Below are 72089 nucleotides of genomic sequence, written 5' to 3' on the forward strand. Positions count from 1 at the left end.
AGGACTGAATTCTACCCAACCCTCCAACTTCCATAATGGATCGTGTTACTGCCCCTCAGAGGTATTGACATCAATGTCGACCCAATATGCAGCCAAAATCTCTTCCACAATTGGCTTTAAGGTTCCAATTACGCGCAACTGTACCAAAACATTCATTGCTGTTAAGTTGAAAGGTAGTTAACATATGACCAAAAAAAATTTAAATAAAATAAAAACACTATGGTTTCTTTACTTACTCTGCCTTCTCTCTCCAAACCTGCAATATTGATGCGGAAGCCTATGGGCATCTCATCACAATGCCATTTCAACATTCTTAGACAAACCTGTCCAGATTGGCACTACCTACCAAACTAGCTTCAGATATCAGGAGTAGCCTCCATCGCCCAAAATTGCAAGTCAATTGCAAAACATTTTACTCACCTCATAAAATCTTATGCGAAAAGAAAAATGAAAAACCTTAGGGTAAGGGCACACTACCTGAAATGCCCATACAAATCCATATAGGTGGTAACATTTCTTTTCTTATGCTCCCACCATTTGAGGTTTAAAGCCCCTCAACAAGTAATCCATGGTCAAACTCCATACATAGGTGCTCCATGGGAATGCATTCCATTGGTCGATGTTCTCGACTAGCGACAACAACCACACAATCATTGCTCGTCTATAGTCTTGATCAAATAAAACATTGCTCATGATCAAGATGAGGGTAATCTTTGTCGTGTTTCCATTTTGCTGAAACTATCATCCCTTGAACGTCTCTAAAACTTGTTGTATCTTCACCTCGTTCCTCGCTATCCAATATCGCTGGTGAATTCCTCCGAGGACAGCCTTGTAGGTGTAGACACCCACTTAATAAATAAAATTAAATAAATAAATTGAACCAAAAAGCACACAAAAAAATAATAAAAATAAAAAGAAGAAAAAACAGAAGGGATGGAAGCACACTTGGCCTCCATTATCAACAATATACAGAGCATTAAATGCTCTTCTAGTAGCTGGGATTTGAGATCATTTTCGGTGGATTTCTTTTACTTGAAGGTTACCCATCTGGAATTAGTGCTGCCAAGCTCATGATTGTCCAAAGATTTGGACAACTGGGTTCTATAAGAACCTTGAAAAATCTGAGGCTGAGGGGGGATTTTGGAAAGCCAGGAAAATCAATCAAAAAAAACAACACAACAAAAGAAACTAAAAAAACCAAGAAAAATTCTAAATCTCTAGCAGTTGGAACCATGATCCACGACAATAAAAAATACATACAAAATAATACAAAAAAAAAAGAGAGGATCGGCTTTAGAGATAGTGCTGAGGTCAAGAGAAAAGTGTGAGCAAAGAATTTTGGTCAAATCTGGGGTGCTGCCAGCACAAAGAAGAAGAAAGAGAGAGGGAAGGAAGGAAAAGGAATAAGAAAGAGAGGGAGAGAGAGAGAAAAGAAAGAAACGATGGGGAAAGAAAGCCAAGGAAAGAAAAAAAAAGAAAAGAGAGGGTAGGAGGGAAGACGCCGGCCAACAGGATAAGAGGAAAAAAAAAGGAAAGAAAGAAAAAAAGAATAAGGAGAAATGAGGTAGTGATTTGAAACAAAAAGGGGACTCTTGAACAACACTTTTTTGGAGAAATTCTAATGCACCAAACAGTGCATGTTGTTGTATCTTTGGTGGCTTGCCTTGGCCCACATAGCTTTATCTTTTTTGGGCTAATCTAGGCCTACACAAGGTAAGATCCAACTTGCATGCCTTTTACTTTAATGTGGTTTTTTGTTCATTGTGGTGGCCCAATTGCTTATGTTAAAAATATATTATTAGGAACATAAGGATAATTTAATTAGGACCAAAAATATATTCTGTAGAAATTATGTGATGTTTTAAAATAGGAAAGTAACAATAAAAAATATAAAGTGGTAAATGAAAAGATGGGTAAATATTTGATAAAAAATAGATATAAACAAATATTTGAACTAAAAAAATAAAAAAATAAAAATAAAAAGAGATGATAATGGTTGTAATAGTAAATATATATATATATATAATTGGAATCAATATTCATATTTAGGAGAGTTCATAGGTTTGGTCTAAAAAATCAATAAATAAATAGAAATAAATATAAAATAAAAAAATGATGTAAATACAAGTATTATAAAAAATGAAATGATTATTTTGAGTAATCCGATGATAAAATTTCACTAAAAAAAGTGCAAAGAGTTGCCTCTTTCGGTGGATTTCTTAGGTGTGGAGTTTGAGACTGATTTTCACCGAATCATCGGGATAAATTCAAACTCTATACTCTAATACCCATTCACTCAAATAATCATTGTTAAAAAATAATAATAAACAACAATAAATGTACGAACAAGGCAATAAATCACCCTAAATTATTAAACATATTATTGCATGCATAACGAACCAACTTAATTAATAAATACGTTCATGTAGATATCATTATTTTATCATGTCATAGCATGCCATGCTTATCTTATTAATGGGACGAAAATTCTGATGATGAGATTTCCACGAAGAGCTTGTAGAGACGAGTTCTTCCGAGGATACCCCTAGGTAAGGAAAACTTTAAGACTTCACCAAAGCGTTCGGATAGTTTTCGAATGATTTTCTAATAAAAAATTGTCGATCCCATCATTTAAAATTGAATAAATCATAACATCATTTTACGATTGCATCATATGCATCCGTGAAACCAAATAAAAGATTCAATCAAATAACATAATAAAGAATTAATTAATAAGAAGGATTAAGGAAACATAGGAATAGAGTCAAGGTAGGCTACAATAGAATAACTTAAGATTAAATGGTACCGTTCGTGGAACGGGCGTCACGGAGGTGCTAACCCTTTTCCGTGCATAACTGCACTCCCGAACCTATCTATGAAAAGTGTGGACCAGTTCTCATTTTGTCGACAGACCTAAAATAAATTTAGGACTTTTTCTATTAGAATCGGGTTAATAGGTGGCCAACCACACCTAAATAAAAAAAATTGGTGCCGACTCCAAGATATTTTATTTTCACCGAAGTCTAGCGGTCGGGTTCCCTGACCAGCACGTTACGACAGCTTGGCGACTCCACTGAGGACGTTGAGAGTCAAGTCATTAATTAATCCTAAGTTATCCCAGGCCTTAAATAATTTAGTGTTTTCCTTAACCTCGAGCATTTACCTTTATTATTACTTGTTGCATTTGTTGTTTTGTTATTATTGTTCCCATTTAATAATTGCGAGGAATTTAGGATAGAGGGATGTGAGATTATTGGTCCAAAATTGATATATTCCTTCACACACATGACACATTTTGCATTCATTCATAAGCCTTCTACCCGGGTTTTATCCTTAATTAGGAGGGGGTTAAGTAGCTATGCTCTCGTGAGGTGATAACCTCCGCATGGTCAAGTGAAACTCTCACTCAGATCGAACCTAGTCCGTTTGAAGCCTGTAATAGGCAAGGATAGGGGTGCCTTACTAGTCTGTGTAGACGACAGCGAGGAGCGATTTGAGAACCTTTAGCTCCATTTTCAACCCAAACTCAGCATGTAGAATACCGAGAGTCACTTTTGCCTAGGTAGAGCTGTACCTGTGAGAATATACCCTCTGACTAGGTACACATGAAGGAATTTTCATAGTCACCTTGTTTTAAATTTTTCTCTACAAAAAAATGAAGGTATCATGTTATTAATTATTTTCATCAGAATTACTTTTGAAATTTCTATTTACTGTACTAACTTGAACTTGTTGTCATTTTTATTTTGCATATGCATATTTGCATCATAATTTTTCATATAGAAAAAAGTATTTGTCACCCGACAGCCATTTTTTTATGAATGTTATATGACAAATACATTTAGCACATGACCATTCATTTGTACATACATAAATCATTTCATGACTATAGGTATTTTTGCTTGTAAATAATAAGGGGTTCATTTCTTCATTTCATTCATGCATCGATAATGCATCTAATTCATGTTTATGATTACAAGCTAGGTTTCAAAAATAGCTCGTCCACCTAAACCAAGTGATCAGCATGTCTATTACACTCGTCGACGAGTAAGGATCATGGAAGAAGAGCAAAAGGATCAAATGGATAGAATGGAAAAAGCTCAAGAAGAAATGAAAGGACAGTTAGCAAAAATGACGAAATTGATGACGAGTTTAAGTAAAGGAAAAATAGTGGTTGAAGAGTCAGCTCTGTTAGAAAACCCACAAACACAAGACATCGGTAACCTGAAAAGAGGATCTGCCTTATCCCCTGGGGTTCGCTCCACCCCATGCCCAAACTTTCCAAAGGGTTCACCCGCAAGTCACACCACTTGCTTATTACAACGTTCCACCCCCAATAGGTCAGCAATTGATTCATGGGCAATTTGGATCGAATTTTGAAATAAATCACGCTAAACCAATACATGTTCCAGATTTAGACGATCCAAAATAGCAAGAGAAATTAAGAAAGAGCTCATCACAAACAGGAGAAAATGAGAAAATTCAAAAAAAGTACGATTTGTTAGAAAAACGCCTTCGAGCTGTGGAAGGAGTGGATAGGTTCGGAACCATGGATACAGTTGAGTTATGCTTGGTTCCTAATGTAGTAATCCCTCCCAAATTTAAGGTGCCAGAATTTGAAAAATATGATGTGACAAAATGCCAGATGGTACACATTACCATGTACTGTCGAAAGATGGTTGTGCAGTCGCATGATGATAAGTTGTTAATTCACTTCTTCCAGGATAGCCTAACTGGATCGGTAGCCAAATGGTATGTACAGCTTGATCGGAGTCATATCAAAACTTGAAAGGATTTGGCTAAAGCCTTCATGGCACAATACAAGCATGTTGCTTAGTTAACCCCTGATCACTTATCACTTCAGACCATGGAAAAAAAGGCTAGTGAGAGTTTCAAGGAATATGCCCAAAGATGGAGAGACATAGCAGCACAAGTGCAATCACCCTTGACAAATAAGGAGATGACTGTATTATTTATAAATACACTTAGGGCTCTTTTCTATGAACGGTTGATTGGCAATGCCACAAAAAATTTTATAGATCTTATCCTCTTAAGGGAGATAATTGAAGGGAAAATCAAGAATGGAAAAACTAAGGGGAACGAAACCACTAGCTCTAAGAAGGGGACCACGTTCAAGAAAAAGGAAAGGGATGTGTAAGCAATTGCTTACATTGACCCACAAACCCATAATTTCAACCCTTACCATCCATATCATCCATATCCACCTTTTTATCCAAGTATAGGCAACATTGCCCAGAATCTTTATCCCTATCAACTAATTCTACAATCAATTTTTCATCTGAGAGCACCCACACCTCCACTTATGCCTCAATCATTGCGAAAACCCAACCTTCACCAATTGCCTATGCCAATTTCTAAGCTTTGCCTCTACTAATTGAGAATTAATATCTTAGTTTTGTGCCAATGAAGACAATTCCAAACCCGTCGGCAAGGAATTATGACCCTAATGCTAAATGTGACTATCACATGGGGGCAATTGGACACTCAACGGAGAAATGTAGGCAATTGAAAGAGAAAATTGAAAATCTCATCAAGGATGGCACTTTGACTCTTGAGCTTATGGAACGTTGGAAATCGACTTTGTCATAGATTGAGCTCTTGTTAGGAAAAGCCTTAAGTCTCAAACAAATTGCTTACAAGAAAAGTGGATGATTTGGAATTTTCATTTTTCAGGGGCATGGCAGAAGTAGGATTTTGTTAAGGAATATAAACTTCAAAAGCTGTAATTGAAGCTTTAATGTTTTTGTTGCTTTAAAATTTTTGAAGCTTTCTGTTTAATTTTCAAAAGGATGTGATACAATTGATTTGGTCAAGGTTTCTATAACATGTTTTCAAGATAAAAAAAAAAAAGAGGATTTAAGCAATAAAGTGTACACATGTTCTCGACAGAATTGATGGTTACTGTTTGGAACAAACTTGTCCTTGCAAACATTCTCCAACCATTTCTCTAAACACTTCGGAACCCAAAATCACTTGAATAAAGGTTATTCAAGAACTTAAAATCCAAAAAAAAGCAAAGTTTTGAAAATGCGTCAACCCTATCTTGTGATATCAAAAGACAATGATTTTTGTCTAGGCAATGATCGATGTTATAATTGATTGTTTTGCAAAATTCTTTCTTTCGAAAGCAAGCAAATCAGACACTCTTATAAAGATTCTGAATGTGGTAGGTTAATAAATGTCAAGACTATACTGAAGTCTCAAATATGCCAATACCTCTCAATTTTTTTCAATTTGGATACCAAATGTGAACCTTGAACCCATTGTCTAAAGCATCCTTTACCCTTATTCTGGGGCATGATGACTAAAAGAACAAGATTACCCAATACCTCCAAGATACCTTGTTTCAAAAAATAATAACCCTTTTTCCTCTCTTATCTAGCAAAAATGTTTCTTGTTATAAAGAGTTAATCATGATCTTTGAAGGCTTCTAAGGAATCTTTATTGTTAAGGGTTATCCCCTGTGCCTTCATTTAAGTGGTTGATTAAGGGAAAAACATTCTTGATGAATCTTCTCACTTTGGAAAGGTTGGTTCAATCTTGAGTAGCAAAAGAAAAAAAAAGGGAGAAATAAAAAAGTGAAAGAATGGCGAAGAAAGCTGATAGTGACATTATACACTTGAAATACTCAAATGGTGTCAAAAGTGGAAAACAAAGAAAAATCAACCTTTGATCTTAAACTCTTCCCTTCTAGGGAGGGCTCTTCAAGGCAAGTAACCACATTTGATATGAGAAATGGCCATGTTTCATTTTTCCATTCACAAATAAGAAATTATCTGATTGCTACCCCTTTGAGCCTATCAAATTTTTCTAAATACACCTTGACCAAGGATCACCTCTCATATTTGAGGGGCAAAAAAGAATCTTGTCTTGGAACGTGGAGAATAAGATCTCATTTGAAAAAAGAAAAAATCTTGTGTGAAGAGGTGAATAAAAAAAATCGAGTTTTAAACCAATCTAAAAAGAAAATTGAAGAAGATGATTAAAAAATGATGAAAAAAGAAAAGGAAAATTGATGGAAGGACATGGTTTGAAAAATTGAAAAGATAAATGTCTTAGAAGATTTTCATATGAATGATCCTTGGTTGATCACCCTTAAATACATGTTTTAAGCTTTTTATCCATTTTATCAAAGCCCTTAACCTTAACCTACATTACGTGCCTTAAAAAGTCCATTTTGATAAAGTGTGTATGCTTAAATTGAAAAGCTTTGTTCTAGAAAAAGCCTTCATAAAATCAAAGAAGCCTTGGCCTCTTTTTCATTGCTAATATAATCCATGAATCCATCAATCCATTTTGGGTAAAGTTTGAATTTTTCCCAAGTACATGATGGAACGATCAATGAAAAAAGAAGAAAAAAATTGAAAAAAAGAAAAAGTGAGTGAAAAAAATGAAGCTCTAGAGTGAAAACCCGAAAGGGCAATCTAGAGCGAAGATGGGAACTTATGAAGTCACTCATGATTTTAACTAAGGTGATAACAAGAAGCACTAGAGAGAGAGACCATTTCAAGGCAGCTAGAGTTCGTTGGACACTTTTTAAGTGTATAAGAATCTTAAGCACCTTAAAGATTCAAGATCTATTGGAAACATCCATACTGAATTTTGAGCCTACCTCTTTCAAAATAGCCTTCTGCAAATATAAACCTGTAATAACTAGTCTTAACATTTATCATCTTGCCACACATCATGAGGCTTAGAGAATGTCAAATTTGATTATGATCTGAAAGGAATATTTTTGCAAAATTTGATTCTAAATCACCATATATTTGTCAGCTTAGACAAAGAAACTTCAACTTTTCTTCTTTTCCCCATGAAATGGTGAGAAACCTGTATTATTGACCAAGATCTTGATGTGTTAAACCATCCCATCTTTTTGAAAGACCAGATTGTCATTTGGCTCATCCAAAATCATTTCAAACAATAATCATCAATTTTTAAGAGATTCAAATATCACCTGTTCTTTTCAAACTTAGATATTTTATCACTTTAACAAGAAAAGTGTGGAAGTGATACATTCCTACTTCAACATTCAGCTACTTTGATCATGAAAATAATTGTGTGGGGCAATTTTGTTGTGATTTTATCAAATCAAGATGTCTTTGAAAATAAAAGAAAAATAAGAAAAATAAGAGTCTTTACGATCTTTGTGAGGAAAATCCTTCAATCATTTAAAAAAAAAGGTGAAAAAAAAACAATGCGAGTAAGAGCTTTCATGATCAAAAGGCATGGAAGCATTGAAACCTAATTTGAATTTGTGATCTTTTGTCGACAAGGAAATTAGCAACTGCACAAGAACGTCATCAAAAGATGCAAAGCCAAGAAAAATGATCTTCCAAGTGAGGAATGTATGGTGCAAAACAAAGGGAAGCAATGCATCATTTGTCCATTATTCAATCATGCATACATGTCCAATCATGCATATGACCATGCATCATCAAAATTGAAAATTTTCAAACAAATGTCAAGATTAATGCAGTTTTCAAGAAATTAGGTGAATAAAGATTTGAGTCTTAAGCCCAAATTAGCTGGCATCCAAGACGTTTAAGCCCAGTTATCTTAGCACGAGAGAATTTAAGTTAAGTAGCCTCATTTTGAGATGAGGAAAAACCTTTTCTTTTAAAACATCTGGGTATATTCTCCAAAACCTTCGGGTAATTAGTTTGAAGATTTTTACAAAGTTACGTAGCCTCATTCTGAGATGAGGAGCAACCTTTTTCTTCTAAAACCTCCGGGTACATCTTCAAAACCTCCAGGTAATTAGTTTCAAAATTTTTTCAAAGCTACGTAGCCTTATTCTAAAATGAGGAACGAGCTTTCCTTCTAAAACCTCCGGATACATCTTCAAAACCTCTAAGTAATTAGTTTCAAGATTTCTTCTAAGTTATGCAACGTCGTTTTGAGATGAGGAAGCAAGGTGTCTCCGCCTTTGCACTATTCTTGATTCTCAGGAATGTGCAAAAAGGGGCAACTGTAGACACCCACTTAATAAATAAAATTAAATAAATAAATTGAACCACAAAACACACAAAAAACCAAAAAATAATAAAAATAAAAAGAAGAAAAAGCATAAGGGATGGAAGCGCACTTGGCCTCCATTGTCAACAATATACAGAGCATTAAATGCTCATCTGGCAGTCGAGATTTGAGATCATTTTTGGTGGATTTTCTTTGACTTGAAGGTTACCCATTCGAAATTAGTGTTGCCAAGATCATGATTGTCCAAAGATTTGAACAACTGGGTTATATAAGAGCCTTGAAATATTTGAGGTTGAGGGGGATTTTGGAAAGCTAGGAAAATCAATCAAAAAAAAAAAAAAACACAACAGCGGAAACCAAAAAAACCAAGAAAAATCCTAAATCTCTAGCAACATGAACCACGATCAACGATAATAAAAAAATACATACAAAAAAAATACAAAATAATAAAAAAAAAGAGGATTGGCTTTAGAGATAGTGCCGAGGTCGATAGAGAAGAGGGAGCAAAGAATTTTGGTCAGATATGGGGTGTTTCCAGCACAAAGAATAAGAAAGAAAGAGGGAAGGAAGGAAAAAGAAAAAGAAAGAGAGAAAGAGAGAGAGAGAGAGAGAGAAGGAAAGAAACGGTGGGGAAAAAAAGCCAAAGAAAGAAAAAAAAATAAGAAAAGAGAGGGTAGGAAGGAAGACGCCGGCCAACAGGATAAGAGGAAAAAAAAAAGGAAAGAGAGAACGAAAAAAAGAAAAAAAAAAGAAAAAAAGAATAAGGAGAAAAGAGGTAGTGATTTGAAACAAAAAGGGGACTCTTGAACGACACTTTTTTGCAGAAATTCTAATGCACCAAATGGTGAATGTTGTTGTATCTTTGGTGGCTTGCCTTGGCCCACATAGCTTTGTCTTTTTTGGGCTAATCTAGGCCTACACAAGGTAAGATCCAGGTTGCATGCCTTTTACCTTAATGTGGTTTTTTCGTTCATTGTGGTGGCCCAATTGTTTATGTTAAAAATATATTATTAGGAGCGTAAGGATAATTTAATTAGGACCAAAAATATATTATGTAGAAATTATGTGATGTTTTAAAGTAAAAAAATAACAATAAAAAATATAAGTGGTAAATGAAAAGGTAAATATTTGATAAAAAATAGATATAAACAAATATTTGAACAAAAAAATTAAAAAAATAATAATAAAAAGAGATGATAATGGTTGTAATAGTAAATATATATATAATTGGAATCAATATTCATATTTAGGAGAGTTCGTAGGTTTAGTCTAAAAAATCAATAAATAAATAGAAATAAAAATAAAATAAAAAAAATGATGTAAATACAAGTATTATAAAAAATGAAATGATTATTTTAAGTAATCCGATGATAGAATTTCACTTAAAAACGGGTAAAAAGTTGCCTCTTTCGGCTGATTTCTTAGGTGCGGAGTTCTAGTTGGATTTTCCATCGAATCATCGGGATAAATTCAAACTCTATACTCCAATACTCATCACTCAAATAATCATTGTTAAAATATATTAGATAATTAAAAAATAATAATAAACAACAATAAATATACGAACAAGGCAATAAATCACCCTAAATTATTAAACATATTATTGCATGGATAACAAACCAACTTAATTAATAAATGCGTTCATGTAGATAACATCATTTTATCCTGTCATAGCATGCCACGTTTATCTTATTAATGGGGCAAAAATTTCGACGATGGGATTTCCTCGAAGAGCTTGTAGAGACGAGTTCTTCCGGAGATACCCTAAGTAAGGAAAACTTCAAGACTTCGCCAAAGTGTTGGGATAGTTTTTGAATGATTTTCCAATAAAAGATTGTCGATCCCATCATTTAAAATTGAATAAATCATAACATCATTTTACGATTGCATCATGTGCATCCGTGAAACCAAATAAAATATTCAATCAAATAACATAATAAAGAATTAATTAATAAGAAGGATTAAGGAAACATAGGAATTCTGTCCAGGTAGGCTATAATAGAATAACTTAAGATTAAATGGTATCGTTCGTGGAATAAGCATCACGGAGGTGCTAACCCTTCTCCGTTCGTAACCGCACTCCCGAACCTATCTTTGAAAAGTGTGGACTAGTTCTCGTTCTGTCAACAAACCTAAAATAAATTTAGGACTTTGTCTATTAGAATCGGATAAATATGTGGCCAATCACACCTAAATAAAAAAGATTGGTGGCGACTCCAAGATATTTTATTTTAGTCGAAGTCTAGCGGTCGGGTTCTCGGACCCACATGTTACGATAGTAGGAATTGATAATAATGGCCAACAAGGTACCAAACTTCAGTCTTGTCATCAAGTAGAACTCACGATTCGAGAACTGGGCTTTTTTTTTGCCTATGGCAAACCATAACTCACCTTTGATGGCATCGGGTTAATTGATTCTGCACAGCATTAGGTTGTGCATGACACTGGTACAAAATAAACTCTTGTCTGATTTGACGTCCATCAAATGCCCAAAGCTTGTTCTCTTTAAGGCTTCCAACTCATTTACTTTGCGCAACATCTCACATATGACATGCAAATACGTCCACTTACACTGGATGTTAATGCTAGCGTTGAAGCCCCATTGGTCCCTCAACACACAAAACAAAGCTTTCACATTCTCCTGCTCTGTTCCTGTTTTAGCCATCTGCAATATAAAACAAATAACATTTCCATTTTATTTAATATGATCAATGAAGATTAAGAAAAACAATAACTAGTGTTTACTATTTTTGCATACCCTAAAATAGAATAATTAATGCACATGTGTAGCATGGATTATTAAGTAAATCAACATATACATATTAAAGCATTACAGTTGACTCAAAATAATACAAAATGAACACAATGACTATAAATGTCATGCAATGCCATATCTAGAACACTCATGTACTTTTATATAGATAACAGTCACATAATGCCTTATCAATCAGTCATGCAATGACTTACATCCAATCATGTAATGATCTATCAACAAGTCACACAAAGTTAAAAACCCCTAAATCAATCACACACACCCTAAGTGACGTCATGCCTAAAACCAATCATGCATAAAGTGTCAACCACTCACGCAAACTCTCAATCACCTAAACTCTAAACCCAATTCCTATCAACCAGTCACACATGCTTATCGACCAATCATGCATGTCTTGTGACAGATATGACATGCTTTTTGTTTTTTATTCACTGAGATTTTACTGTGAGTTTTATTAATAGATATTTTGCAATAATTTTCCTTGAAGGATCTTTTTTGCGATATTTCACCATATTCTCAAAGATTTTGTGATCATTCATAAGGATTAAGGATACATTCTTTGTATTCTTTCAAGGCTTGCATGATTTCCTCATGTTAAGGTTCAAGTGTTTGAGGAAAATAATCTAAACACATTTCAAGATCTAGTGATGGTCAAATATGATCTGCTTCCAATGATGATGAGTTTTTTCTAATGTGCTAAAAGGAAAAATCATTGTAGAACTTCAACAAAATTAGTTATCCAATATTCTATTGACCCTATGAACCAATCACGCAATGACCTATCAATCAGTCATGCAATGCCAAACCCCAAAACGCAATGCCTAACCCAATCACGCACACCCAAAGTGATGCCATGCCTAAATCCAGTCATGCATAAAGTGTCAACCAGTCATGCAAGCCTTCAGTCACACAATACCTAAACCCTAAACCCAATTCCTATCAACCAATCACGCATGCCTTGTCACCTTTCAACCATAAAAACACCAACAATACTAACTTCAACTTTATATTCAACAATTTCAAACAACAAGAATATCAATATGAATAAGCAATATGCCTACATTTATACTCAAATACCATAAATGAATAACATGAAGAATAAGTGTCACGACCCGAAACTCCCCATCGGGCTAGTGACAACAGCCGTGACGTCCCGATAAGCACTCATTACCCCGAATACCGATATAAATCTCGCAAGGCTTAGCATCAGCTTCCGCCTCTCCCCGATGAGTGATAGTTATTAAATCTCGCATTTCAAGAAATCATAAGTCTTTTCCAAATCAAAACAATAAAATATTATTTTCTAGCTCACAGGGGCATTTTCGTCATTTTTTTTTGAAAATACCGAAAACCCGTCAAAAACATGGTGTAAAAGCTAAATATGTTCATACATACTTTAAATTAAATAACTAAAGTATAAAATTACTTTTACAATGACACGTGGGCCCCCAACTAACCAATAAGATGCGAGTTTGTGAACCTACAATTTTGTCGATGCAAGGCTAACTGAAGTCCTTGATGCAATCGACTATCCCGAGCCTGAAATGTGGGGATTTAAGGGTGGTGAGATTATAAAATTCCAGTGAGTAAACAGACACCATCTAAACTATCTAAAGGCGAGTAAATGGAGACGAATTAAAATATTCTTTTCCAATATATGTTTCATAACATGAATATTCAGTTTACTCAATTAATCAACATGGCTTATATTTCTCACAAAACTTGGCTCCTACCAAAATCATTCTCGCGGGTACCTTCGTCAAGGTATCCCACTGAAACCGCCAAGGTTGTTAAATATCCCGTACCCATAAACATGTTTTTGCATCTGACACACAGCCGTTCCTTGGAGTTGGCTGAGTCTCACTCTCACGCGGTGGTTAACGTGAAGTGCACTCAAAAAGCCCACCTCAGGAGATACCCTACGCGCCTCTACAATGGAGGTGAGAACATAAAGGAGTTTACCATGCCCTTCTAATAGGTTGGTCCACGGAACCCCCCACCACTACAATAGCTAATCATTAATCCACCAATTTATCAAATCTCAATGGCATAGCATGACAATTACATTACTAACCAATTTATCAAGGCAAAACAGACAGTTCATATTTTTCAACACAAGTATAAATTCAGCCAATCATGTAAATTTATCACAAGCCATTTAATTCAAATCATAATTTTACAACACAAGTAGGCAGTCTCCAATTACTCTATTTCCAAAACTAGTATTCAATTTTCCAAAAAATTTATAAAATCACAATTTCTCCTAAAACATAACAATTTACCATTTAAACCCATTTTTTGTAAAATCACACAATTGTATAAAACTACTCTAGATAATTAAGACAATAATAAGTTCACTCACAATTCTATGAGTAAAAATACTCCTATTTTCAGTCAGCGGGTACAGTCTTTTACCCGTATCCAATGGCTCACCACCTAGCCATAATGTACAATACATAATTCACCACATCAATGCCTGACCATTATAAAATCAATTCAGGCTCGGTGTATATGCATGATATGATATACAACTTATCCGACTACCGCTTAAATGCGGTGCTGACCTAATTCGGCTTATTACCTGATTAAATGACAATTGTGTCCGATTTGGCTCCAAATTGCTCCATTTCTTTTCCAATCCCTCAATTCACCAAGCACAACTAATTAACACACAATTAGGCAAATTTATCTTCACTTTTCTTCTTGAAACTTTTGGCCAACAATGGTACACTAACTCCGTGATTTTTCCTACTTAATTTTCTCTCCATAATTCATTAATTCCTACACCAAAAACTATTATTTCTTAATCAAATCACCTAGAATAACATCCCATTCTTCCTCATTATTCACTTACAAAATTCTACTATTGATGGGCATCAAACCTTTGGTGGTTTTCTTCACTTGTTTTCATGCTACACTACATTAATCACCCAAAAACACTAACATACCTAAAAATCAAACCAATCCAAGATCATTCTCTCTCCATACCCATTTTGACCAGCCATGAATTCATCATGAAAATATGTAATTTAACCATGGAAATTAAGGGAAAATGCATTGGTAAGGTAAATCACTAGCAAAACCAAAGAAATTTTACCTTTGCTTGATCAAATCCTTGAATTCCAACACTTTCTCTTTGATTTTTCCCACCTAGGGTTTGTTCTTCCTTCGTTTCTCTTCTCTTCTGGTTTGGCTGATCACTATGGGAGAAATGGGCTGATTTTTTGCCTTTTTATAAAGAAATAATAAAATAATAAAAACATGACACATGGCATTTTCTTATTGGTTCAAATTTTAAATATTTGACTTTTAATTTTTTAATTCTCCACCACACATTTCTCATGTTTATCCATTTTCATGATGAATAAAATTCCTTGGTCTTGACAACTGCCGGGGGTGAAAATTTACCGATTTGCCCTCAAGGTGGCAAAATTACCATTTCGCCCCTATACTCCAAATTATACCGAAATTAAAATTTTTCACTTCTAAACTTCAAATCATACTCCAATACTCAAATCATACTCCAATAAGTCAAATGGGGCAAAAAAAATCTTTTCTAAAAATTTTCATTTTGTCCTCAAGTGGCAAATGACCATTTTGCCCTAAAGTGGCAAATGACCATTTTGCCCCTTGATAGTGAAAATTTTAATTTGATTCCAAATTGATCTTCGAACTCTGAATTACCATTTTGAGTCATCCCTAAACTGTGAAACTCTTAATTTCACCCTAAAATTCTTATTTGAACTAGTTCAAGGCTTAATCGACTTAATGATACCATTAGGGGCAATATCATCTTTTAACGATTTCTCGAACTTCTTAAATATGCAAATATTCGATTGAGCATGTAAATGACGTTGCAATTATTTTATAGAACAGGGTTTGACAATAAGAATAGCCCTAAACCTTTCTCCACATGGTTAAAAATATAAATAAAAATATATGCCTACCTTTCTCCGTGAAATGTGAACTTCCTCTCACTACTCAATATGTGAACCACCTTTATGTAAAAAACCACTTTAATATGCTTCTATCACACTTAAAATGCTTGACAATTGAATCGACAAGGAATGTTTTCGAGAAAATGATTTATAGGGAGATGTATGGTCTGTTGATGAGAACTGAAGAGTTACAAAGCTTGTAAACATACTTGACCCGTTAATATGGTTAGGGTTGAGGCACAAAGCCAAACATATGGGTCGGTTTCAATAAGGGTTATTTTATCCTAATTTTATTCCTCTTGGTTAAAAATAGTAAAAATTATGAAAAGGCCTATTTTCAAAAACACCTTATACATGGAGCCTATTTTTGAAAAGAACTCTAAAAGTAATCTACCTTGGCAGTTTCAATGAGGATAAACTAGCCAATTAGGGTTTAGGGTTGTCCTTGCACTTGCAAGTTAGGAGGCAATGGACCAATCTACACTGAGTAATGACATTATATATATGTATATATATGAAGATAAGAGAAATAAAGTGTGAGAAAAGGGTAAGGGCAACCATAGCTAAGGCAATTATGAATCCATAACATCGAAATTCGAAATATTTCATACACTGCCAACGTATAATTTTATGTAATTTTTTTAACAGTATATCAAAAATGAATTTGAATACTTGGTTTTATGATTTTATCTCAAGTATTTTAGTGTCTAATAGAATAAATTTATTATAATATGATGAACTTGAAAGATCCATGGATTTTTTTTTTTTTTTGGATTTAAGGGAAGAGATATTTAAACCTTGCTATTTAAGTAGAAATATTATACACCAACTAATAAGCCAAATGCTCGAGTGCTAAAAGATCCATGGATACTTGCCCATGTATTCATTGGTTTGTAGGGAATGGGATAGTAGTTTTGTATATGAAGATAAAGCTAGATTAATTAATGTTTACTATTAATGGAAGGGGCAGTGGAGATGATGTACCGAGCTTTTAATTACTTAGAACTAATAATGCAAAAAAGCAAAATGGTGTGAGCAGTTTAGCTATATGATCTAATAACTCTATTACATAAAATGGAGTGTCTTTGTTTATTAGCCATATACAACCATCAAGGAAAGCATCCTCTTCATACTACCAAACCCATTATTTATTTCAGGCATGAAGGACACTCAGGCCTTTCAATATATATGTAATGTGGAAGAGTGACGTGCGTACGAGAATAGAAGGTTGTTTTGGTTGATGTTATGGTTGAGATGAAAGGCTTTAACAGAAAGTTGGAAATTAAGGTCTTTTAAGTTAACATAGGTGATGGGTTATTAATTATTTTTCCTAGCCATTTTTAACTTATTACAATACCAAATATTCTCACATATTTTCGTGGGATATATAGCAATTGCTGATGTTAAACCAATTAGTGTTTAAGTAGAAATTAGGAAGGTAAGGGACCAACTAACATAACAATTATATTTTTAATTTTTAATTTTTATTGCCACATAAGCATGCCCATACGACAAGGGTAATAGACATGGATGGTGATGTGAAATACCACATTGTGATCCGTTATCTTTTAATGATTGAGTGATCAAATAATAACACTTACAAATTTTAGTGATCAAAACATTATAGTTTAATAAAATATTTTGATACATTAGTAACAAAAACATAATTTGCTCTATTAGATATTAACAATTTACCCTTAAAAAGTTATTACCTAATTTTGATTGATAAATTTTAGTATTTAAAGTTTTAATTTGTCTCTGTGGACTTACTATATGAAATGATATATTTAAAATTTATTTGTTTCAAATTATTTTGGTTTATGTATTATTCTACTATACCTACATATTCTATTACGAAATTAACTGTCAGCAAAAATGTGTTTTTTTGTAGTGTCTATAATTTTATATATAATTAATATTTTAACAAAGTGACCCTTGGACTTAACAACCTCTTTGTACTTGTTATACATGTAAAATTTTAAATCAAATAAATATTCATATTATATTCGTCAAAAATCATATTTCTTAGTAAGTATAGATATAACGATTGAAATTTTATTGTTATTAAAAATATTGTTACATATTTTTTAATTAACTTGAAATTTGGATTTTGAACCAAATAAATTTTTATAATTAATAGTTGATTTAGTCAAAATTATACTTATCATTCTATACCACATGATATATTAATATGTCATAATAGATGCTAACATAATATGATGATATGATCATATGTAATTTTTCAACATCACATCAACATTTTTTAACTAATATTTAAATTGTACTCGATGATTTTTCTTAGTATCATATGTGCATGCATTTTCTACCTAGAAAATGGGATTAATTCCAAACTCCCTATCTCCAAATTTTAAACAATAAAAGAAAGAAAAAGAATAAAAGTAATCTATAATTATACTCAAGTTCAAGTTACCTAGTATTGATGAAGCAATATATATAAAATTGTTGGCATCATTAATTAAAACAATTCCTCATAGGCGTTTACTAAAACAAAATGTAAAAGAATTTCGAAGCAAGGTTGAAGATTAGTTAACTGAGAATTTTCTGGTAAACTTTTAACCTTGTGAAAGATAGAGAAGCAAGTAAAATATGTTAACCATTCAATTCATTATTACTTGAGGGAACAAATTAAATTTTACATGTAGTTGAGTAAAAAACACAAGAAAAATTAGACCAATATTTAGTGCTCGTTTGGCCTAACTTATATTTAGCTTATATACTGCTTAAAAGAAAAAGTTGAACCAAACAGGATTTTGTAAAAAGCTCTTAAAAAAAAGTGGTTTTTTTTTTAAGAATAAAATCTAAAAAAACGCTCCAAGTAGGAGCTTTCTCTTCTCCAATTAGGAAAGCTATTTTTTTCCCAAAAAAATCATATCTCTCAAAAAATACTCCTTCCCTTTCTCCCTATCGATCTCCCTCTCCTCTCTCCCTTTCTGCATGTCAAACCCTACTTTCTAAAATAATTATAATGTCATTCACATGCTCGATAGAATGTTTGTATATTTAGGAAGTTCAAGAAATCATTAAAAGACGATATTGTCCTTAATGGTACCATTAAGTCTATTAAGCCTCGAACTAGTTCAAATAAGAATTTTAAGGTGAAATTAAGAGTTTCACAGTTCAGGGATGACTCAAAATGGTAATTCGGAGTTCAAGGATCAATTCGGAGTCAAATCAGAATTTTCACTATCTAGGGGCAAAATCGTAATTTTACCACTCGCGGATAAAATTTCAGATTTTGAGAGAATTTAGATCATATTTGACAAATTGGAGAATGGTATCAGTATAAGGGATGAAACATAGGTCTATGGGCAATTTTTCAGTTTTTGGGACAAAAATGTAATTTTTCACTTTACGGGGGTAAAACTGTAATTTTTAAAAATTTGCTCCACCAAAACTTTGGAAAAATCTAGAAATTTCATGGAAGACATGGATAAGTGAAGAGGATTGAGTGGTAGAAAAAGAAAGTCAAAAAGATGGCTAGAAAAAAATAAAATAATAAAATATTCAAAAAGAAAATAAAATAATAATATTTTATTAAGCCTATTGAAAAGCTTGAAAATTTCAGAATTCATCATTGGGAGGGTCAGCCAAAACCAGCAAGAGAGAGAGAGAAATAAGAACAAACCCTAGAGTGAGAAAATTCAAAGAAAAAGTGTGATTTTTCAAGGAATCAAGTGTTTAAAGGTATGATTTTTCAAGCTTAGCTTAAGATTTATCATTTCCATGCATTTCTCCTTATTTTCCATGGTTAAATTATGTGTTTTGATGATGGATTCAAATCTGATCATATGGGTTTAGAGAGAGAAAGTTGTTAGATTAATTTGATTTTGAACTATGTTAGTGTTTAGTGTTAGTTTAGCATGTTTATGAGTAAAACAACAAGAAAAATATTCATTTTCTCCATGAATTTCTCTAGGCCGAATCTGGCCAATGGTGTGTGAGGATGAGGTTGACTTTATTTTAAGAGAATTAGATGGAAAAATGATGAATTATGAGGTTGGAAATTAAATGAGAATTTTGGGTGCAAAAAAAATTAAAATTTTTACCCACTAGGGGTAAAAGCGTAATTTATGATCTGAACTGATAAATTGGACCACATTCACAGTCATTGAGGTATTGTGGATATAATTGGATAATTGAAATTGAAATGGATGGAATTGGAGTTGAATTGGAGATTTTAGAAATTTACACCGTGTATAGGCGAGTTAGGTCGGACACTGTGATTAAGCGATTGTCCAAACATTTCACACCCTATCTAGTGCATACAAATGGATAAGAGCCTGAAATAATATATATTGATTTGACACAAATTATTGAATTTTTTGTGTCATATATTGTGGATAGGTGGTGAGCTATCTGCAACGAGTAAAAGACTACATCCGAGAACCGAGAATAGGAGTATATCTACTCCTAGTACAGTGAGTAAACTTACTATCATCTTAATTATCTAGAGTAGATTTATTTAATTGTGTGATTTTATGGAAAAATGGTTTAATTGGAAAATTATTGTGTTTTATGAGAAAATGGGATTTTATAAAATAATTTTATAAAATTTTTGAAAATTTAATAATGATTTCAAAAATAGAGTAATTGGAGACCTATACTATGATTGTGTTGTTTATCCATGATTTTACATTAAATGGCTTATGATAAATGTGGGTATGAGTGGTTATTTTTATGATTTAAAGAATATGTGAACTGCTTTGATTTGCCTTGAATGTGTTAAGTGAGCCATGTCATACTATTCTGATTTTATTGGTTGGTGGATTATAAAGTGGGCACTGCAGTGACGGGGGTTTCGTGGGCCAGCCTAATTAGAGGGGCACGATTCCCAATTATTGAGCTTACCTTGATTGGAGAGGCGCGCAGGATAACTCCCGAGGTAGGATTTGAGTACACTTCACGCTAGCCACCACGTGAAACTGGGACTCAGCCAACGCCGAGGAACGGCTGTGTTGTCAAAGGTGAAATGTGTTTGTGTGTGTGATAATAAACAGTCTTGGCGGTCTCGGTAAGATGCCTTCGCGGGGTATCCCCGAGAATAGATTTTTGGCAAGGGCCAAGTTTTTGAAAAGTACATAAGCCATGTTGAGTAATTGGATGATGTCTGTCTACTCACTGAGATTTTATAATCTCACCCCTTCTTCCTATACATTTTTCAAGCTCAGAATAGGCAGTAGACTGTCAATTGCATCGAGAAGTAAATCTTGGAGTTGTATCCTAGAAAGCAAGGCTATAGACTTAAACCTTCTCAGTTATTTGGGGCTCACGTGTCATTGTAATTTAAATTACATACTCCAGTTTTCTATATTACAGTATGTATAAATTTATTTTGTTTTTATGTGCAGAAAATTAATTTTTGATGTTTCAAAAATATATATATATTGTTCTACATTAAAATAGATAATTTTAATTAATATTTTTATTTTATTTTATTATTAAAAAAAAGGAAAAAAGATAGAGGAATGGAAAAACTGGTACAAAAGCCTTGCAAGGTCTCGAAAGGCATTCGGGGGAAGAATGTCTGTCGAGGCTTCGTGGTGGTTGTCACGGGCTCGATGGGAGTTTCGGGTCGTGACAATTTGTGTGGTATCAGAGCATGGTTTAAAGATCAAAGATTTTGGTTTTAAAGCTTTGGATTTTAAAGTTTTTAATTTAAAAGTTGTTTTAAGAAATCCACACTGACACTGCGTGTCCCCGAGTTAAGTTAAGTCAAATAAAATGCATGAGTCTGCATATAGAGACTTGTTTGTTTGCAGGGTGTATAAGAGATTAAGTGATTTTTGTTTGATTTCATATAGGTTTTAAAGTGTGTTGGATTACACTTAACATGTCTAGGAGGGACAGTGATTTTGATATTTCACAGTGTGTTAGTAAGGGACCAACAGATTTTACTGCTAAAAGCCGATGGTGTCCTGAACTTAATAATCCAAAAAGAGTATAAAAATCTTTTAGTATGACAAAGGTAGATTAGTAATATAAGTATTGAGGATGAATAATTATCTTAGTGACAAGATCGATTATTTTAAATAAGTATTGAAGGTTGAAATAGGAAGCCATTAATGGTTCCAGCAATTATTAGATTTCATAACGATTAAACCTTGCAGTACTATGAATTGATCACCAGTTAACGGGGTTAAGTCAAGGATTATAAATTTGAGTATGGAGGGAATTAGAAGGTTATACCGTAAAATTTTAAGATGAGGAATATAATCGATTACAACTATGAGAATAGTGGGATACTGTAAAACCCAACCCTATAAATACATGTCATGACATACATGCACTGAGTAGCATGTTATTATGCTAGAAAAGCACATAAGAAAAGACGAAACCCGATATCGTACCTAACGGTACACTTGAGTTGATTTAACCTCGAACTAGTTCAAATAGGAATTGTATGATGAAATTTAATATTTTATAGTTCAGGAATGACTAAAAATGATTGTTCGGAGTTCAAGGGTTCATTTGGGGTAAAATTAGAAATTTTGATATTCAATGGCAAAATCATCATTTTGCCACCTAAGATAATAATTTGATCATGGAGTGAAATTTTTTATCAAGATTAACTATTTGGAGTATAATTTAATCATAGGAAGTGAAAAAGTTTAATTCTGGTGATTTTTGGAGTGTAGGGGCAAAATCGTAATTTTACCACCCACGGATAAAATTTGAGATTTTGAGAGAATTTAGATCAAATTTGACAAATTGGAGAATGGTATGAGTATAAGGGATGAAAAATATGTCTATGGGCAATTTTTCAATTTTTGGGGCAAAAATGTAATTTTTGACTTTTACAGGGGCAAAAGTGTAAATTTCAAAAAAATTACTCCACCGAGACTTTGGATAAGTCTGAGAATTTTATCTAAGCTATGGATATGTGGGACAAATGTATGGTGAAAATTTGGAAACAAATGGATGAAATTTTAAAAATGGGCCAATGGGAAAGTGACACATGGCATTTTTTTAATGAAATAATATTATTTTAATGAAAAGTCAGCCATTTAAACCCAAATTTTGAGTGCTGGCCGACCATAAGGAAGAACAAGAGAGGAAATAGAGAGGAAAGGAAGAAAAAAAAGAAAAACCAAAGAGAAACAAGAAAATTCAAAGGGAAATTCGCGGTTTTCGACCGTTTACGCATCTAACGGTAAGATTTTTCGATTTTAGCTTGATTTTTACCTTTCCTATGCCTTTATTTCCATTTAGCATGCTTGAGGAGAGAGATCAAAAAGTGATATCAAGGTCTGGACGAAATTCTAGGAGAGAGAAATTGAAATTTTTAGGTTTTGATTTTTAGTTAAATTGATAGTTTTAGTTAGTTAAATGTGTTTAGAAATTAAATTGGGCAAGAAATCAGTAAATTTTCACAATACCCACTCTTGGCTGGATGCTCAATGCTGTACAATGATGATGAATTGATTTTATTCTAAGGAAAATGAAGAGAAAATGATGAAAAACGATTAAACGTGATAGAAAAACAAAGTAGAAAATTAACCGAGTTAATGTCCAATTTTTGGCCGAATTTTTCAAGGAAGGGAGTGAGCTGATTTTGTTGTTTTTAGAAGGTTATTGGCTGATATTTAATGGTTAGAAATGTTGGAGAGAGAATGGGATGATTTAGAGCTAAAATGGAGCGCGTTAGCAATTTATCGGGCAAAGTGCCAAAAATAGGTTAATACCGCGTTTAAGCCGTTTTAGGCTATTGCATTTCATACCATGCATTAGTATAGGATTTAAGTTAATTATATAGTGATTTAGCATCAATGTGATGAATTGTGTAAATTTTTGTAATGTGTCTAGGAGGAGAGCCTTCCGGAAAAGGCAAAGAAGTCGTACCCAACGAGTAGTGATCGGGGCGCTTAGAAAGCTTTTAGTTTGTATAAACGGTGAGTAAACTTATTATTATTGTAAATTATCTAGAGTTTATTTTAAATGCCCTTTATGTATTTTATGAAATGAGAACGAGATTAAAACGGGATTTTTGATGTTTTAGGAATAAATGTGATAAATAAAAATATATTGTATTGATTATAAAATTGAGTAACTGAAGGCTGCAAATTGACTTGAAAAATATATATTTTCCTAGGAATGGCTTATGAGAAATGAGTATATGTGGCTATATTTTGTGAGTGCATTTGGGAAATTTATGTAAGTTGATTTTACTATGCAGGCTGGATAAATAAATAAAAGTCACGTTATACTGTCGAAATTTTATTAAAATTGGTGGGTTAGTCACTGCAGTGACGGGTTTTCGTGGACTGCCTATTAGAGGGGCACAGTAAACCCAGTTATATAGTTACTCCAGTTGTAGAGGCGAGGAGGGTAACTCCCGGGGTAGTATTAGAGCTCATTTCACATCGAACCCCCACGTGAATGTGTAACTCGGCCAACGCCAAGAAACGGCTGATTTTAAAAATAAAAATGTGTTTCACGTGTGAATATTTTAACACCCTTGGTGGACTCGGTTAGATGCCTCGACCAAGGTATCCCCGAGGATTAGTTTTGGTTTGCGCCTTGTTTTAATAAAATACATAAGCCTTAACAACTATTTTGGTTAATTACAAATATTTTATGGTTTAAGAAATAAATTGAAAACATTACGAAATGGGTTGAAATTTGTTGTTTAAACTTGCCTCCATTTTACTCGCCTTTAGATATTTATGATAATGTCTGTTTACTCATTGGGATTGCAAAATCTCACCCAACTCCTTTCCACCCATTTCAGGTTCAGTATAGACTGTAGATAGCTGATCTCATCGAGGACTACCATTGGATCTGCATTTTCCAAACCGTAGGTTCACAGTTCTCTTTACTTTTCTTTATTCGGGGGCCCTCTGGTTATTGTAAATTAAATTAAATATTTTGGCTTACTGTATTTCAGTATGTATAAATTTATTTAGCTTTTACGCTATAAAAATTATTCACGTATAACTTTATAAATATTGTTTTATAAGAAAATAGAATATTTCCCTTAATATTTCTTTTATTTTCTTATTATATTCAAAAAACCGTAATTTCATTTTAAATGAAGATTTTAGACTTTTAAACTCATTTTGAATATGAATTATGTATTTTGTACTTGTATATTACGTTTTAGCCAGTTTTGAAATTTTTGAGAAAAAAATGACCAAAATACCCCTATGTGGCGAAAATTTTATTTTGATTGTTTTTGATCTAAAATAGTATATATTCTCTAAAAACTCGATATCTAACAATGATTGCTCACATGAAAGGAAAGAAACTGATATGTAAGCCTTGCGGGGTTCCGGTTGGCATTCCGGATAATGAGTGTCAATCGGGACGTCGCGACGATTGTCATGGGCCTGAGGGAGGTTCCGGGTCGTGACAGATACTATCAATAATGAATCATTAGGCGTGTGATGAAGTTGTGATCTATTGAACCATATGGGAAGACTGTCCTAAGGTGGGACATAGGACATGAGGATTTTTGGAGATGCTTATAGAGGGAGATATAAATTATCAAGTATGTTTTCCCCCACAAGTTTTAATTGATTTGAGAAATTATCATGGTAAAGATATGTAAATATTGGTAATGAAATATGCCCTAAAGGATGACCGTGGCATATCACACAGATAATATAGATATGTTGGGGTCAGTATCCCGATATGCATCTGTGATAGAAAATTTACTTTGCTAATTGTGGTATAGACTCAAAAAGGAGCCAAGCCGTTGAGAATGACTAAGGTAGTATGTAAAGCCCGACCTTATAAAATACTATTCATGACATACATGTGATGATAGCATGATTGCATGCTAGGAGAGTCTCGAAAAATTTACAAAAGTCGGTATTGTACCTAGAGGTACAACAAAGTTTATTTAATCCTCGAACTAGATCAAATAGGAAATTTTAGGTGAGATTAAGAGTTCACAGTTCATGGATGACTTAAAATGGTAATTTGGAGTTTGAGGATCAATTTGGAGTCAAATAGGAATTTTCACTATCTAGGGGCAAAATGGTCATTTGCCACTTGGGGACAAAATGGAAATTTTGGAAAAGATTTTTTTTTGACCCCATTTGACTTATTGGAGTATGATTTTGATTTTGATTTAGTACCAACTTGGTGAAATTCTCAATTTTGTACTGTGTCAAGGTGGTGAGTCCTTCGATAAAGGCAAGGAAATTGCATCCGAGGACCAGTAGATAGAGTGCTTCGAAAGTCTGCATTCTAGACATTGTGAGTAAACTTACTGTCATTTTAATTATCTAGGGTGGTTTTTAGATGCTTTCATGAATTCTATGGAAAAAGGAATTTAAAAAGGTAAATTTTCATGTTTTATGAATAAATGTGTTTCAATGAAATTAAATTATAAATTGTTTTGAAATTAATAGTGATTTTGAAAAATAGAGTACACGGAGACTGTTAATTGTGACAATTTGATTGTTTAAATTGACTGGCTTATGATAAATCGAGCATGATTGGCTAGTTGGCAATTGTATTGAAATGCGAATTGTTTGGTTGCCTTGAAAAACTGTGAATTACAAAATTGCCATATCATGTTATTGAGTTTTATTATATGGTGGATTATATACTAATTAATCACTGCAGTAGGGGGTTTCTGTGGACTAGCCTTTTAGAGGGGCACGGTAAACCCCATTATATTCTTACCTCGAACGGAGAGGCGAGTAGGGTATCTCCTGGGGTAAAGTTTAGGGTTCACTTCACGCTAAACCACCACGTGAGGGGGAACTCAGCCAACGCTAAGGAACGGCTATGCTTTCAAAATAAAAATATGATTTATGTGAAATGTGAATTTTAATAGCCTTGGCGGTCTCGGTAGGATGCCTCGGCCAAGGTGTCCCCGAGAATGGATTTATGGCACAAGCCTAGATTTTTATGAGATTCATAAGCCTTTTTACGTATTTTGAACGAGATGTGTTCTAATTGTATAACCCAGTTTATGATGATTTACTTTATTGTCTCCATGTACTCAACTCTAGATGTTTATGATGATTTCTGTTTACTCATTGAGATTTTATAATCTCACCACCCTCATTTTCACCCATTTCAGATTCAGTATAGACTGTAGATAGCTGATCTCATCGAGGACTACAGTGGGATCTGTATTTTTCCAAACCGTAAGTTCACAGTCCTCTTTACTTTTGTTTATTCGGGGGCCCTCTTATTATTGTAAATTAAATTAAATATTTTGGCTTACTGTATTTAAGTATGTATAAATTTATTTAGCTTCTACGCTATAAAAATTATTCACGTATAACTCTATAAATATTGTTTTATAAGAAAATAGAATATTTTACTTAATATTTCTTTTATTTTCTTATTATATTCAAATAACCATAATTTCTTTTTAAATGAAGATTTTAGACTTTTAAACTCATTTTGAATATGAATTATGTGTTTTGTACTTGTATATTACGTTTTAGCCAGTTTCAAAATTTTTGAAAAAAATGAACAAAATACCCCTGTGAGACGAAAAATTAATATTTTATTTGTTTAAAGTTGGAAACAGCTTAAAATCTTTTAGAACATGATATTTGACAATGGTTGCTCACAAGGGAATAAAGAAACTGATAGTAAAGCCTTGCGGGGTTTCGGGTTGACATTCCGGGCAATGAGTGTCTACCGGGACACCGCGGCGGTTGTCACGGGCTCGAGAGGAGTACCGGGTCGTGACATAGTAACCCCAAAAGTAAAAGATTTGTTTTAATTAAGTAGATTCCAACGGCTACATTGAAGTAAATTACCTTGTGGAGTATTAAGATCAATAATGTATTGATCAAAGTCAAATCTTAAGAAATAAAAAGGATGAGAGATTAATGAGAAGGGACATCAATGTTAAGTAACCAATTTGTGAATAAAGGATTACGACGATGGCACAGAAAATGAGTACTATAAAGGATTACTAAGCGGATTTATAATTTTTGTATTAACTCAGTTGAATGAAAAGTGATTAAATGAAGCAATTCTTGTGGTAAATAGCGGAATAATGGAGTTGACGTAGAGTCTTGTTTATAGTCAGTGACTGCAGCATCGATCATAGACAGGAGGCTGCGTAGACTCTTTATCTTGGGAAACCACTTAGTATAATCCTAAATGACATAAAGACTCATGATCGAGAGGATTATTGCTAATCAAATTCTAAAGGGTAATATTATATATAAGTTAAGTATTCAAGTTGAGTTGGAAATAAATATGAGGAGAAACTCAAGATTCCCTATAAAGGAGATAACAGGAGAAGTTGAGTATCGAATAAAAGATAATACCCCGCCTTTTCTTTGAGTTGATAAGTGAAATTTTGAGGACAAAATTTTATTTTAAGGGGGGTAGTGTTGTCAAACCCTACTTTGTAAAATAATTATAATGTCATTCACATGCTTGATAGAATGTTTGTATATTTAGGAAGTTCGAGAAATCATTAAAAGACGATATTGCCCCTAATGGTACCATTGAGTCGATTAATCCTCGAACTAGTTCAAATAAGAATTTTAAGGTAAAATTAAGAGTTTCACAGTTCAGGGATGACTCAAAATGGTAATTCGGAGTTTGAGGATCAATTCAGAGTCAAACCGGAATATTTACTATCTAGGGGCAAAATCGTAATTTTTCCACCCACGAACAAAATTTGAAATTTTGAGAGAATTTAGATCACATTTGACAAATTGGAGAATGGTATGAGTATAAGGGATGAAACATATGTCTGTGGGCAATTTTTCAGTTTGTGGGGCAAAAATGTAATTTTTCACTTTACGGGGGCAAAACTGTAATTTTTAAAAATTTACTGCACCAAAACTTTGGAAAAATCTAGAAATTTCATGGAAGACATGGATAAGTGAAGAGGATTGAGTGGCAGAAAAAGAAAGTCAAAAAGATGGCTAGAAAAAAATAAAATAATAAAATATTCAAAAGGTAAATAAAATAATAATATTTTATTAAGCCTATTAAAAGGCTTGAAAATTTCAGAATTCTTCATTGGGAGGGTCAGCCAAAATCAGCAGGAGAGAGAGAGAAATAAGAACAAACCCTAGAGTGAGAAAATTTAAAGAAAAAGTGTGATTTTTCAAGGAATCAAGTGTTTAAAGGTATGATTTTTCAAGCTTAGCTTAAGATTTATCATTTCCATGCATTTCTCCTTATTTTTCATGGTTAAATTATGTGTTTTGATGATGGATTCAAATCTGATCATATGGGTTTAGAGAGAGAAAGTTGTTAGATTAATTTGATTTTGAACTATGTTAGTGTTTAGTGTTAGTTTAGCATGTTTATGAGTAAAACAACAAAAAAAATATTCATTTTCTCCATGAATTTCTCTAGGCCGAATCTAGCCAATGGTGTGTGAGGATGAGGTTGACTTTATTTTAAGAGAATTAGATGGAAAAATGATGAATTATGAGGTTGGAAATTAAATGGGAATTTTTGGTACAAAAAAAAATTGAAATTTTTACCCACTAGGGGTAAAAGCGTAATTTGTGGTCTGAACTGATAAATTGGACCACATTCACAGTCATTGAGGTATTGTGGATATAATTGGATAATTGAAATTGAAATTGATGGAATTGGAGTTGAATTGGAGATTTTAGAAATTTACACTATGTATAGGCGAGTTAGGTCGGACACTATGATTAAGCGTTTATCCAAACATTTCACACCCTATCTAGTGCATACGCATGGATAAGAGCCTGAAATAATATATATTGATTTGACACAAATTATTGAATTTTTTGTGTCATGTATTGTGGATAGGTGATGAGCTATTTAAAACGAGTAAAAGACTACACCCGAGGACCGAGAATAGGAGTATATCTACTCCTAGAACAGTGAGTAAACTTACTATCGTCTTAATTATCTAGAGTAGATTTATTTAATTGTGTGATTTTATGGAAAAATGGTTTAATTAGAAAATTATTGTTTTTTATGGGAAAATGGGATTTTATAAAATAATTTTATAAAATTTTTGAAAATTTAATAAAGATTTCAAAAATAGAGTAATTGGAGACCTATACTATGATTGTGTTGTTTATCCATGATTTTACATTAAATGGCTTATGATAAATATGGGTATGACTGGTTATTTTTATGATTTAAAGAATATGTGAACTGCTTTGATTTACCTTGAATGTGTTAAGTGAGCCATGTCATACTATTATGATTTTATTGGTTGGTGGATTATAAAGTGGGCACTACAGTGACGGGGGTTCCGTGGGCCAGCCTAATTAGAGGGGCACGGTTCTCAATTATTGAGCTTATCTCGATTGAAGAGGCGCGCAGGATAACTCCCGAGGTAGGATTTGAGTACACTTCACGCTGGCCACCACGTGAAACTGGGACTCAGCCAACGCCGAGGAATGGCTGTGTTGTCAGAGGTGAAATGTGTTTGTGTGTGTGACAATAAACAGCCTTGGCGGTCTCGGTAAGATGCCTTCGCGGGGTATCCCCAAGAATAGATTTTTGGCAAGGGCCAAGTTTTGAAAAGTACATAAGCCATGTTGAGTAATTGGATGATGTTTGTCTACTTACTGGGATTTTATAATCTCATCCCTTCTTCCTATACATTTTTCAGGCTCAGAATAGGCAGTAGACTGTTAATTGCATCGAGAAGTAAATTTCGAAGTTGCATCATAGAAAGCAAGATTATAGACTTAAACCTTCTCAGTTATTTGGGGCCCACATGTCATTGTAATTTAAATTGCATACTCCAGTTTTCTATATTGCAGTATGTATAAATTTATTTTGTTTTTATGTGCAGAAAATTAATTTTTGATGTTTCATATATATATATATATATATATATATATATTGTTTTATATTAAAATAGATAATTTTAATTAATATTTTTGTTTTATTTTATTATTAAAAAAAGAAAAAAAGAGAGAGGAATGGAAAAACTGGTACAAAAGCCTTGCGAGGTCTCGAAAGGCATTCGGGGGAAGAATGTCTATCGAGGCTTCTGTCAAACCCTATTCTATAAAATAATTACGACATCATTTACATGCTCAATAGAATGTTTGCATGTTTAGGAAGTTCGAGGAATCGTTAAAAGACGATATTGCCCTTAATGGTACCATTAAGTCGATTAAGCCTCGAACTAGTTCAAATAGGAATTTTGAGGTGAAATTAAGAGTTTCACAATTCAGGGATGATTCAAAATGGTAATTCGGAGTTCGAGGATCAATTTGGAGTCAAACCGAAATTTTTACTATCTATGGGCAAAATGGTCAATTGTCACTTGAGGATAAAATGAGAATTTTGAGAAAAAATTTTTCTTTTGGCCCCATTTAACTTATTGGAGTATGATTTGAGTATTGGAGTATAATTTGAGGGTTTGGCAGTGAAAAAGTTTAATTCCAGTGATTTTTGAAGTGTAGGGGCAAAATCGTAATTTTTCCATCCACGGACAAAATTTGAGATTTTGAGAGAATTTAGATCAAATTTGATAAATTGGAGAATCGTATGTGTCAAACCCTGTTCTATAAAATAATTACGACGTCATTTACATGCTCAATAGAATGTTTGCATGTTTAGGAAGTTTGAAGAATCGTTAAAAGATGATATTGCCCCTAATGATACCATGAAGTTGGTTAAGCCTCGAACTAGTTCAAATAGAAATTTTGAGGTGAAATTAAGAGTTTCACAGTTCAAGGATAACTCAAAATGGTAATTCGGAGTTCAAGGATCAATTCGGAGTCAAACCGGAATTTTCACTATCTAGAGGCAAAGTTGTCATTTGCCACCTGGGGACAAAATAGAAATTTTTAGAAAAAAAATTTTTTTGGCCCCATTTAACTTATTAGAGTATAATTTGAGTATTGGAGTATAATTTGAGGGTTTGGCAGTGAAACAGTTTAATTTCAGTGATTTCTGGAGTGTAGGGGCAAAATCTTAATTTTTCCACCCGCGAACAAAATTTGAGATTTTAAGAGAATTTAGATCACATTTGACAAATTGGAGAATGGTATGAGTATAAGGGATGAAAAATATGTCAATGGGCAATTTTTCAATTTTTGGGGCAAAAATGTAATTTTTGACTTTACGGGGGTAAAAGTGTAAATTTTAAAAATTACTCCACCAAGACTTTGGATAAGTCTGAGAATTTTATCTAAGCTATGGATATGTGGGACAAGTGTATGGTGAAAATTTGGAAACAAATGGATGGCTAGAATTTAAGAAATTAATAAAACAAAAAAAAATAATATTATATTATTTTAGCCTTTAAAAAGGTCAAAATTTTCAGAATTCTCATCTTCTTCAAGCTGTCCATACCAGGAGAAAAAAAGGGGGAAAAGAAATAAGAACCCTAGCTGAAAAATTTAGGGAAAATCAAGAGAAATCAAGAAATCAAGCATTAAAAAGGTAAATTTCATTGATTTTCCTTGTGATTTTCACTACCCATGCATTTTTTTCTCATTTCCATGCAAAATTAGAAAGTGGGTATGGACACCCATGCTGGCCAAACCTCCATGGATGAGTTTTGAGCTTGAGTTTTGGTTGATTTTAATTGAATTAGTGATTTTAGTTAGGTTATATTGAAATATAGCAAAAATAAGCTAGAGAAATAATTTTCTCCCATTGAAACTCATTATGCCAAATTTTCTAGGGGAATATTGGCTACTGATCTTAATGTTTATTTGAGGAATTATGATGAATAATGATGAATTATGAGCCTAGAAAAATAATGGGAATTTTCAGAGCAAAAATATGAATTTTTACCCACTAGGGGTATTTTCGTAATTTGCTATCGAGATTGATAATTTGCACCACACTGAGGGACTTTAAGTCAATTTGGGTGCAATTGAGGTATAGAAACTGAAAAAAATTAATTTGGAGTTTAAATGGACGCGTATATTGATTTATCAGATAAAAGACCGAAATAGGCTAACATCTCGTTTAGGCAAAATTTAGACATTTTGCACTTCATATCATGCATTAGTAGTATAAATTAGTTTATTTTGGTTTAGTACCAAAGTAGAAAACCTCTTAATTGTGCAATTTGTCAAGGTGGCGAATCCTCTAGCAAGGGCAAAGAAATCACATTCGAGGAGTAATAGTTGGAGTACCCGAATTTAGTTTTCGAAAACTGTGAGTAAACTTATTATCGTCTTAATTATCTAGAGTAGTTTTATACAATTGTGTGATTTTATGAAAAATGGGTTTAAATGGTAAATTGCTATGTTTTAAAAGAAATTGTGATTTTATAAATTTTCTAAAAAATCAAATACTGGTTTTCAAAATAGAGTAATTAGAGACTACCTGCTTGTGTTGTAAATTTATGGTTTTAAATTGAATGGCTTATGACAATAAATGAGCATGAATTGCTAAACTGATTTTGGTGTTAGAATTATTTGTACTGTGTATTTAGCATTGAGAGGCTAGGTTGCGATAAATTGCCATGTTATGCAAAAAAAGATTTTATAAATCAGGTATAGATAAAAGATTAGCTACTGCAGTGGTGGGGGGTTCCGTGGGCCAGCCTATTAGAGGGCCATGGTAAACTCCTTTATATTCTCACCTTGATCATAGATGCGCGTAGGGTATCTCTTGAGGTGGGCTTTTTGAGTGCACTTCACGTGGACCACCGCGTGAAAGTGAGACTCAGCCAACGCCAAGGAACGGCTATGTTTCAAAATAAAAATATGATTTATGCAAAATCTGAATTTTTAATAGCCTTGACGGGCTCGGTTGGATATCCCTGGTCCGGGTGTCACCGAGTACAGGATTTGGCATGAGCCAAGTTTTGAGTAATTCACGAGCCATATTGATTATTTGGTTAAAATGAATATTTATCATGTGAAAAATTTGCTGAAGTTAATTATTTTTAATTGTCTCCATTTACTCGCCTTTAGATAGTTTAGATGGTGTTTGTTTACTCACTGGGATTTTATAATTTCACCACCTTCAATTCCCCACATTTCAGGTTCAGGATAGCCGGTAGATAGCCAATTGCATCAAGGACTTCAGTTAGCCTTGCATTGTCAAAATTATAGGTTCACAGACTCGCATCTTATTGGTTAGTTGGGGGCCTACGTGTCATTGTAAAAGTAATTTTATACTTTAGTTATCTGATTTAAAATATGTATGAACATATTTAGCTTTTACACCATGTTTTTGGCGAGTTTCGATATTATCGAAGAAAAATGATGAAAATGCCCCTGTGAGTCAAAAAATAATATTTTATTATTTTGATTTGGAAACGACTTATGATTTCTTGAAATGCAAGATTTAATAACTGTCGCTCATCGGGGAGATGCAAAAGCTGATGCTAAGCCTTGCGGGATTTCGATCAGCATTCGGGGTAATGAGTGTCTATCAAGATGTCGCGGTGGTTGTCACGGGCCTGATGGGAGTTCTGGGTCGTGACAGTATGAGCATAATGGATGAAAAATATGTCTATGGGCAATTTTTCAGTTTTTGGGGTAAAAATGTAATTTTTGACTTTTACGGGGGTAAAAGTGTAAATTTCAAAAATTACTCCACCAAGACTTTGGATAAATCTGAGAATTTTATCTAAGTTATGGATATGTGGGACAAGTGTATGGTGAAAATTTAGAAATAAATGGATGGCTAGAATTTAAGGAATTAATAAAACAAAAAAAATAAATAAAATAATATTATATTATTTTAGCCTTTAAAAATGTCAAAATTCCAGAATTCTCATCTTCTTCAGCTGTCCAAACCAGGAGAGAAAAAGAGGGAAAAGAAATAAGAACCCTAGTTGAAAAAATTTGAGGAAAATAAAGAGAAATCAAGAAATCAAGTATTAAAAAGGTAAATTTCATTGATTTTCCTTGTGATTTTCACTACCCATGCATTTTTTTTCTCATTTTCGTACAAAATTAGAAAGTGGGTATGGACACCCATGCTGGCCAAACCTCCATGGATGAGTTTTGAACTTGAGTTTTGGTTGATTTTAATTGAATTAAATGATTTTAGTTAGGTTATATTGAAATATAGCAAAAATAAGCTAGAGAAATAATTTTCTCCCATTGAAACCCATTATGCCGAATTTTTTAGGGGAATATTGGATGCTGATCTTGATGTTTATTTAAGGAATTATGATGAATTATGAGCCTAAAAAAATAATGGGAATTTTCGGAGCAAAAATATGAATTTTTACCCACTATGGGTATTTTCGTAATTTACTATCGGGACTGATAATTTGCACCACACTGAGGAACATTAAGTCAATATGGGTGCAATTGAGGTATAGAAATTGAAAACAAATTAATTTGGAGTTTAAACGGACCCGTATATCAATTTATCGGGTAAAAGACTGAAATAGGCTAACATCTCGTTTAGGCAAAATTTAGATATTTTGCACTTCATATCATGCATTAGTAGTATGAATTAGTTTATTTTGGTTTAGTACCAAAGTAGTAAACCTCTTAATTGTGCAATTTGTCAAGGTGGCGAATCCTCTGACAAGGGTAAAGAAATCGCACCTGAGGAGTAATAATTGGAGTACCCGAATTTAGTTTTCGAAAACTGTGAGTAAACTTATTATCGTCTTAATTATCTAGAGTAGTTTTATACAATTGTGTGATTTTATGAAAAATGGTTTTAAATGATAAATTGCTATGTTTTAAGAGAAATTGTGATTTTATAAATTTTTTGAAAAATCGAATACTGGTTTTGAAAATAGAGTAATTGGAGATTGTCTGCTTGTGTTGTAAATTTATGGTTTTAAATTGAATGGCTTATGATAATAAATGAGCATGAATGGCTAAACTGATTTTGGTATTAGAATTATTTGTACTGTGTATTTAGCCTTGAGAGGCTAGGTTGCGATAAATTGCCATGTCATGCAGAAAAAAATTTTATAAATCAGGTGGTAGATAAAAGATTAGCTACTGCAGTGGTGGGGGGTTCTGTGGGCTAGCCTATTAGAGGGGCACGGTAAACTCCTTTATATTCTCACCTCGGTCGTAGAGGCGAGTAGGGTATCTCCTGAGGTGGGCTTTTTGAGTACACTTCACGTGGACCACCACGTGAGAGTGAGACTAAGCCAACGCCAAGGAACGACTATGTTTCAAAATAAAAATATGATTTATGCGAAATATGAATTTTTAACAGCCTTGTGGGCTCGGTTGGATACCCCTGGTCCAGGTGTCATCGAGTACAGGATTTGGCATGAGCCAAGTTTTGAGTAATTCACGAGCCATATTGATTATTTGGTTGAAATGAATATTCGTGATGTGAAAAATTTGCTGAAGTTAATTATTTTAATTGTCTCCATTTACTCGCCTTTAGATAGTTTAAATGGTGTCTGTTTACTCACTGGGATTTTATAATCTCACCACCCTCAATTCCCCACATTTCAGGTTCGGGATAGCCGATAGATAGTCGATTGCATCAAGGACTTCAATTAGCCTTGCATTGTCAAAATTATAGGTTCACAGACTCGCATCTTATTGGTTAGTTGGGGGCCCACATGTCATTGTAAAAGTAATTTTATACTTTAGTTATCTGATTTAAAATATGTATGAACATATTAAGCTTTTACACCATGTTTTTGGCGAGTTTCGATATTATCGAAGAAAAATGACAAAAATACTCCTGTGAGCCAGAAAATAATATTTTATTATTTTGATTTGGAAACGACTTATGATTTTTTTGAAATGCAAGATTTAATAACTGTTGCTCACTGAGGAGATACGGAAGCTGATGCTAAGCCTTGCGGGGTTCCGATCGGCATTTAGGGTAATGAGTGCCTATCGAGATGTCGCGGCGATTGTCACGGGCCCGATGGAAGTTCTAGGTCGTGACAGCTTCGTGGCGGTTGTCACGGGCTCGATGGGAGTTCCGGGTCATGACACTGCAAATCATCATTCGAAGATTTTTTTTTTTGTTCTTACAAAAGTTAAGAAAAAAGAATATTCAAAATTCAAAACTGCATTCAGGTATTATTTCTTCTTTTCTTTTTATTTTGTTTTTCATTTTATTTTCTATCCTTTTTTTGGACTTTGAAAACTCTCTTTATTAGTTGATATTTTTCAGTTTATTGTTTGATATGACAATTATGTGATGTTTATTTATTCTTAACTTTTTTATGATGTATGCAATATTTGATGATAATGATTGAAATAATTAATTAAATAGGTCAATGGTTGTTGAGATAAATTAGATGAAAATTCAGATAATATTTGTTGACTATGGTTGTCGAGATAATATTGTTCATGGAAGTGAACTTTGTTGGTAAGAACATCAATAGTTAAATGTGATTTTCCTGAATTATTACTATTACCCTAGACTTCTCTTCTTCTTTTATGGGTTCTCCTCTATTGTTAGGATTAAGGTTTTTAGTAGTAGTTTCACTGCTTTCTTTCATCTCTCATTTTTTATTATTTGATTCAATTTTCTCTTGATTTTATTTATTTATTATTATTCAATAAAAAATTATTTATGAATTATGTGTTACTTATAAATTATTTGTTGAACACTTTTTTTATAATTTATTATTAATTATGAACTTTATGTTATATAAAAATCCTTTTTGTATTTTCAAAATTTTAGAGGATGTCCCAATGGTAAATGAGTTCTTTAATGTGTTTTCGGATGAATTACCAAGACTACCTCCTAATCGAGAACTCGAATTCTCTATTGATCCACTCTAAGGATGGGCTTGAATTTTGCTATACTTAGTGCGGAGCCAAAGGATTAAAGGACTAGATATGGATTTAGTTGTTTGAAATTAAATGACTTGAAAAGGTTGATTCTAGTCTAAATGCCATATGGAGATTTATATTGGAGCTTGATATACAAATTATTGTAAGGATCAATTTGAAAGTCTACTTGGATTAGTATGCAAACTACGGTGCAAATGATTAGTCTTAAATTTGATTTCTTCAAAGGTAACGGATTCAGAAAATGTTGATTTTTGAATATACTCTAAGAGGAAGTTTCTGCATCCTAAGCTTAAGAAACTTTGATCTTATGACCGTAAAGGCGAGATGCAATAATTAAGTGGTGTACAATTTGAGATATGTCGAAATTGAGGAAAGTAAGAAGGGATTCTTACCCATAGTAATGGATATTGACAAGTGTTAAAGAATGAGATGAATTTGAAAATATTGGCTTGGTTTATTATATGTGACAAGCATAAGAGAATATAATGGTTATGGAAATTGCAACGTAAGCCTGGAGGAAAACTAAACAGTTGGGGATGATTAATATAGTAACCTTAAATTTAGACGAATAGCGTTGATTAAGTAAACTTAAGCAGCCACCGTGCCGCCATGCTAGGAACACCTCATATCTGGGATGTAGGAATAAGAGGTGAAAGACGGGAAGTTGAACTTACGAGTTGAATTAAGGTCATTGGACTTGATATTAAGCTTCATTAATTGGAGTTTTAAGGTTTTGGAAGGTGTTGATATGAATGAATTGGAAAGTTTCTTTGTTGACTTATATATTGGCAATGTATAAGAGTTTTGAAACGAACAAACCGAACTGCAAGTGTCAAGAATAATGGTTAGTAGTACTTTAAAATATTTTATATACATGATAAGGAAATGTGGAACTTGGAGTTGTCAAGGAGCTTAATGGTTAAAGCATAAGTTATAAGGTCACTCGATGTGAGATTGAAATTAGATATTGGCGATGATGTCAAGGGATACCTAAGTAAAATCTATATTAAGTTTGTAAATATCAGAGTTGATTGTGCAAACGCTAAAGAGAATGTATGGGTATATTGGTGTAAAGGAATAGTACAAGATGATTGAAGGTAATCCTGATAATAAAGTTGGTTAATAAAAATTTCCTAACGTGGGAAACTAGTATTCAAAATGTAAGAAGTGCACATGACTTCAATGAATTTAAATCTTAAGTGACTAACTAATATGGAAATGAATAAGGACATATAGACTAGAATTACCCCCGGAGTTGGATCGGATTCACAATGTCTTCCACGTCTTGATATTGAATAAGTATGTACCTGATCCCTCCCATATCCTCGAGGCACCTTCGATTGAGTTACAAGAAGATTTAAAGTTCGAGGTGCAACCTGTACGTATTTTAGACCGAAAGGATAAAGTGTTAAGCAATAAGAACATTCCAATGGTTAAGGTGTTGTGGAAAAATGCTCGGATGGAGGAGATGACATGGGAAGTTGAGCACCAGATGAGAAACCAATACCCGTATCTTTTCTCCGAGTCTTGTAAGTGAAATTTTGAGGACAAAATTTTATTTTAAGGGAGGTAGTGCTGTCAAGCCCAGCTCTATGATATACTTGCCATGTCATTCATGTACTTGATAGCATGTCTGCATCCAAGTATGCATATGCCTTGAAAAATCGTTAAAAGTCGGTATTGTACCTAGTGGTACAATTAAGTTGATTAAAGCCTCGAACTAGTCCAAATAGAGATTTTAAGATGCATTTGAGAGTTATTGAACCTTAAAAGGTCTTAATATGATGATTCGAAATTCGAGGATTGATTTGGAGTTAATTAGGAAATTTTCATAACGTAGGGGCAAAATGGTCATTTTGCCACCCGATGGCAAAATTGGAATGTTGGATGAGATTTTTGACCAAGTTTGACTATTTGGAGCATAATTTGAAATTGTGGAGTGAAAAATTTTAATTCTAACATTTTTTTAGTATAAAGGCAAAACGGTCATTTCACATGTCCATGAGGATGTAATTGAAATTTTACACCACCATGACACTTGTCAAGCCCATGAATTTCACCTATTATCACTTTATACTTTGGATAATTATGGAATTACATGTGGTGGTGAGAAATTGCTTAATGGTTAAGTTTTTAATCATGGACCAATCAAGTGGTGACATGTGTCAAGCTTTAATATTTTTATGATTTTCCTTTATAAACCGACTTAAGCTTTTCCCATTTCACTCTTATGGCCGGCCAAGCAAGGGAACAAAGAGAAAAAGAGAAGAACAAACCTTAGGAAGAAAAAATTCAAGAGAAACTGTTGGATTTCAAGGAATCAAACAAGGTAAGATTTTTTAATTTTAGCTTGTGATCTACCTTTCCCACGCAATCTTTTTCATTTTTCATAGCTAAAATTCAAGTTTTCAAGAGAGAACCTTTGCTGGCCAAACCTAGAGAGAGAAGTTTTGGTGATGAATTTTGCTAGATTTCATAATATCCTAGTGTTTTTAGTCATTTTGTGATGTTTGGAAGAAAAAACAAGCAAGAAAATCACATGTTCTTCAACCACCCTCATTTGGCCGAATTTTCTATAGGGCACATTAATGATAGATTTGGTTGTAATTCATGTTATTTAGCTAGGAATTGATGAATTATGATGTTGGATATCGAAACCGGTTATTGAAAAATATAGTTCCTTTAGAAAATGGCTTGATAGAAAATGAGAAAAGCATAGTAAATGGACTTGGATTTGATTCCTAATGATATATATTGGATTTATGAGACTGTGTAGACATTGATTAGTATGTTAGTTCGGAATCGAAATGAATTTTGAAAAATGGTGAAGTTAGTCAAAAAATCAAGTTCATTATAATGCTTTGGTGTATTAGATTATTGGGAGTGTAATGAATATATTTGGAGTTGAATTGGATGTTTTGGTTAAATCAATGGTGTATAGTTTGAATTCAGTCGAATACAAATTCATTCCGATTACAATTGAACCTACGTAGAACACCGTCTTTAAGTGACTATCCGAACATTTCTCATTCAATTCCATGCATTCATATAGAGCCTGAAATAGTTTTATAACAGTTTGGTACAAATATATTGAATTACGTGTCGTGTATTATGTATAGGTGGTGAGCCCTCTGGTAAAGGTAAGGATATCGTACCCGAGAATCAAAAATAGGAGTACTCCATACTCTTGTTATTGTAAGTAATCAGACTTTCATCTTAACTATCTAAAGTAGTTTATACTCATTTTTATATTTTAAAGAAAAATGAATTTAAATTGCAAACTATTATGTTTTATAATTGAAGTGTTCATTAAATGAAATGAGATTTATAACCCGTTTTGAAATTGAATACTAGTTTTGGAAATTGAGTAAGTGGAGCCTGTATACTTGTGTTATATATATGTTTTGACATATGGTTTGAATTGATGGCTTATAACAATGTGATGGCAAGCATGGCTGGATTTGTGTTTGTGTGGAATATATGAACTGTTTTGCTTTGCCTTGACAGGCTAGTAATATTTTATTAGCCAAGTCATGCTGTCGAAAATTTTATTGAATTGGTGGGTTATTTGATTAGCTTACTGCAGTGGGCGGGTTTCTGTGGATCATCCTATTAGAGGGGCACAGTAAACCCGGTGATATATTACCTTGGTACGAGAGGCGCGGAGGGTGTCTCCTAAGGTAACGTTAGAGTTCACTTCACGTCGAACCACCACGTGAAGGTGAAACTCAGCCAACGCCAAGGAACGACTGTGTTTTAAACGTAAAAACTTGTTTTATGTGCATATGTTATTTTAACAGCCTTGGCGGACTCGGTTGGATGCCCCGGGCCAAAGTGTCACCGAGTACGAGTTTTAGACATGAGCCAAGTTTTTAAAAGAGTCATAAGCCTTGTTGATTATTTTTAATGAAATGTAATTGATTTATATGGGTTGAAATGAGATTTGATATTATGAATCATATTATACTGAGATGTTTTAAATTGTCTCCATTTACTCAACTTTAGATGTTATAGATAAAATTTGCTTACTCACCCCTTCTTTTTACCCATTTCAGGCTTAAGATAGTCTGTAGACAGCTGATTTTGTCGATGATTGCTTTTGGATTTGCATCCTTAGAAATTGAAGGTCTACAATCTTGTATGTTTTCGATTATTTTGGGGCCCACATGTCATTGTAGAATATTTTTGTATACCTGGTTTAGTGTGCTATTATATATATGAATTTATTTTGTTCTTACGCTAAAAAAATTATTTATGCAAGATTCTATAAATATTGTTTTATAAAAAAATAAAATATTTTTATTTAATATTTTATTTAGTTTGATTAGCCATAATTTCACTTCAAATAGATTATTTAGATAACTAAACTTATTTTTAGTTATGAAATGTATATTTTTCATTTATATATTATATTTTTAACAGGTTTTGAAATTTTTGGATAAAATAACCAAAATACCCCTGTGTAGTAGAAATTACTTTTTGATCGTTTTGATTTGAAAATAGTCTATATTCTTTCAAAACATGATATTTAGTAACTGTTGCTAATAGGGGAGATGTAAAATTGATGCAAGAGCCTTACGAGGTTTCGGTTGACATTCTGAGTAATGAATGTCTATCGAGACATCGCGGCGATTGTCATGAGCTTGAAGGAAGTACCGGGTCATGACATTTAGTCTTCACTAAACTCCTTTTCCCAAGTTTGTTTAGGTTCCTAAATCAATTTAATTGGTGGCCAAGCAATTAAAAGCAATAAGAACAAATTAGAATAAACAATTCAAATCCTATTAAAAATAAGTAAGAAAGAGATTAAAACTTTAGACTATATGTTAGTTCAATTACAATCCTAGAAAAAGAAAATTAGCTACTCATAATTGCAAAAACAAATAACATTGTATAAAATTCAACCATTGAAAGTAACAAGAAAAATAAAAGCCAATGAGGAAAACAAAACAATATTTGTCGCCTTGATCTCTAAGTTTCAACCTCAACTTCTAGTTTCTTGAATCTCCCAAGGTTGTCCACCCTAATGTTGTTAAACATATCCTATTTATACTAATAACTTAACCTATAATTCCTTAGGTTGACCTAGGATTTAATTGGACTTAAAAATGTAATGAGAGGCCAAAAAATCAATTGTCAATCTTTACAAATTTTCATTCCCGATACAATTTATCTAATTATTTTTTGATGCAATTTTTTCTATCTTTGAAGCCGAACTGGGTAAAGTGATCTTCATGAAACTTATAGCTCTATCTCTTAGCTTTCCAATGGTTCAAGAATCGCATCATTTGAAGTTTTGTACCTCGAGTTATGGCCAAAACATTGAAGCATATACAAGCAGACTTTCGGATCTTTCAACATCTCATTTTTAAAATTAAGTCTAATTTTTTTTAGTTCCTGAAAAAATAAAAACTAATAAATAATAACCAAAATAAAAAGAATAATATAAAATTAAAATAACTCGCTTAAAAATAAACTAATTATAAATATAACTAAAAATAAATAAATTATAATTAAAAATTGAAGACTTAGCTAATAGTTAATAACAAAATTGAAATAAAATAATTCTATAAAATAGAATTATCAGTACCTGCAGAACCTGAATATAAATAATTGGGTTCGGGTAACGAGTACCCAAAGAGTGATACCCGAACCCTACTCAAACCCGATTCGGGTAGTGAAATCACTACCCGAACTCGTTTATTGAATGCCTTAAACCGGTATAATCAGGTCAAGCACCCACTACATAAAAGGTTATTTAATCCAAAATAAAAATTCAGAAACTTTATTGAATATAATAAAAGAATAAAATTTATTTAAAATTTCTTAAATAGTTAAGAAATTTTTCAAATATTATGTCTTAAAATTATTAGTAGGTATTTACTCATCATCATCATTGTCGTCATCATCATCATATTTTTTGGATTTAGGGTAAAAAGAATTCGAATCTTACTTTTTAAGTAAAAAAACCATACACCAATCAATTAACGAAATGCTTAAGTACCACCATCATCATAATTATCATCATCATCATATTATTATTATTATTAAATAATGAAAATAATTGATTTTAAATTTTTAAACTTAACAAAAAATAATATATAAAATATAAACCCTTTTTGGGGCTAGATTATGTACTGACTGTCATAAGCCCAAGTTTTAGAAACTTAAAAAAGATTGTTAGGAACTTAGGGGGCCCTTGCCCCTTGTTTGAGTCAAGTCCAACAAGATGACATTTCCCCTTAGAAAATTAGGCTCTTAAATTCTTGGACGTGTTGGAAGTTTGAGAGCTATAGCTGGTATGCGGTGACTGACTGGGATGAATGGATTGGGATATTTCCATCCCATCAATGCGTATTAAACATGTCTGATATCTCAGTCTTCCTATCAAAATCTCACAAATTCTGTGGTAATTAAAACTTTAAAAGGTCCAAGTCATCAGCCAATTGCCAACAAAATTACTGTTGATAGTGATTTGTCTTTGATTTTTAGTCTTTTTTCTGCAGGTAAGTCTAGGAGATGTCTCTTCAAAGGACCCAGTTTCCACCGTTACCCCACTTAATTCACTCACCTTTTATTCTTAAATATCCTGACAAACAGCCTTGTGGAATTTGGACGCTCTAAGAATTTTGCAGTTCAATCAGCCAATACGGATTATGTTCTTGACATTTGGGGTCAAGAAACTTCAACATTGACTTTTGCTCAGGATTTTTTTACTGTTTTTATGTTTAAATCAAGTTACCAAGACCCAAGCTACAGTCAAGCTTTTGTCATGCCTTTAGCTACAGCCGCAATGGGAGTTGCACATAGAGGTTGGACTACTAAACCATTACCATAGAACCATTAATGGACTAAGACCCAAACAAAATACAAGTTAGGCCCAACAGTCGTTCAGCCACTAGTGCACCACAAACCTATCTAAGCCTCCATCATCTGCTGTTCCCGGTTTGCTTTCTCTGAAATTTCCCCATCAATACTTGTTGAGTCTTCAGGTCATGTTAGCATTGGAACATGCAGAATGCTCACATAATGGTTGCACGTTATAAGTGATGGAATGGAAGAAAGTGACGGCATTTCGTGTCTTGTATTGTCACATGTAAAACATGCTATTTAATTTATTTACAAACTATGTCAAACAATACAAACATCCAGATCTCTTTATTTACCCTGGATTGTCAGCAAATGATGTCCCAACAAGTATTTATCATCATGGACAGCTCTTTATTTACTTCTAGCAGCCATGGAGACAATGAACACCACCCAAACAAGGGTGTCATTTTTATTATTTCGGTACTGGAATTATGATATCACTGGATTCAAGGGAAAAGGACAAAACTGCAATGACCCTTGTCTTTTCTCAAGAATGCTAAGATTCACATGGACGTGAATGCAACCTAATTTTTGTAGCTAGCTTAGTATTGTGTATGGTTCAAATTAACAAGAAAGGCTTGGTATGGATGGAAAAGCTAATATAGACATCATTGGAGTGAAATTTTGTCAGGCAGGAACAAGTAACGGAAGCGAGAATCGAAGGGAAGAATGCCACAGTTACGGGAACCAAGAAGGCTTTGCCTCGTTTGTGATATGCATTGCTCGACAAAGGCAGCCTGGTGGGATGGAAGGTAATGAGATATCCATACAGCCAAATTAGAATCGTCCACAAAGCCCTTAGCAAAGCAGTGCAGTAATTTTGGAACCAATAGCTTCCCTTTGCTGCTAACCCCAACCGAAGCTCTTATAAAATCACGCTGAGCTTCTTCAAGCTCCTCCCTAACATTCTTTGCAGTGTAGATCCTCACCTGGCATTTGCAACTCACCTTCATGACATCTACAACTCATGAAGAACCAAAATTGTGTATGTGTGTGTGTTTAAAAAGAGGAAACAAAAATTGAGATTACCACAGGTGATGAGTACATCCCACTACTGAGAGCAAAAGATACACGTGGTTCATATGCATCAATTGCGGACTTGCGTTGCTCATCTGACACCTTCAGTTTGTGAAGGGCAAGAAGCAAAGCCTGACAAAAGTTTTTACATTTGTTACCAGCATTGGTTAGTGAAGTAGGAAAAGCAAATAAAGAAAACAAGCACAATATCATCACACAAAATCCATACAATTTGTGGTCTATGCAAAGGTGGTTTCATCCTCAGAATGACATATTCAATTACAGCTGCACTGAAAGAGTGGCCTCCAACTGTATATGCTGCCTGGAAGAGTAATACCTTTCATCAGAAGAACACTCCAAAAATATCAGTTAATTAAATCGACAATCAGCTTGCAATAATCCATTTGAAGTCATGCTCTGATGTTATTACATGTACAAACTTATAAGAGACTCTAGCAAGGACAACGTAAGCTTATTCAGCCATACAAACAGAAGAGAAATTGGAAACAAATATATAACAAGAAGAATCTCAGAAATTCTAGAGATGAGATCTCTAAGGGAGATACTACTTTTTTTTTTTTTTGAAAGGCAATGGAGATACAACTTAATTGTTCATAGCGTTTGAACCATGAAGTTTCTCCAAAGTACTAGCTTTGAACATCAGAGTGCAGACATATATAAAGAGTTTTATCTAAATTATTGTTTTAAATTTTCTTCCCTTTCATTATTATTGCTTCTTTTACAAGGAAAACTCTTTAACGCGGATTGTGTTAGCTGGACTCAGAATACTTAACACATAAAAATTGGTACTAGTAATAATTTAGGCTTTGGTGGAATAATAAAATTTTGCATTAAATAAGCAAATACACTAATCAGAAATTACTTTTCCCACCTATGGGAAATTCTGAATAGTTGTATAAAGGACACTAGAAGGTAGATACCCTAATGCAATAAGAAATTTTATATGATAAAGTTATAACAGGCAGACATCTAATATTTAACACAAAAGGCCACACTTGACAGCCTGTTGTAAAAGATTAATCATTCAACAGCCCAGGACCAAGCAGCTTGGGCTACTTTTTTGCTTCCTTAGCAGTCTTCATACTCTACAGCATAATTAACTGTATCTACTAGTGTATTTTGACCACTGAATCAAAATTAATTGACTAAAAGCTACTAGAGCACTCTCCAAAATAGGAAGGGGATTAGTCACAAGATTGTGAAGAAAACAAATAATAGCAGCAGAGTTTGCAATTCTGTGCCTGTCAATGCATGGAACGTTTTAATATGTCAAGACAAGGCACGGACAGCATCATCAAGCTGACTATGGCACTAAGATGCACATGATGGCAACCAAACTAAGCGTCATGGAGATTCCCTGGATGATATATCATATACAACAGAGAGTAACATCCTTCCCCTTTTCTAAAGGGGAAAATGGCAAGTCTGAATACCAAACTAGTCACAGATGCTACAAGATAATAAGATAAACAAATAAACGTAGGAAAATAAATTTAATACAGATTCAGAGGACTCAATCAACAATTCATACCTTTTGCATCAAGGAGAAGAGCTTCAAGTCGCTTCTTGGAACTCCATATGCTAAGTAAGCCTGTCCACAATGTAGACAACACGGAACAATATTGTCCAGCTCAACTTGTCATTTATAGGAAACTCCACTATTCTAGGGATGTCATCACAAAAATCATACTTGCAAAAGAAACAAAGAAACCCACATGCATAATTAGAGCATTATACAAGTTGATCCAGAAGGCAAGCTTCTCATTGCTACTCAAGTGTATTGGATTCACTTTGGCTAGCTGCTCCACGAGTATTCTGTTTTCCAAACAATTAAAAGCAAAACACTACTGAATCAGCTATAGTCCTAAACAACCATTAATCTGAAAAGAAAAAATGTATTTTAGAGGTTTTTAATTTACAAGTGTTTTAACAAACATCTTTTTATTTTTGAAAAAGAAAAGAGAAAAAAAAGTAAGATCCATATAGAGAAAGAACATAATTAGACATTCTAGTCATAATCACTACATACTAAACCTATTAGGCTAAAACCCCATTCTACCCCCCATAAAAGTAATTCTCTAGAATTTCAAAATCCTCATTTGATAATCATTTCCGGAGAGAGAACTTTTAAACAAAAAGGTTTGCAAATCATAATACCTGAACCTCCTTAAGGCCCCTGATGCATATTCTAATTGCTTCTTCCCAACCGACATACAAGATACTTCATTTGCTAAACTATAGTTTCCAATTTCAGCCCAGCTTAATTTTCCACGGACTCTATAGGGATCAAAGGAATTCTCTGAAGCCAAAACTTCAGAGTTGCTTTGAATATCAATTTGTGGGCTCTGCACCCACGAAGGAATCATCGAGCGTTCGGAGGATGACCACCATGATGAATTTGAAAGATGACCCCGTGGTGATAGAGTTGAGTTGTGGCTCTCAAAGGCAGATGATTTGGAAGGTATAGGTGAATCTGCAAGAAATATGAATATATTTCTCATGCATCTTACCATCTCTTCTGATAATTGGTTAGGGTGATCCCAGAGGCCTTTAGGTGGTATGCCTCTTGAAATCTTCTCAAACTGTAAAGGTTGACAAGATTTGCCATCCGTCTTTGCAGATATTTTCTTTCCATCAAGATGCAAAAGTGAGTCCACTGCATTCTGCTGTAAATTATAATTATTAAAGGCCTAATAAAAACCTTCTGCAGTTTTTGGTAGTAATCATCAGTAAATATAATAATTTTCATATCTAAGTATGGATGACTATGAAACAAGATGTGAAAATAAGATCCATCGACAGAACTTTAAATTGTTTCCAAGCTTGTACTGTAGAACATTTAATCTCATCTCTTTGTAATGTATAAGACTTCATCTTAACCCTACTGGGTCTCAAAATGGTTTAGTTTTCCAAATGAAGTGTGGTATTCATTCTTCCATCCTGGTCTGTATCAAGTCATGTTACCAGTTAATAGCTGCCATGTATTACAAGCTTCTTTTGCACCAGTATTTCATGTTGCAATGATATTCAATATTCTGTACCTCATTTATATGAATGGCCACTTCCAATTTTAGGTAAGCTGACTTCTCAAACATAAGAAGTTTCTTCTAAAGGGTAACAAATCTGTCACCTCTAGAACTAGCGTTGCTGGAGAAATCCTCCCAACAACTTCTTTTGCAAACAAAAGAATATATTTATTCACATCAACTTGAATACTATCTGCTTCAATTTCAGTCTGTCTACTGTCAGCATCACACTTCTGGATCAATGGACATGTGATCCAGATAATAAAGCAAGAAAAGTCAAAATAAGGTTCCAAGAAATTTAGGTTTTTATTGGATGTTAAACATATTAGGGCGTTATTAAGTTGTGATAGTTATTATTTTTGTTTCTATAGGACAGAGTGTGTTTTCTACTTCTTTTATTTTATGATTTCTTGAGTTTGTGTCAGAGTATTCCGGTAATTTCCAGATTAGCTAAAGATTTCTAGCCTAAGTTTTCCTACGACTTTCCTTGTGTTATTAGGTTCCATTTATAGTTCAGGAGTTGCTTTAAGCACTTATAATGGTTTTCTATTTGAATCTCAAATCTTTACATGAATAGGATAACTAGAACTGTATAAATAAACAGCCATGGAAGCCTTTTCAATTAATAGAGAATAAGTTTATGAGAATTCCAGTAGCTAGGATGCTTGATTTAGGATTATTTGAAATACCCTTAGGCTTTTTGAGCCAGTAGGTGTGGGAGCCCAAAATCTTTATAACTATAACCACATCAATACATAGAGAAAAGCATTAAAAGAAACAAGGACCATATGGATTGTAAGCATTACTACTTAGAAAAATTACAAGGCAAATTTTGAAAGAATATAATGATATGTAACTTGTAATTTTCCTAAATTCTGTTCACAACTTCAGCCCAGAACTCAGAATTTGGTTGTAGAATGTAGGTAGGCCAAACAGTTACTGAAGCTTTCAATTACGAGAATATCAACTGATCTGCTTTAAAGATGGAAGCGATTTTGAAGTATGATGCACCATAGCTGTCAAAATAGTTATGAAGTTGAAAGCTCTAGAGGCATGAGGAACCTAAAATATACCTCTCTTACTGACTCCGTAGAAGATGATTCACCAGTAGACTCTGATGGTTGGTCTGTCGGCTCTTGGCATGCGTTATCTTCTGAGGAATGATGCAGTTCAGAATTTGAGTGCTTCAAACACCTTGATGAATGTGAAATCTGGATAACAAAAGAAATTTTCATATTTACAGCCAAAGCATTAATACATGCAATACTTTTGTGATGTCACTTTCATATTATGCACCATTACATTTATATTTATAGTTAAAATAATATATACCATTACGAAATTGGAAGCTACTTCTCAGGGAAGGAAATAATTAATAAGAACGCAAGCAAAGTACAATTACATGAGTTAATGCACATTCGGCTTGTGAGGGGGGTTCTAGGAGGAAAAAATATGTTGATTATTATGAGCACAAATTAACATTTACAAACTACATGAAAAGTCCCAGATTTTATAAGAAAAAAAAGGAAAGAAACGACACAATTGTTGTAAACAAAGTTTAATAATATAGTAATTTCATCAAATGAAATATTGGAATGATTTTAACAGATTACAAACAACTTTAACCTTAAACCGTTGGCTTTAACATCTTATGGAAAAAGCATAATTTAGAAAAAAAAAAAAGTTGAATTAATAGAAAGAAATTTTAGTTATAAATTATGTTTTTATTAAAAGTATTAGCTACCAGCAATTTGATATTTGCAGAGAAATACATACTGATGGAGAAAATGAATGCCTCAAACGGTATTCAGCAAGCCTCCTTTCATTTCTTTCTTGACTAAGCTGGAAATGCAAAGAGACCATCTCTTGTTCAAGTTTTGAGATGGTAACCTCCAATACTGCAATATGAGATAGAACCTCCTGAGCCTGTAAGAAAATGTTTAACAATCTTTGAAATGTTAAGAAAACTTCTTCACAATTTAAAAGGAATGCCTAAACTGAATGAGTAAGGTCATGAATAATTCAGTGGATTTAATTAGCAGAAACCAGAAAGAAACAGAGAGAAGCAGATAATTTAAGCTCCCTCATTTGATCCCAGATGGCTACTTATAAGGAACCAATGAAATGGAGATGCTTATAGCAGATCAAAATTTTCTAAATGTTGGTAAGACTGAAACTTTTATATTATGAGGAATCACCTTCCCTGTTTTCACACCCTCAGAAAGGCAGCATAATGCTAACAGTGAATGTAACAGGGACAATGGCTTAGATGACACTTTTAGCAATCAATTAAATCATCCAGATAACTGCTATGTGCTATATAATTGAATGATGATATTGACAATCAGCTTTTGTGGAATACAACAATCCAAATTGCTGTCAGAAAGTTGTGGCATAAAAGGAATAGGGGTAACATTGATTAATAAGAATAAGAGGTCAAAATATCTATATCTTTATTAAAAAGAAGAGTACAAAAAGTTGTTATTAGTATTACAAAACAACACCTATGCCACTTGCCCAACCGCATATAACATATTGCTTTGAACTTGCAAAAGAATTTGGTACCCAAACTGTCACCAGAAAATAGGAAAATGACAGACATGTACAGTCTATAAAGGCATAATTGTAGCATACATCTGAAGTCGCCAACATCCTGACAAGATCACAAAGTGAAATTACCAACTGCAAGTAAAGACTAACAATAAGTGACATACATGGTGCGGGAGGCATGAAGGACTTGACAATTCTGTGGCATTTTTCTCTATAGCATTTTTCAGAATAGAATGCAGTTCTATCTCTTCTTGCAGCTTTTGCTGTAGTTTATGTACCTGTCAATATTTTCAGAAGAATAAAGTTACAACAACAGAATATAGATTTAACCTACAGCCTAAGCATGCATTGTGTTCAGTTTTGAACCATGGTAGGGACTAAAACAGGTAGATTATTCCCAGAAGACAGAATATTAAAACCAAGAGCAGCTGAAACTATCAGCCTTGTAGAAGAATGCCATCAGAGACCTGAAATAAACCTCAGGAGCTCAGCCAGTAATATTCCATTCCCAGTATTAAAGTTAACACAGATAAATTCATTGCCTATTAAAAATAACAAATTTCATCTCAGACATTATCATGAATGCCACTGCACAACTATTTCAAGCCATCTAGCATCTGTTACATACCTACCATCTTAAGTAACTAGTATACTGCAGTAAATAAAACATTATCACATTTGAGAGATGCTTACATCCTGCTCGAGCTGAAACCTATAAGGATAAGAATCACTGCTTTTAAAACATGATTCAACACTTCCAGTCTCTTCGCTATACTTCCTTCCCTGAATAAATCACCCAATTCACGGTGAGAATCAAAGCTAAGCCAAATGACTTTTCCTAAAATAAGAACAATTTTTTACCATAATATTCAACAAAAAGGTCGCAAATGATCAAATTCAAAATTAACAGAAATCTTAAAATAAAAATAGTACTCTACTAGTAATCCTGTTCTAGCCCTTGGAAAACAAGAAAGGAAAATTCTTGGGAGTTTTAATTGAAATCAACCAATAAACGACATGAAAGGAAATGCATGTTTCTCTCTTCTACAATGGGTATCATTACTCAAAACTCTAAGATTGTACATATTTGATATTTCATCAGAACTGCAAACTCTGATTACCAGTACAATATTGCAGCACTAAAATAGTAGAAAATTAAGTGAAGATTGACTTCAACAACTGTCAGATGGCAGAGAAGGGGGAAAGAAGAAAAGCAAATTGTTATGACCAACCAAGACTTAGTTCCATGGATGCTTCACTCAGTGTTTATCAACAATCACTAAAAGGGGCAAGCACACCAGCACTGACCTCAAAGGATGAGTTACTGCTTTGAAGTTCACCGACAATGTCTAACTGAGATCCTGCCTTAGAATGTGAAGAGTTGGAGATAGAATCATTTCTGCAAAAAACAGTCATTCAAAGATAAAGAAATAAAGAAAGAGAAATAGAGAAAACCATGTGAGAGAAACTAAAAGCTCCATATGTAAGCCATTAAGGGAAGAAGCCAGTAAGCAACAAAGAAAATAAACGATGCAATCCTTACTGGCATACGGCAGATTGCACAACCGACGAGTCACACATCCTGTGATCATGGGCTTTGGCTTTTATCAAATAACGCAGACCCTGGAATTTCCGAAGTAGCTTGGCTTCTATAACCCTCCCATATACAAACAAGCATCATAAATCCTGCAGATTCAATTCAAACATCAAAAGCCTGTTTTTCTTTCTAGTATATTAAATTTGGGAAACTTAAACTAGATTTTGTCGTCAATAATCTTTTGGAAGAATGAGTTTTCTAGATAAAGTACTGTGTGACCTGTGAATATGCAATAAGGACAAACAAACTCAATGAATGCACAACTACCAGTCATTTTCAACAGAACCATACAAATAAAAAAACCGAAGCCTGGTATCTTTGAGTTAAGTCACACACGAAGAACAGATATCCAAGTAAAGATCACTTCAGAAAAGAATAAAAAGGGTAATTTGTAGAAGACAAAGTATAATTGAATCTAGCTTTCAATAATGAATTACATTTCCATTTCATGAAATTCAGAGATAAAGCAAAAGCTGAGAATATTATGAGGATATAATTGTGCCAAAAGGAAAACCAAAAAAAAAAAAAAAGGAAAGGCAATTGGCTAAATGCAAAGAATATGCAATTATAAAAAGAAAAGAAGAAAGTGGGGTTGTCTTACTGCTGTTTATGGAAGACAAAAGTAGCTTCCATTGTGACTAAAAACAAAGAGGAAAACTTGAAAAGTTAATCGAAGTTGATTTAAAAGCAGAGAAGTTGGTTTGCTTTCATATCCATTAAAAATGAAAATGTGGATTGATGGATAGATGGACTAAAAGAGAGACCAAAGTTGAGATTTCAAAAGTTGTGGGGCAAACAGTAAGTCAAAAGAGACAAGCAATGCCAGGTTTTTCAGTTTTTCACTTGGTAAAAAGACTTCCAATCTAAACGACAATGATGAAACAAATTGGTTCAAAGAAAATTATACGAAGTAATAGAAGAACAATCCAAAGGACAGATCCTAGTGGTCCCTTTTTTTGTTCCAAACACTAGTTTTTCCTTTTTCTTTTTTTGTTCGGACTGATCACAACTCACATGCTGACCCCATCAGCCATAATGAGTTCCTTTCTCCTTCATGCATCTTTCTAAACCACACAAAAACAAAGACAATAAAACAACACCAACCCATTTTCAAACTTTCAAACTCAGAAAAGAAACAATTTTTTCATTCCAAAAAAAAAATTATAACATCTTTGATCCTAAAGACTAAACCCCAAAAGCCCATTTCTAGTGAAAATGAAAAAAAAAAAAAAAAAGAAAAAAGAGAGACTTTTGACGAAGAAACACCTCAAAGATCCCAGCTTTCTTCACACTTGGAAAAATAAAATAACACCCAAATAGCCAAAATCCAACTTGAAACTGGTTCTCAGCTCTTCTGGTTCCTCTTCAGCTTTGTTTGTCAGAAAAAAAAAAGAATGTACTCGTTTGTCAACTGGGTTCTTCTTATTCTCTCAAATTTTCTCTTGAAATTCAAATGTAGAGGCTGAAATAGTCAATTACACAGAGAAAAGTGGGGTAGAAAAATGACAAAGACACAGTTGAGCTAACATAGACGAGGTAAGAGAGATTTCAAACAGAGATAAAACAAAAGATAGTAGAGAGAATCTAGAACAACTTCCAAAACATGTAACTTTAAAAAATATATATTTGTCTACTGACTAACTCAAAATCATGTAAGAATTTTAAAATGGATATGGATTGTGTCTGTTTGCGGATAGAGGCTAGTGAAGTAGATGGGTGATGCTTTTGCTGTGGACACGAGTTAAAGACAGGACAGGGCGTAAGACTCCATATTTTCATAAATTTTTTGTTTCAAATTTTGAAATCTCGAGGAACAGCAAGAGATTATGCGGTTTTTATGATTATCATGACGATGATGATGGCCGCTTTCTCATTTCGTGTGACATTTATTAAGCATTTAATACTTAATTGCGTGCCTCTGCACTCTGTCGTGCTCTGGACTTATCAACAAAAAATATAACATTTCTTTTTTATTATAAAGTTTTAAGTGATAATTCACGTATTAATTCAATTTCATTTTATCCATAATCTTGTAAATTTAAATCGTATATAAAGTTGCTGCTTATAATCTAAAAAATAAATAAATATGTTCCTTTTCTTAATATTTGAGTTTTCTTTACAGTTTAATAGTTTTTTAAGCTATATTTTTTATCTTTTATATTGGATTTTATAGTTTTTAAATGTTATTAGGGTTATATTTTATACACATATATTATAATAATAATAATAATAATATGAATTTTATAAATATTTTAATATTATATTATAAACTCATTTTAAGAAAAGATGCTATTGTAGATAACTATTAACTAATAACTAGGATTAATAAAAGGAAATTGAATAAATTTTTTATTTTTAACTTCCACTAATTTTACTAAAATATATTTTGTGGGATGATTTTTGGTTTTTTTATAAAATACTATCTTTCACTGCTTCATTTTGTCATTGTTAATATATTCTTACTTATTATAATATTTTTATAAAACAAATTTAAATTATAGCATCATTTTTTGTAAAATATATATCTTATTATTGTTGTTGTTATTATTATTACTATTATGTGTATATAAAAAATTCAATCAGATAAAAAAAATCTCAAATAACACTTAAAATCTATTAAGCTCAATATAAAAAAATCAAAGTAAGATTTAAAAACTAATAAATTACCTAATATTAAGAAATCAAATGTTAAGAAATAATCATTAATTTTTTGAACTATAGGAACTAATTTAATATGCAACCAAAACTTTAAAAATTACAAGTGCATTAAAATTAGAAAAAAAAATTAAACAAAAATTGAACTGCACAATGTTGTACACAACTTAAACATAGTCATTATGTGTCCAATGGCGAAATTAGGATTTCACGTTTAATAAACGAAAATAATATCTATAAAACAGTCATACCAAAAGCTCAATATTTGTAATGACGAAATTATAAAAGTTTTAAAAAAATAAGAAAAAATTATGCAATTATAAAATTTTAGGGGGCAAAGCCCTTACTAGCCCCCTCTCTCTACCTCTACATGTGTTGTTAATTGTCAATTAAGGATTATATTGACGAAAATACTTATAAAAAGGGTTTTGTTTATTCTAATACTAGAAATATAGATATCAATAAGTGATTTTTTTTAAGTATGATAATAAAAAATGTTATGCGACTCAAACTTTGAAAGTCACAAATGCAATTTACTCTTTCTTTTAGAATATCAATTGGTGTTTAGGACTTTCAGTTTCAAGACTTTAATTCATAATTTTGACAAATGGGTTTGAGTTTATTTGATGATATTGTTATGCAAAATTAGTTTACAAGTCTAGCGGTTCAAAAACGTGAATTGGATTCAGATTTTTTGTTCTAAATGTTATAAGAAAAGAAATGACATAATATTTTAAAAAGATTTCAAACTAGTTAAAAAAATTCAAATAAGTCCTTAGACTTTTATTACATTCAATTAAGTCTCTATTTTTTTATTTAAGTTAAATAAACTTTTATACTTTTATCTTAAGTCAAATAAGTTCTTATAATTAATAATTGATTTAATCAAAATGTCATATGTCATATTATGTTACATGGCGTTAATGTGGCATGCTAACATATCATAATTAATAATAATGTGATATACTGACGTATAATTATTGATGAAAATATGACATATTACTGCGACATAATAACATAACCATGTGATATTTTTTACTTTTCACATTAATTTCATATCAAAACTATATAAATATAAAATAACAAATGGTATTTTAACTAATAGCAAATAGTCAATGACCAGACATAAGGACTTATTTTACTCAAAATATAAGTACAAGAGCTTGATTAATGTTATAAAAAAATAAAGACTTATTTAAAATTTTTTTGAATAGTTTAGAGGTTTTTTTTGAGTATTATACTTAATTGATACAATTATCCCAACACTAAAAATTATTTTTATGTTAAAGTTAAATGTTAATTGCATAGTGTATTGAATATTTACTATAAAAAGTTGGAATATTTAATTTACTATTTAATTCATACTACTATAAGAAATGCTATTTGTTGAAAAGGAATAAGGAAAATGAAAGAATACCATGACATCATTGACATGTTAATATGCAAGGCATTTTGTGGGAATATTGGCAAAATTAGGCAAACAAAGGTTTGGATTTGTAGCTTTAAAAGCGTATGGTTGGGTCAATTTAATATGGAAGGAAGCGTAATTCATAAATGCTAACACACAGTGGGTCCTGCTCCCTAGGTAGTTTGCATCAGATTAGGTGAATCAATCTCAATCATGCTCATTGTGGGACTTTCTTTTTTATTCCAAAAATAAAAAAAAATTATGTATTAATTATTTAATCATATATTTAAATATATTGATGTGGGTCTTTCAGGATGATCAATCGTCGGATTCGATAGGTTTGGCCTTAAAATTTTGATAATTGATTTTAATTCTAAATAAAAAATAATTGATATTGACCGAATTATACCATAAGACTGAAAATAATTAAATTGATTTATATCAATTGATTCAATCAATTCGGTCGGTTCTAACTAGTTATAATATTCATATATATAATGTTTAAAAAACTTTACTCAATGTTTCATTAATAGAACTTAAATGCCTTTAGTTGAACCGTGTAGATATTTTAAAACTATTCGTAATATATATTAAATATATTAAAAATATATTATTAATGATTAATTTTTTGATCCATTAAGTTGTAAATTTGAATATGAAAAATCGATCAACATAGTAGAATGAATTATCTTTCTTAATCGATTAATTTCAAAATCGAAAAAATTAAACCAAATTGATTGATTTGAATTGATTATTTCGATTTGCATCGATTAATGCTCACCCTCAAGACTCTTATTATAGGATCATTAACTTCTTTTTGTCATTTATATTTTGTGAAGTGGGTTCACCTTCTTTTCTTCATGATTTTGCTCATTGGTTTTCTTTTTTCTTTTTCTACTTTGGTTTAGCTTTTGGAGGAGAACAGTTATAGGAGTAAATATAATATAATTTACTATAAATAAATTATCTTTATTTACTTTCCGGGAATCATAATAGTGCAAGAAAATCAATCACAAAGAAATGATACCCATAATCCAAAACAATAATGCACAGTGTGCATAATTGGTTTATTAGAAGATTTTGGCCAAGAAAATCTTGTAATAAACCAATTATGCACCTTGTGCATTATTGTTTTGGATTATGGGTCTCACTTCCTTATGATTGAACAATAATGCACAAGGTGCATAATTGGTTTATTACAAGATTTTGGTGAAGAAAAGAAAGTAAATACAATTGAAATTCCAAGCACATATTAAAATTATACAAAATTTGTGTATAGAATCTATAAAATTGTTTTGAAAATATGATAATAGGAACACAGACAAACAACATTAATAAAAATTTCTTTTATTAAATGGGTTTTATCCATGTGCCTGACTAAAATCTATTAGTATATAAATGATTTAAGTTAACAATTATCTTAATTCTCAAATCCGAATCTTACTCAAAAATGTATTGAGCATTAATTTATTATCTACAATCTATCTATATTCATTTATGATCATATAAATTAATCGAAACGATAGTCGATTAAAACCTGACTAATGCCTATCTATATTCAAATAAACTACAATATTTAAATAATGACAATGAACGAAAAATAAGGAAAAAAAGAGGGGAAGGTAAAAATAATAATTGAGAGAAGTAAAATTAAATATGAAGTTAAAAGGTCATTTATCAAGGCTAGAAAATAATAATTTTGTTTTGATTAGCTTAAGTCAAGTTTAGGGTTTTATGAAAATTGATAAATTTAATTAGGTGATTAATCATATCTAACAAAAAAGAGAATGACGATAACTTTTTGTCAAACAGTTGGGTTACCAGACTTGCATATTATCATGAATTTTTAACATTACAATATGTTTCAATTTTAAAGTTGTATAATATTTTTTAATATATTAGATCAATTTTAAAGTTGTACAATTGAAGGGATTAACAATTCAGTGCAAGGAAACCCAAATGCTTAGAGAAGTTAATGAAGAGGCTGATTGGTTAGCTAAAGCTGGAATTAATAGGAAAGACAGATTGTTGTGTATATTGGGTTAGTAAGGTGTCAATTGAGTTGAGAAGTTTGTGTTTGTGTGGAAGTAAATCTTTTCTTAAGGAATGTATATAGTAGTTGATCTAAATTTGATCCTAATGTGATCGAGTTTAAAACAGTAAGGTTGCTGGAGGAGTGGTTGGGCTGAACAAGGCTTGGTGGTTTAGCTGAACATAATTTCTTCACTGATAGGAATCTGATCTACGTTGCTTTTGGATTTTTAAAGGGCATATCTTCTGTCGGATAGCAAGTGGTTCGAGTCTACAATTGGACAGCAAGTGTTCCGTACATAACTCAATTTGTCTTGTATGTGATTAAGCCTGGACGAATTGGTCGGGATTTTATATCACGATTTTGTGTATCAGTCAAGTTGGGTTTTGCAGTTCTTGACATTCAATATCATTAATTTTAATGTCTTTAGGATTTGGGGTGGTATTTACTTTTATTTTTTATTATTTTGGCATTTAAGAATAAAATTTACATATTTATAAAAAAAATATTAGATCTATTTGAAATAATATTATACGTATAATTTTAATGTTTTTAATTTTAAAATTATATAATATTATCTAATGTATTACATATATTTAAGATAATATTATAAGATATTATTTTAATATATTATTATTTTATATAAGTAGTTTTATAATATTATAAAATTTAATATTATTAACTAATTGAATAGTTAAGATTAAAATCTAATTATGATTATTAAATAATATCAATTTTATATTATAATAATGTTTAAAATTCTACTAAATTATTTTACTTTATGTTAATCATTTAATATTATTAAATTATATATATTAACTAACATAATTCAACATAACATTAATCAATGAAATTAATTAAAATATGATTAATTAATGTCTTATATAATTATAGTATTTAGCATTAAATTATTTATTATTTTATATTTAATATCATGTTTATATTATAATATTTAAAATTCTTACTAAATTATTCTATGTTATATTAAATCATTTAATATTATCAAATTATTTATATTAAATAATATAATTTAATATAACATTAATCAATATTATCATTATGTAATGAAATTTAATATTTTAAATACCATTAATTAATATCTTATATAATTATAGCATTTAGTATTAAATTATTTAGTATTTTATAGTTATATTATTTAATATTTTATTAATTTTAATACTATTATTTTAATGATATTAATTTATAATGTGATTAAATAACAACATTTAATAACAATATTAGGTTATATTTATAATATATATAAAAATAAGATAATTTATTAAGTTAATTGATCACACATGTCATTCTCAATTGAATTAATTTATTAAGAGTTTTTTTTTACCCTTCTTTATTTCCTAGTCTGAATTGGTTCCTTTCTTAGCCTTGGTTTTTGCTGTCTTAATTTTCTTCATCTCATTTGTTTTCTTCCCAAAGCATCGCATCATTACATCGAACAAAAAGCATCACACCTATTGTTAACCTCTCTTTTGCTAGTCAGCCAGCTACTGTTTCCTCCCTTGTCGCGTCGGACTCTTTCTCTTTCGTCGATGCCTCTTCTCTCTCTTCCCACTCTTTCCCTTGATGCTGACGCCAGCATTTGTTTCTCTTCTATCTGTGTCTTCCTTGCTCACTTTGGCTGAACAGTCAAGGTAAAAGATTAGCTTAATATTAGTGCTTTAGTTCTTTTTTTTTTTTGTCAATTTTATGACTTTGTTCTAAATTTATGTTTAATTTTTTTCTTTTTAATTGACTGATTTTCCCTATCAAGGATTTCTTGTGATAGGCAAGTTATAATTTTGCTTGGATTAGCTTTGTCTAATTATTTCAATTTCAATGTGAATCTTTTGCAACATTTTATAGTTTCATGTAAAAAGATAGTTTCAATTCTTTTCTTTGTTGTAAAGAAGAGTTGTCTTAAAGTATGAAAAAGAGAAGATAGGTGTTCTTTCTATTGCCTCTTTGATTTAAGCTTATTTGAATAGCTACTTTTTGATAGAAATTTGTTGTGTGCCATCAGGGATTCTGATGAAACAGTTTGCAAAAGAAAGCACTCATTTTGGAATGGGGTTTTACCTTTGATGCAATTAATGGTTGATGTTTACAGATGTTGCTAACATGGGATTGAAAATTCTTAGGTGATTGGCGAATTTTGGATGGTGTTTAATTAAACTGATTCTTAGTGGCTTTGATTAATGTTTTGTATTTATCTTTCTTTGGGTTGAAAGGGAAAGTTTGAGCTTGATATCCCTTTTTTAAAAGCGTGGTTGCCAATAGGCTATTGTCTTGGTCTTGGTCATCGTGAATATTTTGTTAAGGTAGATTTCTATTTAGAAGGAAGACAAAAAGCTTATAACCTTTTCAATATGTAAATAGCTCTGGAAAGTAACAAATTTCGAAGACAACTCCAATGAGTGTAAATTATTGTTCAACCTTTCTTTAGCTTCAAAATTAAAATCCCCAATTATGTGATACTCATGCACATAAATGAATGATGGAACCATTGATGCTCTCAGGTTGAAGATTATCAATCAGCTTAAAGCCAATGTTAGTCTCTTTCTTTTATCTTTTATGTCTTTATCTTGATACATAAGCATACAAGTTGCTGAATATTTTGTCTGGGTGTTTTTGTTTTGATGTAAAAATAGTTCATTGAATGATTTCCTGGGACAATGTCATTCAAATTTGTGATTTATCGTTAAGATTTTGCAAATTCAGTGATTGCTTTTTGTGCTTTTGAGTGTTAATGTGAAATTTTTGTTCTTTCCTGAATGCAATTATTATTTATCTGTGTGAACTCTTTGGGTATACATAGATTTTAGAGTCCCCTTGTAAATCCATTTAAGTCCATTGAGTCATGGTCTTTTAGTTTGCTGATGATGATTCTTTATTTTTACTAAGAGGAGAAAAGCTTCTTCTTTATGTTGGAACTGGATATGAAGTTATATATTTAGTGAAAATTCTATGAAAGTGTTACTCCTCTTTCCAATGGATATTGAGTTCACTACATGATGAAGGAATTGAATTTGGATTGGGGAGTAATTTTACTGAATTTTGGATTTTGTGGTGACTTGTTTATTATATTTATTGTTGTAACTCGCTGATATTTGCTGTGTATGTGCTTATCATTGAAAAGTTTTGGCTTTTTGAGTTGAAATTGTGGTTGATTTGGCAAAGATTTGTAGATTGTTTGAGCATAAGTAAAGGTTCGACGACTATTTTTAGTTTTGGTTGAATTTTTGTTTTTAACTAGTGGGATGATATTGGCCTAGTACTTAAAACTGTAATTTGATTCTCTCAAGATGTTTTATCTACAAATGAGTGTTTACTTCAAAATTTAATTAGTTGCTTTGTTGTAATTCTCTTTGTTTGTATTTAATTAGGTTTGTGTAGAAAAGACTAGCCCATATTCCTAACCTTTTTTTTTGGAAAAATGTCAGTTTTTGAATTGACATGCAATGAAAGTAGTTAGAAAAAATTAAACTAGAATAAATCAAATTTTTGTTGTTTCACTTAGTGGGTATTTTTAATCTTTAATATATCTGGATAATGTAATCTAACATACAACGAAAAAGGGAAAATGGGTAAAATGCGTCTTACTTGGAACGGTGCATACTAAATCTTGGGCTGTAATTTTTCAAAATTTGTATGAATTAAGTAAATATTAGATGTAATTAATATTGAATACTTGTAATGGCCTCTTGGCTAAGATCAGATAAATTCCTGGAACGTGTAGGAGAATATGCTTTTTCTGCATTGGCTAGATTTTGGAGATTGTTTAAGTTTATTTCTCTTTGCAATTGATATTGTGACATGTTAGTTAATAGCTTTTATCTATTGAATTGTTTAGATTTAGGTCTATTATTCTATATTTTCTCTTGGTCAGTTTCAGCTAGTTACTAATTATCCATATAATTAACCATTTCATTTCTTTTTTACATACGTTTGCTTTTCCATCATAATGTAAAGCTTTTTGTAAGTGTTGTAAAGGGGCTCTCATGTGCATCATGTTAAGCTTGAGGATATATCTTCCATGCAAGAACTGTATTTGTCAAAGGCAAATTATTTCATTTCCATTTGATTTTTGGAATAATTTATATTTCTTTGGATTACAATGGAAAGAATATTCCATGATCATCCTATTGCCCTTTATAAAACTGATGCAAACACTACTGTTAAGCATATTGGAATAACTTCAAAATGGAAAACTTTCAAGGTAGTTGCACTACTTCTTCTGCCTCACTTATTTCAATAAAACTCAAATTGTGTGATGTAAATGATATCTAACATTTGGTATTATATTTTACAATAACAACTTGCAACCATTGCACTAATATATAAACATGACTATAAGATCTAGACTTATGTGGTGAGCCATGTCTTAGCTTTGGTTAATTAAGGAAAGATGTTTCTAAACCTAGGCCAATTACACCTTTGTAGTATGTGATAGCTCTTTTGTTGTTCCTCCTAATTATAGTCTTCAGTCTAGAGTTAGGTGTTGCATCTCAGATATTCTTATTTTGTAGAAACACTTAGACATTGATGCATTAAACTGTAGAAGATAGAACAAGTTATATTTTCTGCATTTTTCTAACTACACCATCTTTCTCACTCTGATATCAAATATTAATAGTGTGCAATCTCAACATTTTTTGCAGTGAAGATGGTTGCTAGATTCCTTAGTTATTAGTTTAAAAAGGATAGCTAATGATGGGGAATTTCTTTTGGCAAGATAATGAGAACTTTGTGGATGATGGTATTCAAATAGAACCTTTTCAATCTGAACAAAGAAAGAGAAGAAGGATACTTTATTGTAGATGGGAACTTTGTTGAATATCGCAATGACAATGAAATCAAGGTAAATTATCTTATTGACTTGAAGCTTCTAAATTATTATATCAAAACTTCTATTTACAACCACATGGATTTATTGCAGGATGTGTGGCTTGATAATGTTGAAGTTGATACAAAATATATAGGAAAAACATCTGCAACAACAAACAATGAAGATAATAATGAAGTTGGGACACAAGATCTTTCCTTTCAAGACATTGGGATAATGAAAAGACGTATTGTTGATGTGCTCAAGCCTGGAGAAACAGTAATATTACATGATGATAGTTATTCTGTCTAAAAGAAAAAAAAATTCTTTGGTAAAAGGAATAATTGTGTTACATATTTGTTCCAAAATTTGCATTATGCTTTGATTTTCATGATACGAGTATACTTAGTTTATATTAGATTTTGATATATTTGCTGAACATGGATCTTATGCGCTTTATTTTTTTTCATTATTTACTTATTTTCGTTGTAATGATGATTACTCTTGACATCCATATTGATTCTAGTGAGGTGCTCATCAATTTTGAAACTAAATTGCATTTTCTAAAATGCTCACGTAAGGCATAAATTCTACTAACTTACTAAGATGTCAAGTTGTGTAGATAGTTTCTTCTAGATATTTTTTCTTTGTTTGATCAAACTTCAAAGTCACAATTGCTTTACAATGTGAGATGTAGAGGTTTTCACACTATCATTTTCAGTTTTAAGCTTTATCCCCTATGTACCAGATATTAAATTTTTTGTGATTAGGTAATTAAACAGATTATAAGGGCACAGTTTAAAGCTAATTTTAATTTATCTTGACAAGTCATGCAAGCTTTGAGAAGGTCGAAAGGAACTTCAAATAACAGAAAGGAGAAAATGTTAGTTGAGACAAAGCATGTATTTGACCAACTAACTGAGGATGCCATGAAGTTGATGGAGAATGGTGACTATAGTTTAGCAAATGGATTCTCCCTAAAATAGGTCATCTTAAGGTAGATCACAATATGTAAAATGAAATTTCCTTTTATTGTTCATTACACTAACATTTATTACAAATTGTGTGCAGAATTAAAAAGTTAATACAATTCACAAAACTTGACAAGAAAGGGATTTTAAGAACAAGATACTAACTAACAATGTTCAATAGCTTCTGATATTTCTAGAAGGTCAACTTCTTTTTTATACATATTCAAATATAAAAAATAACAAGATTGATGGCTGATTTGTATACCTAAGAAACAACATTTATTAAATGTTATCATTAAATTTTTTAGAATTCTTTGATTTGCTTTTATTTATTTCAGTAAAAAATACTTGAAAACAATAATTTTCAACTTTTAATACCTAGAGGATAGATTCATTTAATATTTATTAATTGTAATTTAATATTATTTACAACTATCTCCTATTATTCTGCATGAATCTGAATCCATACTATTTAGACATTTCTTTGATACATAAATGTTTAAATTCTAATAAATATCAATCCAATTCATTGAACAAAATAAAAAAGGTCAAGAAGGCCTACTCATTTCTCAATATACATAGCACATAGTTATCATTGAATAAACAAATACACAAAATTTGATAACCTTTATCCATTCATTTTATATATAAACGACAGATACTACTAGAAATTATTAACTATTTTATATTGATAGGATTTTTATATTATACTGTTGCGTTACATTCTACAACTGTTTATCTTAATCTACTAACAATACAGATTACATACTATCTGATTTCTTAATATTTTACTATATATTTAACAATATTTGTATAATCAACTTATTGTAAAAATGATTTACTTCATGGTTTCAATATTTAACTTTTTTGCCCTACATCATTTGTTCTTACTGTATTTACATTATGCATTGGTAAATTAAACTTATTAAAGTTTGCTACAATAGGTAGAAATGGACCAACAATATCTAAGTGACTTAGAATTGTACAAACCACCAAAACTAGTGAAAAGCGAAGGTCATATGAATCTGGTAGTCAATAATAACACCGGATAATCCACAAACACTTCTAAGCTTTGATTTCATAATTGCTGATATCAAGGTAACTTATTAAAAATCAAAACCTTTACTTAAATGTTTCTTACAATATACTTTTTAAAATATACTAAAATACAACTTTATTGCATTTATTTCTAATAGAAAAATGTTGTTGGCTCCATTAGTTTTTGATGATAATAAAACATTTCCATTCATTTGTGTCTAATAACTTTACTTGAGCGTACAGGAAAATTAATGTATGAAATTAATAAATCAATCTTTCAAAGGGTATATTAAAAGAAAAAGAGAGATAAAAATAATCAGACATGACTGCTTAACAAGGAAGAAGCTCATTAGTTGAATAAGGAAGAAGCTCATTAGTTGAATAAGGAAGAATGTTGGTTGGTCAAGATTCAAATTGGAGAAATGGCGGGCTGAAGAATATTGACAAACAAAACCAACTTAGTCAACTAAGTGCACACTGCCAAAACTACCAAAGACAGGGAACAGAAAACAGAGACGACTTAGTCGACTAAGACATCAGTCAGTCGACTAAAAACATTTGCCTACAAGTTTGAAATCTGTACTAAAAGACAGAGTAACGGCTAGAACCGACTCCTAATTGTCTCTAACGGTTAGAAAACTATCAAACTCCTATTAGAGATGTTTCTCCAAGTATAAAAAGGTCTCCCAACAGTTAGAAATTAGTTTTTAGAAGTGTTAAAGAGATTTGAGTCACATAAGAGTTAAAAAACTAGAAAATCTCTCTTGTACCTTGTTGCACCTAAATGACTATTCTTTGTACTTGTATTCTGCACTCAACCTTGTACCATTTAGATCAACTTGTGATCATATGTACTTTCTTTTACTTATCTTCTTGTATTCTTAGAGTGAGGGATTCACTCTAAGTGGTTGTTTCAAGCAAGGTTTGCTTGAAAGTGTTAAGGTTCTAACTTAACCTTGAAAAGTTAGGTGTTGGGTTTTAGTTTAGCTTGTGAAAAACTAGTGTAAAAGGTTTTGGTTGAGTCTGCTAAAAGCCACTGTAAATCTTGGTGAAAGCTTGTGAATTTCACCAGTTCTTAGTGGATGTGTTGGGAAAATCCTTGATTGGATAATCAAGATAGTGGATGTAGGTCTTGGACTGAACCACTCTAAATTCTGCTGTCTCTTATTTGCTCTATTTTGTTTCATTTTCTTTCCTTCATTTGTCTTGCCCTTATCTAGACTTTGAGACAATATTTGAAAGAGCCAAATTATGCTATTCAACCCCCTTCTAGCACATATTATTGGGACCAACAAGTGGTATCAGAGATAGTTCCTTGTTATTAAGGTTTAACATCTTTTGGGAGGATCCAAATGGCTCAACAAAAATCCATAGTTGTCGAGGGACAATCAACAAACAGACCACCTCTGTTTGATGGCTCTAACTATCTTTATTGGAGCACTAGGATGTCAATTTATATTAGAGCTATGGATTATGAAATGTGGAATGCCATAACTGATGGACCCTTTATTCCTTCAACGTTGAATATAGTTACAAATGAGTTGATGCCAAATCCAAGGTCTAAATGGACCGAGACTGAAACTAAGAAAGTCCAAACAAATTTTAAGGCTATCAATACATTGCATTGTGCCTTGACCCCAACTGAATTCAACAAAGTCTCAAGTTGTACAACAGCTAAGCAGGTGCGGGACAAACTTAGAGTAATCCATGAAGGGATTTCACAAGTCGAGGAGTCCAAAATTACCCTTTTGATACCTAACTATGAAATGTTCAAAATGGAGCCTGGTGAAGACATCACCAGCATGCTAGATAGATTTACAAACATTATAAATAAATTGAGTCAGCTAGGCAAACTAATACCCGAGTATGAAATAGTTAAAAGACTTCTTAAAAGTCTACCAAAAAACTGGAAGCCTAAAGTGACTACAATCCGAGATGCCAAGGACCTAAACGTTATTACCTTAGATGAGATTTGCGGTTCTCTCCTTACTTATGAGCTGAAGCTTAAAGAAGAAGAAGAAGAAGATAGAAGGGAAGTAAAGGAAAAAAAAAGAGTATTGCACTGAAAGCCAGCATCCTTGAAGAAGAGCTGGAAGAGCTATCATGTGATGATGATGAAGAGTTAGCTCTGGTTGCAAGAAAATTCAGAAAGCTTAAAGAGGAAGAAGAAGAAGATAGGAGGGAAGCAAAGGAAAAGAAAAAGAGCATTGCACTAAAAGCCAACATCCTTAAAGAAAAGCTGGAAGAGCTATCATGTGATGATGATAAAGAGTTAGCTCTGGTTGCAAGAAAATTCAGAAAGCTTATGGGAAGAAGAAATCAAAGACTAGCTAGAAAAGGGTTTAGAAAAGATCAAGGTGCTTCATGGAAGATCAGAAACAAAAATGATTCCAACAAAAAAGAAGAGTTGATTTGCTACAAGTGCAAGAAAACTGGTCACTTCAAGTTCGAATGTCTATTGCTAAAAAACGAGACTCCAAAGAAAAATAAGAAATCTAAGAAAGCAATGGTGGTAGCTGCATGGTTGGATAGTGACACATCAAGCTCTGAAGCTAAAGGTGAAAAATCGAAGGAAAGAGCAAACCTCTGTCTGATGGCACAAGATGATAAAATCGAGGTATCCTTATCCCCTTGTGATATTTCCATGGATGATTTACAAGAAGAGTATGATAGCTTTTATGATGAATTTGAAAACTTTTTTCAAAATATAAGATTCTAAAGAAAAAGGCTACATCTCTTGAAAATGATTTGGAAAAAGTGAGACAAGAGTTCAATTCTATTTTTGAGCAAAGAAATTTTCTGCAAGTTGAGTTAGAACACTCAAAAACAGATTTTGAGGTTTTAAAGCTAGAGTTGGAAAATAAATCAGAAGCTTTACAAAAAACGTTTGATGATAACGCAGCTCTCAAATCTTCAAAAAGAAATGCATACCACAAGAAGAATTCTGCCTATGCATCATCTAAATGTTATTATTGTGGAAAACATTGACATATATCATATGACTGCTTTGAAAGAAGTAATCTGCAAAAAGTTAGAAAAATTTAGGTCCCTAAAGGATCCTATATTGCAACTAACTCTCAAGGACTCATCAAAGTATGGGTACCTATAAAGAAAAATTGAAATTTTGGTTTGTAGGTTGAGCTGCACTTAAAGGAGACATGTTCAAGAGCTCAACTCAAGAAGAAGCAGCCTTAGTACATGGACAGTGGCTGCTCACGACATATGACTGGAGATAAAATGTTATTTGCTTAGCTGGACAAAAGAAAGAGAGGTACCGTATCCTTTGGTGATGATTCAGAAGGTAGAATTTATGGGATAGGTACGGTTGGTAAGAACTCTCAAACTCAAATTAGTCATGTGTTGTTAGTTAAGGGCTTAAAGCATAATTTATTGAGTATTAGTCAATTATGTGACAAAGGATTTATAATATGTTTTGATTCAAATAAGTGTGAAGTAATAGACATAGGTACAAACAATGTGTCATTTATAGGAAAGAGATTTAAGAATATGTATGTTTTTTTTCTTGAGGATCTTGAACTAAATAGTGAAATATGCCTTGTTGCAAATGCTAAAAATGACAGCTGGTTATGGCATAGGAGATTAGGACATGTAAGCTTGCATACTACGTCAAAATTGATTAGAAAGAACTTAGTTGTTGGGTTGCCGAATTTAAAACTTGAAAATGATAAAATATGCGATGCTTGCTGACTAGGAAAACAAGTTAGAACATCCTTCAAGACTAAGAAGATTGTGTCAACATCTAGACCTCTTGAATTATTACACATTGATCTATTTGGTCTAATAAGAACAACTAGTCTAAGAGGAAAATCTTATGGCTTTGTAATAATTGATGACTATTCTAGATATACTTAGGTTTATTTTCTTGCTCATAAGAATGATGCTATATCAGCTTTTATAAGTCATTGTAGGAAAGTAGAAAATGAAAAAGGACTAGCCATAGTTAGCATAAGGAGTGATCATGGAGGAGAATTTGAAAGTGATGAATTTGAGGAATTTTGCAATGAAAAGGGGTTGGATCACAATTTCTCTACACCTAGAACACCCCAGCAAAATGGAGTTGTAGAAAGGAAAAACCGAACCTTAAAAGAAATGGCTAGAACTATGCTATGTGAGAATAACCTACCAAAATATTTTTGGGCTGAGGCAGTGAACACAATAGCTTATATACTTAATAGAGTCTCAATAAGACCCATGATATCTAAGACACCATATGAACTTTACAAGGGTAGGAAATCAAATATTTCTCACCTTAGGAGCTTTGGTTGTAAATGTTTTGTATTGAACAATGAAAAACAGCCCATAGAAAAGTTTGATGTAAAAAGTGATGAGGCAATATTTTTAGGATATGCATTAAACTCTAAGGCTTATAGAGTTTTCAACAAAAGGACTCTAAATGTTGAAGAATCAATCCATGTGATTTTTGATGAGTCAATTGATTTGTAAAAGGAAATACATGTTGATGATGATGATGTAGAAATCTTAGAAAAACAAATGGAAGAAATAAGCCTAGAGAACAATAAGAATAATGAAGAAAGCTCACCTAAAAGAGAAAATAAAACTCCACCTTTAGAAGATTTACAAAGAACAGAAGATCAGCATAGTGATCTTCTAAGAAGTTAGAGATTTGTAAGAGACCATCCATAAGAGTAAATCATAGGTGATATTTCTCAAGGAGTTAGAACTAGGAGAGCAACAAGAGAAACTTGTGAATTTTCAGTATTCATATCACAAATTGAACCTAAAAGTTTTGAAGTAGTTGAAAATGAGAAAAGTTGGATAATGGCCATGCAAAAGGAACTTGACCAATTCACAAGAAACCGTGTATGGTCATTGGTACCTAGACCTTCAAATCACCCTATTGTTGGCACAAAATGTGTGTTTAGAAATAAGGTAGATGAGCAAGGAAATGTAGTTAGAAATAAAGCTAGGTTAATAGCCCAAGGATATAATCAAGAGGAAGGAATAGACTATGATGAAACCTTTGCACTAGTTACTAGAATTGAAGCCATAAGGTTGTTGTTAGCTTTTGCATGCTTCATGAATTTCAAATTGTACCAAATGGATGTAAAAAGTGCATTTTTAAATGGATTCATTCAAGAGGAAGTATATGTTGAACAACCACTAGGTTTTGAAGATTTTGAAAAACCAGATCATGTTTTCAAACTCCACAAAGCCTTGTATGGATTGAAACAAGCTCCTAGAGCTTGGTATGAAAGGCTTTCAAAATTTCTGGTTCAAAAAGGTTATGATAGAAGTAGCATTGATACTACATTATTTATTAAAAGATGTTAAAATGATTTAATTGTTGTGCAAATATATGTGGATGACATTATATTTGGTGCAACTAATGAGGCTTTATGCAAAAACTTTGCTAAAAAAATGTAAGGTGAATTTGAGATGAGCATGATGGGAGAGTTGAAGTACTTTCTTGGTCTTCAAATTAAACAAAGTGAGGAAGGAATCTTCATCAACCAAGAAAGGTACACTCAAGATATGCCTAAAAAGTTTGATATGCTAAAGCTGAAACCAATCTCCAAACCAATGAGTCCATCCACAAGACTTGATCTTAATAAAAAAGGAAAGAATGTAGATAAAAAACTGTATAGAGGTATGATCGGTTCACTACTTTACTTAATAGCAAACAGACCAGATATTCAGTTTAGTGTGTGTTTGTGTGCTAGATTTCAGTCTCAACCTAAGAATCACACCTAATAACTGTTAAGAGAATTTTTAGATACCTCTTAGAAACTCAAACTTTAGGATTATGGTATTCTAAAGAATCATCTTTTGATCTTGTAAGCTATTCGGATGCAGACTTTGCAAGAAGCAAAACTGATAGAAAAAGTACTAGTGGGACATGCCAATTTCTAAGAAATTTGCTTGTATCTTGGTCAAGTAAGAAACAAAATTCTGTAGCACTTTCAACAACTGAAGCAGAGTATATTTCTTTAGGTAGTTGTTGTGCTCAGATTTTGTGGATCAAACAACAATTGAGAGATTTTGGAATTAAAGTTCATAATGTACCAATCTTCTATGACAACACAAGTGCAATCAATATATCTAAAAAATCTGTGCAGTATTTAAGGACAAAGCACATTGAGATTAGACACCATTTTGTTAGAGACCATGTAGTGAAAAATGACATTAAAATTGAATTTGTGAATACTTTGCATCAACTAGCTAGTATTTTTATTAAACTACTGAATGAAGATAGATTCTGTGAAATTAGAAGAAATCTAGGTATGGTTAGTCAGCAGAAATTGTGAGAAAATCTTTGGCTCATGGACATGAAACATAATGCATTTAGTCGACTAAGATGAATCTTAGTCAACTAAGAGTGTTCTTGTAGCATTGAATAATAAGACTCAATGAATAAAATAAGGAAGGAATAAAATAATATAAAGAATGTGTGTATCGGGTAATAAGGAAAGAAGAAATATTGCCTAAAATGAATAACCAAAATTTAGAGGGAGTTTTAAAATTTTGAGCAAATAGAATAGGGCAATATTTAAGGGGGAGGTGGACGGTTCTTCTAGGAATTAACTACTGAAAACTTCTCTTTGTCTCTCCCTTGAAACCCGAGCCTTTGAAACTGAAACCCATCTCTTCACATTTTCCTCTGAAATCGATTCAAACCCTTGCCATTTAGACAAAACCCCAATTAGAAAAATTCTTGGTTCAAAATGAGTAAAACCTCACAGAGTAAAGAAATCATTGAAAAGAAGAAAGGAAA

General features: G+C 32.3%; 1 protein-coding gene and 1 long non-coding RNA gene across 7 annotated transcripts; one reads left to right on the forward strand and one right to left on the reverse strand.

Moving 5' to 3' along the window:
• Nucleotides 1-44464: 44464 nt before the first annotated feature.
• LOC18595522 (GPI-anchored adhesin-like protein, putative (Protein of unknown function, DUF547)) lies at nucleotides 44465-54213 on the reverse strand. 6 transcript variants are annotated; one of them, XM_088807533.1, is made up of 13 exons: nucleotides 53679-54213; nucleotides 52359-52464; nucleotides 52124-52214; nucleotides 51509-51598; nucleotides 50980-51093; nucleotides 50042-50191; nucleotides 49339-49476; nucleotides 47397-47905; nucleotides 46955-47054; nucleotides 46771-46830; nucleotides 45448-45540; nucleotides 45231-45350; nucleotides 44465-45130 (listed from the first exon to the last, which is right to left on the reverse strand). In XM_088807533.1, exons 2-13 carry the CDS (start codon nucleotides 52394-52396, stop codon nucleotides 44810-44812), a joined length of 1824 nt encoding a protein of 607 aa, XP_088663659.1. In that variant the 5' UTR covers nucleotides 52397-52464; nucleotides 53679-54213; the 3' UTR covers nucleotides 44465-44809. The 6 variants fall into 6 exon arrangements, with proteins under 6 accessions (XP_088663659.1, XP_017979182.2, XP_088663658.1 ...); XM_018123693.2 differs by having other exon boundaries at nucleotides 52359-52501; XM_088807532.1 differs by lacking the exon at nucleotides 53679-54213 and adding an exon at nucleotides 53014-53637.
• Nucleotides 54214-59908: 5695 nt separating this feature from the next.
• LOC18595523 (uncharacterized) lies at nucleotides 59909-63579 on the forward strand. The gene is made up of 3 exons (XR_001928302.2): nucleotides 59909-60156; nucleotides 63163-63362; nucleotides 63441-63579. It is a non-coding gene; the product is annotated as an uncharacterized LOC18595523 (long non-coding RNA).
• Nucleotides 63580-72089: the final 8510 nt, after the last annotated feature.

This window comes from Theobroma cacao, chromosome 6 (assembly GCF_053813885.1).
Source record: "Theobroma cacao isolate CCN51 chromosome 6, ASM5381388v1, whole genome shotgun sequence".
Classification (NCBI taxonomy): domain Eukaryota; kingdom Viridiplantae; phylum Streptophyta; class Magnoliopsida; order Malvales; family Malvaceae; genus Theobroma; species Theobroma cacao.

Bases quoted from the DNA above. Each gene is read 5' to 3' on its own strand.
- LOC18595522 (XM_088807533.1), bottom strand. From the start codon at position 52,396: ATGTGTGACTCGTCGGTTGTGCAATCTGCCGTATGCCA. The intron at 51,094-51,508 runs GTAAGCATCTCT...AAATATTGACAG, and splicing joins GGTTTCAGCTCGAGCAGGAT to GTACATAAACTACAGCAAAA. The intron at 45,541-46,770 runs GTATGAATTGTT...TTACTCTTCCAG, and splicing joins TCTTCTCCTTGATGCAAAAG to GCAGCATATACAGTTGGAGG.